General features: G+C 40.6%; 1 protein-coding gene across 1 annotated transcript; it reads right to left on the minus strand.

Annotated features, from left to right (window-relative positions):
- Window positions 1-16,000: 16,000 nt before the first annotated feature.
- Window positions 16,001-58,266, minus strand: BACH1 (BTB domain and CNC homolog 1). The gene is given in 6 exon segments (XM_047721228.1): window positions 16,001-19,798; window positions 29,928-30,134; window positions 32,209-33,260; window positions 33,263-33,554; window positions 35,057-35,350; window positions 58,003-58,266. Coding segments are annotated over 5 exon segments (2,244 nt in total). The 5' UTR covers window positions 35,291-35,350; window positions 58,003-58,266; the 3' UTR covers window positions 16,001-19,339.
- Window positions 58,267-72,089: the final 13,823 nt, after the last annotated feature.

Here is a 72,089-nt window from a genome sequence, read left to right on the forward strand (position 1 = left end):
TGTGTGTGTGTGTGTGTATACATGCATACATATTCTCATGAAATCTATTTTAAATCCTACCCCTGTGTGAGAGTGCTAATTTTACTACCCCTCGTTGTTCCTATTTTTTTCTAATTTAATAGAAAATTTGGACCCATTGTTTTTCTACTTAGCATTTTTTACATTTCAAATGAGATAATCATCATCATCATCATCTATATCATTTAAATAGTGTATGTCCTAGGAATAGTCTAAGAGCTTTACATTTATAAAATCCACTTGGTACCTGAAACAATCATGTTAGGTAGTTGTTATTATTAACATTTTATTATTTGTACCATCATCATCCCCATTTTACAGATGAGGAAATTGAGAAATAGAAAGATTAACTAACTTGCCCAAAGATACACAGGTAACAAGGGGAGGCGGCAGAATGTTAACCCATGCTGTCTGGCCCCAAAGTCCTTGAATGGATGTTTGCTGGGTATCCCTGTTTTCTTTGGTACCTTGCTTGTTCATGTTTATTACCTGTCCATCCTTCAAACTTTGGTGTTCTTTTTACTGAGTCTTACCATATGTTCAAATAGGAAGGATATTAGCCCTTTGGGAGACTGCTTTAAACTTGCTACTAAAATAGTTTTCATTTTTACGCTTAATTGCCATCACCTAGCAGCTCCCTTTAGGCCCTATCCATGAAGAAAAGCGCAGAAAAAGTGACATGACCGTAGTGGTTAGAGTCCACCTTCTTCCCTGGGTCCTGGATAGAGCATCTGCTCATCTCCCAGGACCAGGACTTTCCAGCAGGACTTTCCAGCAGGAAAGCATAAGAAAAGAACAGAGGTGAGGGGGCAGAGTTCAAAGGGCTCGAGGAGACAGTTGCAGTGAGATGATGGGACAGGAAAGACTTGTAGCAACTCCAACAGATGTCATAGGAGAAAACAGACCTGGCCTTTGTGAGGTGGGCTCATATCCCACCCAGGTCCCGATCTTCCTAGCCTGACACTCCACAGTGTAGGTAAGACACAGTGGTCCTCAAAACAGTTTGGCATGAGAAATAATATATGTGATCATGCTGTTTAAAGAGCAGATTACGCACAATACATATACACACACACTCTCACGCAGCCACCATTGTACATATATGCACACACACACATACACACACATACCCTTGAATCCATATATATTTTACATAATCAGGAAGAGAGTCAGTAACCACATGGCATCCAGCCAATGCAAAGGGAGTGCCCTCACTATAAATTAAAATGTTTCCTCACATGCTGCCATGACATCTTTCATTCAGGCAACAAACGTTTTTTATTATTTTTTATTTCTCCTTTTTTAAACATACAGAAGTTTTTACTTTTATCTACTAAAATGTATCTTCCATATACTTTTACTGCCATTTCTTCTGAGTTTACAAAGTACTGGCATTGTCAAAGGTTGGATAAAGATTCACTTGCATTTAATCTTTCTATGATTTGATTTATTATTTAAGTATTATATATCTGGAATTTGTTTTTGAGTACGATGTGAAGTAAGGAATTTTTCCTCAGTTGCCATATTTTCTAGCATCATTTATCACACACACACACACACACACACACACAAATATAAACTTCTTTCCTGAAGATTCATGTGTATATTTTATACTATATAAACACTGAAATATATATTTCATGTGTATAATATATGTGTTTATATATAAGTTTATAAATATATAATACATACTTTATATATTATATTGTATTACATATAAATATTACATACAACATATAATTAATACACATTATATATAATATAAAATAATAATATAATAATATATAATGTATAAATATATTTATACATCTTTAAAATTGGATATTCAGGGATAGCTATTCTGTTCTACTGAAATGCTAACCTTAGCCCATTTCCACATTTTTAATTTATGAAACTTTATAATATTTTCAGTACATAGTGTGAATAATGTTCCCAACCTCGACCTACCCTCATTTATCTTCTTTATTCATTTGTGTTGAAGTATTTATCTTTTCAGTTAGAGGGAAGAGTAATTTTATTTGAAGTTCTACAACCCTGCCAACACACAAAAATCTTTTTAGTATTTTAATTGGAAATTCATGGATTTGGCCAGAGCCAACATCTGCACATTTTCCTTCTGCTTGGACTGAACTGTGTCCCCTCAAAATTCATATGTTGAAACCTTAAACCCAGTGGTACTGTGTTTGGACATAGGGCCTTTAGGGAGGTAATTAAGGTTAAATGAATTCCTAAGAGTGGGGTTCTAACCCTATAGGGCCGCTGTTGCCGTCATATAAGCAGAAAAGACATGAGAAATCTCTCTCTGTGAGCATACAGAGAGAAATCCATGTGAAGGCACAGCTAGAAGATGGTGTTTACAAGCCAAGGGGAGAGGCTTCTCCAGAAACCAATCTTGTTGGCACCTTGACCCAGCCCCTAGAACTTCGAGAAAATAAATTTCTGTTGTTTAAGCTACGCAGTCTGTGGTGTTTTGTTATGGAAGCCCAAGCTGACTAATACACCCTTCTCCCCATTCAGAAATGCAGTATCACTCTCCATTTATTTAAATTTTCCATGACATCTCTCAAAAATAGCTTTTCAACTTATTTTAAGTAAGTTTCAGCAATTTCTCACCAGAATTACTTCTATAAATGGCTATTTTGTTTTTATCATTATATAAGGTAAACCTTCTATCTAGATATTTTCTGGCTGATTATTGCTGATAAATAGAAAAGCTGTTAATTTCATATACCTTATATCTATCTACTTTATTGGACTATTATATAAGATAAATTCACATATAAGCTACAGATGAATTAGAAATAAATAATTTAACAGAAATCGTGTTAAAAAACACATTGCTTCTATAAAGTTCTATATAGTCAGAAGTGGGTTTCAAATTTTCTCTGTCTTCCAAACAAAAAAAGCAGCACAGGAAGAGACACAATTGGTTCTAAGTTACTATAACTAGATATTATTCACTTTTCCTACTTCTAAAGTCTTCCCTATTACTGAAAAGCATTTTTATTATAAAGCCTCATAAAAAAGCACACAGCTGGGGCGCCTGGGTGGCTCAGTGGGTTAAGCCACTGCCTTCGGCTCAGGTCGTGATCCCAGGTCCTGGGTTCAAGCCCCACATCGGGCTTTCTGCTCAGCAGGGAGCCTGCTTCCTCCTCTCTCTCTGCCTGCCTCTCTGCCTACTTGTGATTTCTCTCTGTCAAATAAATAAATAAAATCTTTAAAAAAAAAAAAAAGCACACAGCTTCCTCATAAAAGAAACTACTGTGTTTTTTAACAGTTTATGCTTTAAACAGGTTAACCTCTCAAAAGAAAGGACTGCAGTATTTTTCAAATTTCTACTTATCTTGGACTTCCAGGCAAAAATCTAGATTCAGAATTGTATTTCAAAAGGAAGTCACGGTATTTGCACACACAACCCAGTTTTTCTGCAATAACTTGTTTTTCTGTGACTTGGGCTCACAAATATTCAACTTACTCAGCTCCTACATGGAGAAGCTTCTAGAAATTTCAGCTAATTACTAAACCAGACCAATAGTTCATTTTTCAGTTCTTTCTCCAGAGATGATGCAATTGGTAGACATTCCATCAACTGCCTAAAACCACACCCAAGCTCCCTCAATCCCCTAAAATGGAAAGTCCAATCCTATGTATATCATGGTCATTGCTTGGAACCATTCAGCTGTATTCTTCCTTCCAGTGTCATGATCTCATGATAAGGAGTTGTTTCCATGGAGATGGAGAAGCCCATCAGTGCAGCAGTCTTCCTACAGAAACTTCTCTAGGTTTTCCTCAGTGGTAGTGCCTAAAAGTAGACATTAATCTCTCTCTTGAAATTATGCAGGAGTTAATAGATGAGAATACATAGTCATATAAAAGTCAATGGAGAAACATGCATAACTTTTTCTCCTTATTTTAACTCAGTAACTCACCTTATATAGTCATTAAATTTAATATGTATTATATTATAAAATATATATTTATAGTATACATATTTAATATATATTCATTTAATTGCATTCATCTGTATCTCACATTCCCCTTCTTAAAACCAAATTAATTTTTATTTTACGTATAATTCCATATTAAAGACAACAAATGTGTTTCCTTGTTCTCTTTACTCATAATGGTTAATACAATACTCCATAATTTTTAAAGTAATTAATACTAGAACTACCATTACTTTAAAACATCATTGAGAATATAGTCATTGATATTGTAACAGCCACATAATAGGACATATGGTAGCTATACTGTGGTGAATACAGCATAATGTATAAACTTGTCAAATTGCTAAGCTGTACACCTAAAACTAAGGTAACACTGTGTGTCAGCTATACTCAAAACAAACAAAAAATATTGAAACAGATGAATGGATAAACAAAATGTAGTATATAGATACAGTAGAATATTATTCGGCCTTGAAGAGGAAGTTCTGAGACATGCTACAATGTGGATGTACTGTAAAAACATTATGCTAAGTGAAATAAACTACACACAAACGGATAAATATTATATGATACCACTTATATGAGTGGTTAAATCATAAAGACAAAAAGTAAAATAGTAGTTATGGTGGCTGGGAAGAGGGGAGAATTATTGTTATTATTTAGTGGGTAGAAAGTTTCAGTTTGGATAATGAAAATTTCTGGAAATAGACACTGGTGATGGTTGCATAACATTTGAAATGCACTTAATGCCACCCAATTGTACACCTGAAAATGGTTAAAATTATAAATTTTATGTTGTATTTATTTTACTATAATAAAAAATAATAAATTGAGAAAAACAAACCCATTATAATATACAGGGAGTCCCTTACTCTAAGCCTTTGTCACCCTACCATTCTGTTCTAGCCACATTTCTCCAACTAAACCATAATATCTGGAACAATCTTGTGAATAAATCTTTAGGTGTTGTCAAATGACCATTAGTTAGTTTGCACAAATTTACCTCTCAAACGATAGTACTCATTCTTCACATACTTGTTGACATTGTTTGGATCATCTTTTAAATCTTTGACTGTAAAACCTTAGTTTTATTTCAGCTTCTTGTTATTGTACTTGAAGATCTTTTCATGCATTTGTTGGTTACAGCAAAACAAGTATTTCCCATAGATGCTGTTTTTGCTTTTCTGCCTCCCACTTATCAAGTTCCCCAGTCCCTCTAGACTTGGTCATGGTCAAGCTCAGTCTGAACATTTCATCATCGGTGGAAATGTCCTAGTCCTTCTTTTTTTTTTTTTTTTTTGAGATTTTATTTATTTATTTGACAGACAGAGATCACAAGTAGGCAGAGAAGCAGGCAGAGAGAGAGAGAAAAGGAGAAGCAGGCTCCCTGCTGAGAGAGAGCCCGATGTGGGGCTCAATCCCAGGACCCTGAGACCATGACCTGAGCCAAAGGCAGAGGCTTAACCCACTGAGCCACCCAGGTGCCCCTGTCCTGTCCTTCTTAATACCACTTTTCTTCCTAACACACTTCTTCCATGTTATTCCTGTCTTCTGATATTCCCTTCCCTTTGGTGTTCCTCTGTGGGTTCTTTCCTTTTCTAGGGCAGATTCCCAAAGGAATCTGCCCTAGACCATCTTCTCTGTTCACAATACACACTCCACACACATGGTTTCAAACATGGACCATAAGTTAATGGCATAAGTGTGAAGCTTTGACACAGCTCTGCCTCCTGAGCTCAACTCCTATATGTCAGCTCGCACACTTTGTCCTTCACCTGTTGTGCATTCATCACTGAATATGCACCTGTCCCTCAAAGCCTTGCTTTGCTCTTGTACTCACCACCTCATAGAATACCAACATCTTCTACTCCATTATTCAAGAAAGAAATCTGGGATTCGTTGTCCATGATTCTTTTTCTTTTCCAGTCCATCTTCCCACCTCAAATCCACCACCTCTTTCTTAAATGTTTTGTGAATCTGGCCACTCTTTTGCATTCCTGCTGACATGGCAACAAAGTCCATTCTCCTGTCTGTCACCACAGTCTCTCACTGACCTCCCCAATTCCACTCTTCCATGCCATAAGTCATTCTCCTCACTAGAGCCAAAGCCGACTTTGAAAGCCAAACACAAAGCCAAACACAAGACTGGTCAGATTGCAACTTTCAAAGTTTCCCACTGTCGTTAAGATGCATTCCAAACCTCACAACATACTTAAGAAAATCTGGACCCTTCTGTCACTTCTCCCAGCTCATCTCATGCCACTCCTCCATCTGGAGCCATCATCACCCTGCCCCTCTCACACCTACCATTCAACCATCCTAAACATCTTCCAGTTATACAAGTAAACCAGCCCCACTTTTGTCCCTCAGCTTTTGCACGTGCAATTGCCTCTTCACATGAGAAGGCACAGAAAGCTCTTCCCCAAGCCTCTTTCCCCACTTCCTGCTCATCGTTTCAATCGCCACATGTTGGTTGGTTGGTTGGTTGGTTGGTTGGTTCCTTGCAGTTCCTCTTCAGCTGCTGTACCTGAGAGTCAATCTCAGCTTCTTTTCAAAGCTGTCTTGCTGCCCGGCTGAAGCCTCTTACAGAGGATCCCTTTGCAAATAAGCCCAGGCAAATTGCCTTGTTTGGGTTCCATACTCCTACAGCTCTGACCCACATCCGTCTCAATTCCAATTCCTCTCAAATGTAGCTCTCTATCCTGCTGCCAAAGCTGTTCCATCCACCTCTCATCTTGTTTTTTATTTTCATGAGTTGGTACCAGTCCTTTGTGTCCCCCAGACTCTAGGTGGTTTACGTCCAAGGCTTCTCTAAAACCTTCTCATAGCACCTCTTCCTATGCTTCAGCTTAGAGTTTCAGTCCCATGAGCGCTGCTTCCTAATGCGATTCTCTATCTCTTCTCAAGAGTTCCTCTCAGCCTTGTCAACCGCCTTAGCAGGCTGGAGGTGAGTGGTCACCAAAGGGTTCCAAACCAAGTTCTTGGCCAACTCCTTTTCAAGTGCTCCATAAAGGACAAAGAAAAACTTTGGCACGTCGAAGGAATGGGGAGGACCTCTGACTGAAAGAGAATAACAAAAGAGGGGAGTGATATGAAATGTAATGGGTAGGGTAGAAAAGATAGAAAGCCATCGAAAAGAGTTTCTATTTTTTTTTTTCAAAAAGGGAAACCACTGAAACGTTTTAGGCAAAGAGAGATGTGACCTGCTCCCATGTCATAAAAGTCACTCTCTTTCCTTTGTGTAGAATGGAAAGCAAAAGGACGAGAGGAAAATCAAAAGAAGAGTTAGAAGGCATCTCAGGCACACAGTGGAGAGATGATATCTTGGCATCAGGCAAGGAGACCCCCTCAGTGGGATTAGAGCTGTGTTTTGTGGTCAAACCACCAGGCATTGCTGGCAGATTGGATGTAAAAAATAAAGCTAAGGGAGAAATAAGGGATGAGTCCAAGGATTTTGCCATGAGCAACGGTATAATTTACTGAGACAGAAATAACCAGAAGGAGAGCAGGGTTCGGATCAGAAAAGAGTATTTGAAGGTCTCTTTGGGCTATATTAAGTTTGCAGTGATGATTAGACATGCAAATGGAGAGAAGGCAGTCTATGGTCCAGATGTTCTAGGGTCCTGGCTATCGAATGCTATGTAACAAATCATCCTCAAAATTCAGTGCCATAACTGTAATTTTTCTTTTCTTTTTTTTTTTTAAAGATTTTATTTATTTATTTGACAGAGAGGGCACAAGTGGGCAGAGCGGCAGGCAGAGGGAGAAGGAGAAGCAGGCTCTTCATTGAGCAGGGAGCCCGATGCAGGGCTCGACCCCAGGACCTGAGATCGTGACCTGAGCTGAATGCAGCCACTTAACTGCCTGAGACTCCCAGGTACCCCTATAATTTTTCTTTACACTCACGGATTCTGTGAATCCAGGACAAGGATGGTTTATCTCTGTTCCACGAGATCAGAGACCTCAGATGGAGAGACTCAAACAGCTGGGCACGGCTTGCATAACGAGGGGCTGAAATCATGTGGAGGTTTCTTGACTCACATATCTGGCACCGAGCCTGACATGACTTGAGGCTGGGGCTTAGCTGGTACTGCTGATGGGAGAGCCCACACATGGCCTTCCCATGTGCCTTGGGCTTTCTCACTGCCTGATGGCCTTGGAGTAGTTGGGCTCTTTCATGGTGGCTGAGGGGTCCAAGAACAGTTGTTCTGGACATTTTTTTTCTTTTTTTTTTTAACATCTTAATTTTATTTTTTTCGGTGTGCTAAGATTCATTGTTTATGCACCACACCCAGCGCTCCATGCAATATGTGCCCCCCTTAATACCCACCACCAGGCTCACCCATTCCCCCAACCTCCTCCCCTCCAAAACCCTCAGTTTGTTTCTTAGAGTCCACAGTCTCTCATGGTTCATCTCCCCACCCGCCACCCCCGACTTATCCCAATTTATTTTTTAAGTGGAAACTGCATGGCCTTTTGTGATCTATTGGTCAAAGCACTCACAGCTAGATTCAAAGAGAGGAGACAGAGATCCCCCCCTTCAACAGGAGGAGTGCCAGAAGAATCTGCAGCCATACCTCGGAGATGCCCAGGTGCCCTGCTCGAGGGTAAGGACCTAGAGGAAGAGCATGGGAGGGTGCTTGACTGCAAAGTGAATTTTAGAAACCAGTTTCATGAAAGACAGGGAGAGAAAAGCCAGACCACAACACCGTAAAAAGGAAATAAAGAAGAAAATGTGCACGTTTCACTAGCAGATGCCTCAGAGCCATAACTTTCTCTTATCTGGACCCTGAAGGGAAACGAAACCTGGCAGTTAGAGCTGTCACCGCCACATGAAATGGGCCCAACTGGGAAGACACATGATCCAGTAACAGTTTGAATTTTTTCCTCCACCACTTCTGATACCCTGTCCATGTCTCTTCCCTACCCCCTGGTGGTGGCTGGCGCACATCTCAGAATGTTACCATCGTTGTGGAGTCTAAGAACAGTTTTATTTTCAGGTATCCCAAAACCCGGGACAGAATCTGTTTGAAACATATATTGTTTGTGAAAATCCAGTCGTTTCACACAAAAAGCCAGCAGTGTGCTTCTTGTGTTCCCACAGATCTGGAAACCCTCAGCCTGCAGGGCTGCAAATGTCAGGAGCCCATGAGCAATACCGCAGTGGCAAAGGTGCGCACCCTGGGTCCAGCAGTCCGGCCCCTCAGGCTCTGGCTGATCTTCAGCTCTGGGCCCCGCCCTGGGGGAAGGCACGTAGCCTCTTCCTTCAGGGCCAGCCTCTTCATTCCCCTCCTCAGCTGCTCCTGTTGACGCTTCCTGCTTGGCTGTTGACCCTTTTGTCAAGGCAGATAACCAATCGGGGGACCCAGCCGGGGCCTCCTCAGAGATCCTCCCCAGGTACGTGGGTGAGGCCGCATCAGACTGACAGCTGACAGCCACCGTTCCACCCAGACACTTGCCCCTCACTGCATATGGACTTCGTCCCTTGTCATAAAGGCTGTCCCTTATACGGTTGTAGCCTCCCAACCCCCTATGACACACACCTGGCCCCACTGCGGGCTCCGGTGTGGTGGCCACAGGTGACAGTGCAGGCTATGCCCCAGCTTCTGTCTCTCCTCAGCCTGATCCTACAGGCAGCTCTACCAGCCTTCCCACCAGCAGACTTTCCCCTCTCAGATTCCTAAGAACTCACCTCAGATTCACCCAAGAACCCTCTCTTAACTTGCCTCTGAAAGCGGCAGAGGGGGAACATACAAGGTTCTGCAGGCTAGATGCACCCATCCAAGAGTGAGAAGTCAGCATCCCCTTCCGGCAGACAATCCCATCTCTAGGTGAGGCGTTCTTGGTGCCCCTCCTCTTGACTTTAGGAATAGAAGCTTCCCGTCTGCTCCCCCAGCACTCTCTACTCCCATGAATTCACTTGAAAGAATCTTATCTCTCAATGAATCATAAACTTTCTCTTATCTAAGCTGGCAAATGGGGCGACCTTTAGTAAGTCCTGCGTGATGTGTCCATGCTGACGTCTCTCTAGTCTGTGGTCCTATTTGTCTCCTATTGTCCTGAGTCTAGAGGCTTGAGCTGAAAGTCTAAGACAACAAAGTCCCATTACTGTCCTGTTATATTTTCTTTGATTTATCAATGTTAGACCTTCTATTTAACACTATACAACAGAACTTTCTATAAGGATGGAAATGTTCTATGTCTGTGCAAAATGGCAGCCACTAGCCACATGTAGTTATCGAGAACTCGAAATGTGGCTAGTAAAATGAAGAATTTTTAATATTATTTTAAATAATTTAAGTTAAAATAGCCTCCTGTGGCTAGAAGACACTGTGTTGAATGGTACCATTCTATATAATAAGAAAACTAAAACTTACTACATGCTAGCTGTGTACTAACTGGTCTTCCAATAGCAACTTTTCCATACATGGTCTCATTTGATCCTACAACCATACAAGATTGGTACTTTCTCCATTTCTGCTTACAACTTAAGCCAGGAATAATTCATAACTTGCTCACTTCCTTTAGTTTTAACTCAAATGTCCTTTTCCTCAGATGGCTTTCCACTGTCACCCTAGTTAACACTTCCATCCCTTATCCTCCCATGCTTGTTTTTCTTGTGCCTTCTCTCATCATCAAATATACTAAATGCTTTATAATTTTGTTATTGCCCATTTACCTAACTAAACATAAACTCATTGAGGGCAGAGATTTTGGTCCCTCTCCTTCTCTAATGGATCCCGGGAACCAGAACAGTGTCTAGTGGTTCCTCCTGGAGCTTAGTTTTGTTGAATGAATGGATGAGCAGCCTTCTGGACAAGCCAGGTCCTTCTTCATGAATGCCCTCTGTTCTGCTGAGCCCTTGCATGGGTTTGTAAGTGAAGATAGTAGAAAGCCGTCCTCAGAGACCAAGGCTGGGGTCAACTGAACTGCTCCCCAAGTTCAAGAGAGAAGAATGTGTGTCTCTCAGACAACCAAGGAGCAGAAGGGAAGAGAGGAGCCAGTGGGATGGCATGAGGCTGAGACACAACATGAGTTTAGGCAGCGTATGAAAATTTCCCAGTGGAGGGGAAGGTGTTAAGACAAGGCATAGTGTTTTCTTTACAGCCATTTGCATTACTGTTATATAAATACAATATTTCCCAAATTTTAATTAAAGCCAACTCTATTCATAAAAGTCTAGAGCTGTAGGTATATTAATTAATTGACTTTGGTGGAACTAAAGGAAGTCATTGAGTTTAATGGCTCCATCAACAAGGTATCAAACCCAGCACACAACTGATAGTTTGAACTAATTTGATGGAAGTAGGCATCTAAGACTGTGTTACTATGAAACTGACTCTAAGCCAGTCTTACCACTAATCCCCACACTCACACTCCAGAAATCCAGCTCCCTCTCCAATTTAAGGACAGCATTTAATAAATGTGTGTTGGAGAGTTGATTTGGATTTTCACAAAGGGTTAATGGAAGTTTGGGTCAATCTTACTTTGATCACAAGGGCCAGAAGACCCAATATGGAAGATATACAGATAAGAAACTATGTCTAGAAGAAATCAATTTCCCATGGTTCTATGGTGATTAAGTGTCAAAGCCAGGCTTCAAAACTAGGTCTCTCTTAACTCCAGGTCTGTGCTCTTTCTATCCATCCCCACAGCACTTTGTGAAAGGGCCTGGATTTGTGCCCTGAGTCATTGCCTACATTTGTGCAATTCCTTTAGTCCTTAAGTACATGCTTCATCTTTACCCTATTCAAAGTATGTTTGCAGCTGTCTGCTCTCCCAGACCCTAGTGAACAGAAGGTCAATCTATTAAGTGCTGATATGAGCCAAATTCTCCTATCTTATCTTAGCAACTTGGTCTCCTTAATTTATATGTGCTCCACTCCTCATTCTTACAAATTCCACACCCATCCTTGATTCCACCGTAAGTTCCCCTCCCAGGTGTTATCTTATTTATCTGTCCAGCTGAAACAGAACTGTTTGAGCAGATACCCAAAGTTCTAGGATTAGTATGGAAGACTTTCGGGAAGATTAGATTTTCTACCACAGACCGCTCAAATGTCAGATGCAAAGAGCTATAAGTGAGGTCTTCTAAAAATGAGATATGAAACTCAAATGAGGTCTGAACAGGGCATTTAAAAGTATTTTCTTCAGAAAAAAATTTATTTTAAAGGTACTGGTAGTGGTCCTATTCATTAAGGTTATCATTTAAATTAAAGCAAGCAAACAGGGACGCCTGGGTGGCTCAGTTGGTTAAGCAGCTGCCTTCGGCTCAGGTCATGATCCCAGCGTCCTGGGATCGAGTCCCGCATAGGGCTCCTTGCTCGGCGGGGAGCCTGCTTCTCCCTCTGCCTCTGCCTGCCATTCTGTCTGCCTGTGCTCGCTCTCTCTCCCTCTCTCTCTGACAAATAAATAAAATCTTTAAAAAAAAAAAAAAGGGGGGGCACCTGGGTGGCTCAGTGGGTTAAAGCCTCTGCCTTCGGCTCAGGTCATGATCCCAGGGTCCTGGGATCAAGCCCCGCATCAGGCTCTCTGCTCAGCTTGGAGCCTGCTTCCCTCTCTCTCTCTCTGCCTGCCTCTCTGCCTACTTGTGATCTCTCTCTGTCAAATAAATAAATGAAGTCTTTAAAAAAAAAAAAAAACAGTAATTAAAAGCAAGCAAACATAAGTATAGTTATTTTACAAAGGACAATTCTTGGTGATTAACGGTCCAAAGCAAAAAGACAGTAAATTTCCAAAGTGGACCGAAGAGGTGTTACTTTATAAAGATTACGTTACAGTGGATATTTCCATATTTACTAGTGCTCTGGGTATTAACAGGATCTCCTTGCAAGAGATTAATATCACGTCAGAAACCTGCGTATCAAGATGGTATCTAGAAAATCATTTAGGTGTCGCCTCCTGAAAGAAGGAAATTGGCTCTTTGGGAAACAGCTGGCCTTCAGGACAGTGATTAAGTGTGAACCCAGAAGGGAGGAGGAGGACCATGTCTGCTGAAAAGACAGCTATGTTTAAAGGAAAAAGGAATGTGCTGTGCTCAATTTTTTTAAATCTTTTCCATTGTCTTTTCATTTATACTTCAAGAGCAGGATAGAAAACAGAGGTGAGGAGGGAGGAAAAAGAGGTGTTTGGGGTTACGCACCAGGTCACATTTTGTTTGTAAACCTGAACCTAGGTCCCCACAGAGGCCGAACGGGAGGGCAGGAGGACAGATGGAGGGTCCCGGACGTCCGGTGGGTCTGGCTTCTCTGTCCGGGTATCTTGCTGCTTCTCTGCTTGTAAATTTTTCAAAATCCCCAGCCTCGCTGCTTCCACATGATCCCCCCCACCCCAACCATGGTTCCCTTAACCTCCGATTTCTGGGAGGACATTGACCCTTAACCTCTTTAGGCATCCTAGGCATTCTAAAATCTAGGTGGTGACCTAGCTCGTTGATAATTTTGGGAAGAATATGGGGCGCCTGGGTGGCTCAGTGGGTTAAAGCCTCTGCCTTCGGCTCAGGTCATGATCCCAGGGTCCTGGGATCGAGCCCCGCATCGGGCTCAGCGGGGAGCTTGCTTCCTCCTCTCTCTCTGCCTGACTCTCTGCCTACTTGTGATCTCTGTCAAATAAAAAATAAAAAAAAAAAAACCATTATAAAATAAAAAAGAATAACTGTTTGCTCTTGGCTCGGCATGGTCATTCTTCTCAAAACTACAGTGGTTGCCATCCCCCCCTCCCCAACACACACACACACATCCATGCTGATGAGTGAGGAAGTCTGTGGGTGGTGCGCTTGCTAACAACAGGAGACGAACTGACCTGGCAAACTGGCCCCTCCTGGACTTCCTCTAGGCCCTCTAAGCTTTTCCTTCAGCTACTCTTGATCAGTACCCTGAGGTTTTATTTTGGGTTTCCATCCACTATCCCTTCATTTTATTTCTCTTTCATAATTCAGGAGGAGAATAAGGAATGATCCTCTGGAGGCCTGTGGGCAGCAGCAGTATTAGAGACGTGGAGCCATCCACATCAGAATAGGATATGTGATCCGGAATCATGTGGACGGGTGCTGTAGCGTGGAGGCCAGGGAATTTTGAATTTGGTGACAGGTGGAGTCTCACATTGGCCGGTGGGTGTTCACAGTAGACCAGGTGGCCTGGGTGAGAGGTTTTAGACCATTCTGTGAGCATTTTGGATCTGGAGGGTCATAGGCCTGGTGCTTTACTCACCAAATGGGACTTTCTGTGGAGTCTGAACAGCCCTCCTTGGGCCTTTGAAAAGGCTGAGTAAGCCTTTAAGCAAAAAGCATGAAGACCTCAGTAAAGGAGTGGGTCGCCCGTCATACAAAGTGTCATTCCTTCAGGGACTCAGAAGTTTACGGGCCCAATGTCCAGAGTCTAAAGTGACTCAGAGTTAATAATGAGACACACAAGATCACCACAGCATTTGTACCACCTGTTTTGGTTTTTTTTTTAAGATTTTATTTATTTGACAGACAGAGATCACAAGTGGACAGAGAGGCAGGCAGAGAGAGAGAGGAGTTGAAACAGACTCCCTGCGGAGCAGAGAGCCCAATGTGGGACTCGATCCCAGGACCCTGAAATCATGACCTGAGCTGAAAGCAGAGGCTTAACCCACTGAGCCACCCGGGTGCCCCTGTACCACCTGTTTTGAAAGTCGGCCAATCTCCAGCCACTAGAGCAGTTATCCCAGGCAAAGTTCTACTCCCAGAACACAGTGCGTAGCATGCCCAAAAGCTATGGTCCACACTCAGAGATTTCTGAGATATGGAAAGCAGATGGAGAAATTCCTTGTATCAGTTCCCCCCCAATGCTGGTCTGTCAATGCCCACTTTCTAAAATCTACTACCTGCGAACTCAAATTCAATTGGAAGGAATATTCCCAATAAGGCGCCCTTTGGTGGACTGCAGGAGCCTTAGAAAGTGAGTGCAATGTGGCATCGGTTAAATCAAGCTGGAAGCAGCAGGCCTGTGGATGTCCGAATACCAACAGCAGGCCCTCAGCCCAGCACGCAACCTCCAGGCACCACTGCTGCAGTTTCCAGGCCGGAAAGCACTCTACGCCAGGCTTTTAGGCAAACCTGGGAAGAACATGTGCTTCTTCCAGCTGTTTCATGGCAGCTAGATTCCAATGCAGCAGAGAGTGCTAGCAAGGTTCTAGCTCCTGACCAGCAGTGCCAGGCCAGTGTCACCAGCACTACATCCACTGCCCCAAGTGACATTTTGTGTTCAGGCCCAAGGAAGGAATGGTGGAGGGACTAGTGTTGGGTGCACGTGGCTTGTCTACAGTTGGCCCTGCAGAGCTTAAGTCCACATAAAGGAGAAACTATCCCTGGGAGGCAGCTTTCTCAGGCCTAATTCCAGAGTTTGCTTTCAGCGAATTCACTGGGCAAAGCGGCTATAAAGCTGTCTTACAACCCGGCCTCCATCAGCAATGTGGACTTCACCTACCATCTTTTTATTTTTCAAATGGTCCAGACCATGCTCTAGACTGCTAATACTCTGAGCAGCTGCTCAAAGCTTGATTACAAGGTCTGATTAGAAGTTGAATGGAACCTAGTAGAGGTGACTCAGCAGATAAATCTTTAAAAATTAAGAGGATCGGGCTCCTAGGTGCCTTGGTTGATTAAGCAAATGACTTTTGCTCTCAGCTCAGGTCTTGAGCTCAGGGTCATGAGTTCAAGCCCCACACTGGGATCCATGCTGGGCGTGAAGCCTACTTAATAGGTGATAGATAGATAGATAGATAGATAAAATTAAGGACTAATATAGTACCCCCTTAAAAGCCCTAACAACCCTTAAAAAAACCCTACAACTCTATCTGAAGATGGAGATTAAGTAAATCAGTAATCAGGCTAAAATCTGTGTTTCCTTAACTATCTGAGTGCTGGGAATATTTTTTTTCAAGCATAATAAAAAATGAGAGATTATCTCATACAAATTCTGTAAGTCATACTGATTTGGACCAAAAGCGTAAAATTAGTAAATTCACACGAAAGGTGAGAAAATGGAAATGGAATGTACAACTGTATTCAATTAGAGGCAATTTTAGATAATTTTATTATCTGTCAATTTATCAACCAATATCTAACATTTATGGTTTTGCTACATTTGGGTAAGCACATTGAAGAAGAATGTAAATTAAATACTGTAAAAGTTGCCTTTTAATGAATCATGACCTTAACAGGATATGGATATATAAATTTAATGGTTTTATTGCATTATTAGAAAATTATATTGTGAAAGATACAAAAAAATCAATAGATGTTATTATTTCCATTTATTTCACCATCAGAATGCCAACTTTTACCATTATGGCTTTAAATTTTCAAACTGCCCAATAGATCTCAAAGAATAGTTTATTACATGCCTAATAAAACACTTAAAATATTTACAGATTCAAAATAGATGTTTCAAAACTGAAAAAAGTTCACCTGAGAATTCATTATAGCATTGCCATTTGTTTGATTTTTTTCCCCAAGTTGTTAATGTGGCTAAGTGTCCACATGCAACCTGTATCGTCTACTGCATCAAATATATTTAACTCCTTATTTAAAACTGGTTAAGCATTAAGCTACAGTAAATTATGTTATTAAATTTACAGATGGAGAACCAAGATTTAATTTATAACCATATTTGATCTGGATGTAACAATTTAACAGATTATTTGCTATAGCTGTAGAATTCAAACAATGAAAGCAATTTTAAGGTAATGTTACTCTACTGAGCCAGACATAACTGTCTTGAAAATCATCAAGCACTGAGAAGGCCAATTAATAAAATAAGGAACAATGATCACGTAAATATGCCATATACAAACTGAAAACAATCTTTCCGAAATTCTGCATGAAGGAAAAGATATACACTGTATACACATAATCCTGTCATTTGTCCTCTTCGGCAGCCTTTAAAAAAAAAAAAAAATCAAAACAAACTTTCTTAGAAAAAACTTCTTTAGAAGTTAATGTTAAAATAGGCATAAATGTGTAATGCTATGCAATATATAGAAAACTTCCCCACCTTATGGCCGAAAAACAAAGATAAAATCTTTTTCTCTCTCTGTCCCTCTGTATTACAATCTGAAAATCATGTAGGTATGAGGTAGTGTAGTTACTTGTATTACATGCTGGCTATTAAAAGTAATGCTATGTTTTACAAAATATTACAGTTGGCCAATAATCAGAATATCATGAAAATAAACCCCTAATGCTGAACTGTTTATATGCAGAGAGAAATTTAAACCAAGTGTCTTAAAAATCATATTTAAATTCTGGAGACAACTGGGTTGTATCATAAAATATTAAGTAACCTTTCAAAGCAGTTATTTACAGTAGCAGTTAAAGCAAAAGGTTATGTGACATTTGCACATACACAAACTGATATGACAAACAGCTGAGTGTACACTGAGGTAGGAAATCAAGGATTCCACTGGTTTGTATAAGATTTTACATTTTGTAAACCAGAAAAGTTTTTATATTATTTTATATATTGAAGTAAAATTTAAAATTACAAGTATCAAAGAAATAGCTACATGGGGATGTAATATAGATAGGGTATACACACATACGTCTTTGTAGCATGGGATGCATTATCATAGAATTACTCTCCCTGACAAGTTCTTAAGGGTACTTATAAAAGCCTCTAGAAAATAAGCAAGCCCAACTAGTTTTCTCTTACAACTAAGTCAGTAACAGAGATAACAGACAACCACTGAAAATATACTAGCAGTATCTCCCCCAACCACCCACCTCCCCATTGAAAAGGATAAACATTTGACAAAATTACTCGGAAGTAGTAAGTCTGGTCCCCATAAGCTGTCAGGACAAAGGTCTACTTGCTTCAGACTTCCTCCTGCAGGATGGATGCTCGTCTCCTGGGTCAGCTACCCAGGTCCTTCACTAGACTCAGAATGCAAGCGGTTAAAGCCTCTCGGGTATCTGATCCCGGGGAAATTCAGTACTTTCCAGCCCAACACGGTCAGTTATTTCTGTGTACCCTTTAAAACTCCGCTCTGCAAATGCTTCTGCCTATGTGAATATATGCAATTTTTAGAAAAAGTTGTTGAGAAGGTTCATAATCTATAGGTCTCTCTGCCTCTCAAGCCTGTAACATCAGAACGGCCAAGAACCACTGGAAAATGTTACGGGGTACGTGCTGAGAGTATACAAACTTTATTTTCAAACAGGACAAAATGAACGCAAGGACCAATTACAAAATGCCCAAGTCAAAACGATCGGTGTGCCCTTACATACCAGATTTGGGGAAGATTACATCTGGTTCCCAAATTCAAACCCACAATGGAACAAGATTGAGTTTCATCCTATTTCACAAACCTTTATGTTTGCAGATACATTTGTATCTACAATAGTGCTTTATACAAGCAAATCACAGGACTTCAGAAACCAGAGGAAGAACAAACTGCTGCTCTGACCAATGTCAGCAGTCGTCCCTCCCCGCGGTGGAAAGACGCATGGGCGACCTCTGCTGGGAAGACCAACAGCCTTGGATTCTGGAAAGCTCTCCGGGAGTCTAGGGAGGCTACAACAATGCTGCCAACGCATCCTTCACGCCACTGTATCCCAAGTCCTATTTCTTCGAAAAGGAGAACGTCAGGATGTCAGTCATGGACCTACATGTGGTAGAGACTGCAGAGAAGAAGAAAGGAGGGAGCACAACACCTCTCCTGTTGACACGGCCAGAATTTCTGAAGCTGACACTGAGGGAGAGCAGGAGCCTCTGCCTCAGGCCACCCGCATGCTGCTGTCTCCTACCTACTCCCAGGGGGTCAGCAGTCGCGGTGTAGGCCGACCAATCCCTGGCTTCAGTGGGAGAAGAGCAGAGCTCCAGGATTCAGGAAAGACAGTGTCGTTCTCACACTGCGATTCTACACGAGTTTTTCTCAGTTAGTTGACTTCGAGGCAGAACTGAGCTCCACCAGCATGACTCGGGGAGGCATCTTCTGTTAAACCCAGTGTAGTGCAGAAAGGTCAGATTACAACACGTTTGCGGGCTCCTTCTTCAGTAGGAACCCTGCAGACGTTTCAGGCTGTAAGACTGTTGACTGATAGGCTGCTTTCATTCTCAAATTTATTTTGCGTGCTGGGAAGTTACTACTCACAGTTATTATTCTTAATAACATGAGCTTTTAAAGCCTTACTGCTTTTTCACAAGTGGTTTTTCAGGATCCAGGGGGCATGTAATTTCTGCATCTCATGGAAATCAGAGAAAAATCAGGATTGACTGCAGAGGAATTCTCTTAACAGCAAACTACCAGGGGCAAAAAACAATATCATTAAGAGACAGAAGCTGTATTATGCATTTAAGACAACGAAACTGCAGTAGAAAATGAGCGGTGTGAAGGACGTGAATGCAAGTTTACTCATCAGTAGTACATTTATCCGTCATCTGCTGGCAGAAATCAGAGATGCCTCCCCCCGGCTGGCACGGTTCTCCGAGCCCGGCCTGCTCAGGCGCAGTGCTGGCGGCGGCCCGGGGCTCCTGGCTGGGCGCACAGCCCGCCGACCCGCCGCTCTGTGCACTGGGATGGCAAGCGCTTGGTTCGCAGGCGGGTGGCCCTGCCGGGGGCCCCTCAGGTAAACTCAAAAGGGACGGTAACACACGGTCACCATCGGGAGTACTTTTTTCCTTCCCAGAAATTAAAAGTGAGAGCGGGCAATCTGAAGCTGAGTACTTCGCAAGTATCTGGATCTGTTCTTGACTTAGCGCTGCTTCCTTACAGACCTGCTGGCACAGTCCAGTGAGGTTCTGCTTCGTCTCGCCCAGCGTGGACAAAATGTGATCTCTCTCTTTCAACAAGCTCTCCTTTTCATTTTGCTGGGAGGGGGAAGAAGACAATGACTCGTGTTTAGTAGCTCAATCAACATTTCTAAGGTAACCAAACATTTCGTATCTACTGCTATCTTCTCATTAAATAAGATCACATAGAATTTTTACTTTCAACTCAATCCAAAAATCTACTAAGTACCTCAGAGGCCCATGATCCCTCATCCAAAATTCTGAGGCCCAGATGTATCACAGGATTCAGAAAATTTCAGATTTTAGGAAGACAACGTGGATGCACACATAATCCCTCTAGCAGGGTCTGGGGCAGTACCCCCACTGTCAAACATCTTCACATTTCTAAATAAAACACATTAAAATATAAAATTATGCACAACGTGGGAGAAAGAAGGACACAGCCCGATGTCGGCCTACATCAGTTTTCTGATCAAATACTTTATGACAAACTTGCCAGGTCTTCAGAGCTTTCTGGATTTGCAGATTGTAAACAAATGTGGGCCTGACATTTGAGACGGAATATAACCAAAAGTACAAGTACAGTCATCATAACTACTGCAACTCAAATCATGGAGCATTTAGTTCATGCCAGATATTGTGCTCAATGCTTTCAGATATGCAATCTCAACTGTCATTCATGCAATGACTCTGTTGATTTAAGTACTAATAAACCCATTTCATGGACGGGACACTGAGTTTAATGTGCTCAGAGTCAGAAAGCTAGTGAGTGAATTACTCAAATGTGAGGAGTTTGGGGAGGAATTTTATGCTTTTTAATTACTATTTTTGGTTCTGTTATTATTACTACTTAATTTTTTTTTTTTTTATCCCTACAGGAACGATCCAACCACAGAATGTAGGGCTCAATCCCAGGACCCTGGGATCACAACCTGAGCTGAAGGCAGATGTTTAACTGACTGAGCCACCCAGGATGAAGTGTTAACTGCTGATTGGTCTTTTAAATTAAACATGGCTAAGCAAAATCATGAGTTCTAAGCTTTCTCCCAGAAATCAGAACAGCTACTTTAAACCTACAGATACTAGAAAGATGACAAATACTTTATAACTCCTATTATCTTTAGATAAACACTGATATGACCTTAAATATTCTCCCTACTCCTACCCCGCTAAATAATGGGTGACATGATGACAATCTTTGTGTGTCCCATACAGAATGACTTGCTTACAACTAAAACCAACAGGTACAACCCTGGAACTCTACCATGATTAAATGCTCCCAGATTTTCCCCTGTACTTAAACTCCCACACAGGTAAGTTTCCAGGCAGTTAGCTGATTTTTCCATTTCATTCTAATTCTAAAACACAAATTTACTTTGGTAATATTCATTAAATAAAAATAATTCAACTTAATTGCATCATGGTATCTTATTAAAGCTACCTCCCAAACATTCTCTTCCAGCATCTATATTTTTTACCTACTCTACCTATTTCTACAATATATTTTAATTCTCCTATATACACCTATATTTCTATTTGTACAATACACCTATTTCTACAATATATTTTACCTATTTATACCATATATTTTAATTTTTCTACCTACTTCCACTATATATGTTTATTTTTCTACCTATTTATATATTTTAATTTTCCTGTAATACAATCATATAAAGCACAGGTCTGAGGTACTGTGGCTTTAAACGCAGATCTATAAGAAAAATAAAACTGGCATCCTGGTGCCATTCTTCATTTTATCACAACAAATTTACATTCAAATCCACATTTTCAATAGCTAGTATGCAATATTCACTCAAACACAGGAAGTTTAAAAATATATTTTAAATATAACTCATCCAATAAAGATAAGGGATAAAAGACTGTGGCACCAAAAGGACTAGCTGACAGTGACAATTTTTTAGGTTAAAGAGTACTCACTACTAGGCAATGGTGATTGATGGTTCCTTATGATGTAAAGCCTCTACATAAACAGGAGAAATATACAAGTGGCCCTTAAAAGTATAAATACAAATGCTCAATTTCACTTATAAGAGAACAAAAATAAAAGCCACCATGCGATACCAATTCTCATGATCAGAATGAAAAGAACCCAAAGCTGAGGAAAAACTCCTTGCTGAGGCTGTGGGCAGACAGATACACAGATGCAGCTAGCTGGTGGGAAGGCAAAATACTACAACCGCTACTGAGCAGAATTTATTCATATCTAACAAAATTACATATGTATTTACCCTTGATCCAACAATCCTACTTCTAGGAATCTATCCCTAAGGACACATCTTAAACATACACACACACACACACAAATGTACAAAGTTATTCATTGCAGTGTCCCAAATGTCCACCAATAAGAAACTGGTATGGACACTATGCTACAGTCACAGCTGAATATATGGAGCTGTAAAAGGAATGACAACCTTGGGGCACCTGGGGACTCAGTCAGTTGGGTGTGTGACCCTTGACTTCAGGTCAGGTCATGATCTCAGGGTCATGGGATCAAGCCCCACAGCTGGCTCTAAGCTCAGTACAGAGTCTGCTTGAGATTCTCTCTCTCTCTCTCCCTCTGCCCCCCACCCATCACACTCTAAATAAACAGATAAACAAGTTAAAAAATAAAATCTTAAAAAAAGAAAAGAATGACAACCTTTTTGAACTAAAAAAAGTATTTCCTGTAAACCACTTAAGTGAAAACAGTAAAATACAGAAAAGTACATATAGAATGTTTAGTAGCAGAAAGGGTACTAAGATAAACACAAAATACTAACCTGTTTTTAGAAAAAAAAAACAAGGAAAAAATTCAGAGACCAATAAAAAGTTACCCATAGGAAATAGCTATGAATAGGGTATAGGGAGAGCATGGGATCAAGACTTTTTGGAGTACAGCTTTTTTTAAACATAGTTTTAACTTCTGAAACATATCAATGCTTTATATATTTGAAAATTACACAAAAACTGTGAAGAGCAAATTATGTAATAAATACAAACAAACAAATTAATATTATCGTATATCAAATTGCTAGCACAGACAAAAAATTACTTCAATTTCAATAGTATGGAATATATTTAAGGACAAAAAAGGGCAAACAAGCCTTAAATTTTACTCCATCTGCTTATTGTTAATAGTAATACTGATGCTGTAATTTTGTGACTATTACATATAATATATAATTATATGTTTTAACATATAATTATAACTAATATAGTTATGATACATTTACTATTTGCTTTATACTAACACATATAATTATATTTACTATTACTTTAACAAAATCTTTCCTGTTTGCTTTATACTTATATATATGTAGTCATATATTATAAATATATTTGCATAAAGCAAAGAGAAAACATATTAATATAACCGGGAGCCAAGATTTTCCCTGTAATGGAAAGAGACAAAAGACAAACATAGAAACAAAGAGAAAAGCTCTATACTACGAAATTTTTACTGAAAATATCTACATGAACTTGTGATTTCTATTATATTTTTTACTTTTATTTATCAAAGCCTGATAAACATACTGAATGTACACGATTTTACACACAAACATACATACACACACATTTCCCAGATCAACACACTCCAGCAAAAAGCATGCTTTCTTAAGTTTATTTATTTTTTTTTTTTTTTAAGATTTTATTTATTTGACAGAGAGAGATCACAAGTAGACAGAGAGGCAGGCAGAGAGAGAGGAGGAAGCAGGCTCCCTGCTGAGCAGAAAGCCCGATGTGGGGCTCGAACCCAGGACCTGGGATCATGACCTGAGCCGAAGGCAGCGGCTTAACCCACTGAGCCACCCAGGTGCCCCTCTTTCTTAAGTTTAATACCTGCTAAAAGGAATCAGGGAATTTTGAAGAAATGATTCCAAATCTTGGGATACAAGAGATCTAAGGTGAGCCTGTGACATATTACTCCAGGGGGCACAGAACCACTAATGGGGTCATGTCAAAAGGACATAGCAGCTGGCTTGGGGGGGGGGGGCTCTCTTTGGCCAAGTTTGAGAAAATATCAACATCAAAAAGGCTAATGACCACTATGGATTGTAAGAAATTAAATTAGGAAAAAATTAATCCCTGAGTCCATAGTGATACTAAAAGAGTGTGGTAGGAGGGAGGGAAAACAGGAGGAAAGAAAAGTTATTTTTAAAAGAGGAATACCAGAACGCCTGGGTGGCTCAGTCAGTTAAGCATCTACCTTTGGCTCAGGTCATGATCCCAGAGTCCTGGGATCGAGCCCCACATCAGACTCTGCTCAGCGGGGAGCCTGCTTCTCCCTCTCCCTCTCCCTCCGTGCTCTAACTCTCTAAAATAAATGAGTAAAAATCTTTTCAAAAAATTAAAAATAAAAATAAATAAGAGGAATACCAAAAAATAAATAAATAAGTAAAAAGAAAAGAGGAGTATCAATTAAGCATGAGTGTAAGGGGAACAAAGGACAGAACTGGAAAAGTCACTATTTTGCAACATCCATGGTAAAGGTCACCAACATATACTAGAAAACAAAAAATGTAGGAGTAGTGGGGAACAGGATGCTCCTAAACGGCCTAAGTAATACTTCACAGATTACTGAACAATTACAGAGGAAAAAACATAACCTGGAAAATCCCCACCTATGCAAGTGGGCCACCCTGCCAGCATGTGCCCCACCACACAACACAACAGAAAGGACACAACACAAATTCATATTTCACTTCACTTCAACATCGTAAACTTTCACAGTTTATGTGAAAATGGAAGAACGAGCTAAAACTAATTGTTAAAAACAATCAATTTTTTTTTTTAAGATTTTATTTATTTGACAGAGAGAGATCACAAGTAGGCAGAGATGCAGGCAGAGAGAGAGAGGGGAAGCAGGCTCCCTGCTGAACAGAGAGCCCGATGCAGGGCTTGATCCCCAGGACCCTGAGATCATGACCTGAGCTGAAGGCAGAGGCTTAAACCACTGAGCCACCCAGGCACCCCAAAACAATCAATTATTAAAAGTGGGACATTTTAGAGAAATTTGGCTAGGACTCCTCAAAAAGTTACTTTTAAAAGTGATTTTAAAAGGGGATGGGGAGCGCTCTAGATTTAGAGACTAAAAGGCATAACCAGATGTGTTCTGTGATGACTGGACCCTAGTTTGGGGAAAAAAGTGTATATATGAAATATATCTGGGGAACAATGAGCGTAATCTGAATAGGGAGTAAATATAATATTGAGGATTTATTTTTTCTCAGGTGGGATAAAAATACTGGTAAAGATATGTAAGAATGTCTATTTTTTAGGAGATACATGTGTTAGCATTTAGGGGTGAAATGTCATAATGTCATAAATGATTCAGAAAATAAAAGAAGAGCAACAGAGACCAAGAGAGAAAAGACAGTGAGACCAAGATCAACTGTGCTTAGAAAGAGACCAAAACGGACTGACAGGGAGAGACACAGACAGACAGACAGACCAGCCTAACCAGAGCAGGGACATACATCTGCCCAGAAAGACCAACAGAGAAGCAAATGTGACAAAATGTCAGTAACTGTTGAATTGACATGAGGATGTTTATTACACTATTCATTTCACTTTCCTGAAAGCTTGAAATTTTCAGAAGGCAAGGGAGGAAGACGAAATCTAAAGAAAACATGAGAACACATAAACCTGGCTCCCTCTGAGAGGGAGTACACGCATTTTATTGGCAAGGACTACCTCTCGTTTATCCTTGATTTCCTGGTACCCAGCACAACATTTAATATGCTTGGCAGATGCTCAGAGAAAGAAAAGAGAACTACTTTTATTTAAAAATACTACAAGATTTGTTGAGCCCTGGACATGTGCTGAGTAATACAAAAATCTTCCCATCCCTAATGGCAAGTGATCTTTGCACTGATCCTGTGGGAGATGCTATCCTTATCTCCATATCACCGATGAGGGAATGTTGGTATTAGAGGTAAAATAATTTCCCCAGGCCACAAAGCTACCAAAGTAGTCAGACAAAATTTCCAGCCATTTGACTCCATAGCCTCCATCTGAACTCTGTGTCCCAGTGCAACAGGCTCTCAAATTTAAATGGGCATAAAGATTTTCCCTGGAAACACTTATAAAATGCATACTTCTGGGCCCCTCTCACAGCTCTGGGGTGGGATTAAGGAACATGCATTTTATTTTCCTATTCATCTTTTTTTTAGGAAAGTGCATTTTTGAAAGGACATCCCCAGATAACTCTGATGCCAATGGTCCACAAACCACATTTCAAGGTGTGCTGCTCAAAGGTATCACAGAATGGCAATGGGCAAATCCAGAAGGGCCCAGTAGGTGAGTCTGGAGAGGGCAGTGTGCATGTGGGTAGAGCAGCCAGTAGCATGTAGTTTATTATTAATCTGTGCTAAAACAGGTTTATTTTTAAGAAAATAATGTGATCTTCCCCATAAGATGCAAACATTAAGGACAGATGAGGTCTCTGTACTCCTATACCATCACAATGGACAACGGCAATGAAACAAAATGATGTCTTAATTCAAGTGCTTTTCTGAAGATACTGATTCTGATATCAATCAATATTTGATGCCATCTAAGAGAAACACACTTTGATAACTTTTTTCTTTAAAAGCTAAATTCCTTGGGGTGCCTAAGTGGCTCAGTGGTTTAGCCTCTGCCTTCAGCTCAGGTCAAGATCTCAGGGTCCTGGGATGGAGTCCCCCATCGGGCTCTTTGCTCGGTGGGGAGCCTGCTTCCCCCTCTCTCTCTACCTGCCTCTTTGCCTACTTGTGATTTCTCTCTCTCTCTCAAATAACTAACTAACTAACTAAATTAATTAATTAATTAAATGCTGAGTTCCTTTGGGCGCCTGGGTGGCTCAGTGGGTTAAAGCCTCTGCCTTCAGCTCAGGTCATGATCCCAGGGTCCTGGATCAAGCCCCACATCGGGCTCTCTGCTCAGCAGGGAGCCTGCTTCCCCCTTTCTCTCTCTGCCTGCCTCTCTGCCTACTTGTGATCTCTGTCAAATAAATAAATAAAATCTTTAAAAAAAAAAAAAAAAAGCTGAGTTCCTTTGATTTCAGGGTTACCTTTCCTTGAGGCCAAAATGGTATAGAAACATATTATTTGCTAACTTTGGAATTAGTGTTCCAGAAAAAAAAGAAACATGGACCTTGTAAAGAATCCTATAAAGATAAGAGCTTTGTAAGCGAAATATATAAACAGAAGTTGAATGATTCTTGAACTTTGTATATTGGTTTAAAAAAAAAAAAGCCATGTTATTGGTTGGTTTGTAGATTATACATATTCAAAATCCTTATTGTGAATGCAATGCCAAATCAACACCTAACCTCTAATACACTATCAAATTTTAAATAAATGTTAGAGTTACATAAATACACATCTTTCTTTTTCTTCAAGGGTTCCAGTTAGATTCTGACAGGACTTCTTGTTGAGAAATACAGCTCATTAATTTACTGAATTCGAACTAACATCACCCTTTCGCTTCCCCAGCACACTCAGACTATTAAAGTGTTTTTTATACATGATCATTATTCTGTGGACCCATCTTGAGGACTTTTTAGAATCACTGTTCTTACTGTAACTGAAACACTTCTAAAATGTGTTGATCCATCCAGTCTATTAAGCTATGACTCTTAGGACAAACCACAGAAAATTTATAGCCAACAGCCGAAGACTGAAGCTTACTGAAATATGGGACCCTTCACATGAATATTACCAGACCAGTTACTGGGCATTTATTTATATGTTAACCTAATCAGTTAGTGGCTATAATAACATGGCTGTTTAGTTACAAAACAAGTATTTTCCCTTAAATAGGTTTGCTAAAATACCACCCAGACTATAAATACTGGGAAACACTGCTTGTCTACTGGCCATGTTTCCGAAGAGTATCATTTAAAAACAAACGAACAGATCTGTCACGGTCCCCCACATTCTCAGCTCTCCATACTAGTAAACAAACTTGCGGTAGAAGTGTGGCTGTTAACTACTATAGGCCCTGCTCTCTTTACCAAAAACCAAGACCCATAACATCACCCAATAACCAGGGTCTAAATTCTAAGTAAACTTCTTAATGTAATAAAATATCTTAAGGCTCAAATTATTTTACTTCTAGGAAAAGGGCCAGCTTTCTTAGTCCTATAAGCTAATAAGTAACACACTTTCTGCTTATTTTCACCAGAGAGAGAGATCTGTGGCAAGACTGAACTTTACAAGTGCCCCTTTGCAACTGGAGTGTGCCTGGATAAATTACTAGAACCGTGAGCAGCATGAAGGACTGGGCAGAGTTTAAGGAAGCTAAAGCACAAGGCAAGTCACTCTGCTCAAAAAAAAAAAAAAAAAAGCTATCATGTCTTCTCTGGTGATACTGGGGAGAAGAACGAAACTGGGCTGAGCTCGGACCGGTGCACACCTGGGTGAGCAGATCCCTGGCAGACTATCTACTCTGCCTGCCCAAGGGGGGCTCTCAGCAGCCACGTCGCAGCTATCTGTTCCTGCTCTCTCATCACAGAAGAGGACACCTGAGCTGAAATAAGCCAATTAGATGCTCACCTCCTTGGGAATTTAGAACTAAAACTGTCATCTCCATCTGCACTAGACCCTGGAGGAGAGTGAACTATACGGAAGTCACACTGCAACCATTCATCCCATGCGCACTTGGTGGCACAGAGAGCCACCCATGGAGTGCCACGTGAGCAGGTGCAGAGAGATGAGCTGAGAGAAGACTGTCTGGGTTCCTGGCACTTTTCCACTTGCTCGTTCTATGCTACTTACAAGGCCTGCTCCATTCTTTGGTCTCTATATGAGACACGCCTCTATCCTTACAACAAATGCATTCATTAAGTCATTCATTCATGCTTCAGATGGTTTGTTTCTTACAGCCAGTATCCAAATTACTGTAACAGGTAAACAGGGTACTGACACAATGTATGAGTAAGTTTTTATTTTTCTTCTCTTCTGAAGGTATATAAAGGCACAGACTGGTTTTTTATTTTGTTTTGTTTTCTGTGATGAGGGCAAAGATGGATTCAATGGAGGAAATCACAGCATTATCATAATAATCAGATACAGCATAAAATAAGGATGCATCTCCTGGACAGATTGTTTCTTTTTACTAAAATGTTGCTGCACTATTGTTATTCATAGCTAGAATGTTTGTGCTTGAAGACTTGCTACAATCACAATTTTAAACGTTCACCAATAATTAACAAAGACTCAAAACCAAATATTCAAAGAATGTTTTTACTACTTCTAGGGGCTGGTTTCCCTGCTTTCTCCACCACAGTTATTTTCTTTCATCCAATGCTTCCTTCCATCAACCATTAGGAGAACAGAGAAAGTTGGGTGCAAATGAATCCATTTTTCAATTAATTTATTTTGATGGTGGAGTAAATAACAAGATTCAGTAAAGTAAGCATTCTTCTACTTAGAGTCTCATTAGATCTTAAAATTTCTATCGATACCAGCATATGAGTTTTTTCCCTTAGATGAAAGATCCAAGTTGTTTTATTTGTTCTGATAGCAACCAAAACAAGTTATTCATGTTTACAGTTCATTTAAATGAACAACAACTAGAACTTTAGCTTTTATAGACACCAAACACCGCACAAAGAGATTAAAGTGTTTCATCATTTCTTTAATCTTTACCCAGACACTAAAAATTAGGTAGACTGTGGGGCACCTAGGTGGCTCAGCTGGTTAATCATCTGCTTTCTGCTCAGGTCATGATCCCAGGGTTCTGGGATCAAGCCCCACATCACTGAGCTTCCTGCTTGGTGGGGCGCCTTCTTTTCCCTCTGCCTCTGTGGGCAGCCCCCCTCATGTTATCTTGTGCTCATGCATGCACTCTCTCTCTCTCAAATAAATAAATAAAATCTTTTAAAAAATAATTAAGCAGTCAGTAAAATTACCCTTAATTTGTATATCATTAAAAAACCACCAGAATAGTCTCAATTTACATATTATAGCATAACACCCTAAAAAGGTAGAATACTCACATAAGTAAAACAGTCTATGAAAACTCTCATTTTCTCATTTCTTAAACTTTCTGAAAATGTCATATAATTTATTTTCTTAAAATGGTAATTGGTAAATTTTAAAATTAACGTATAACTGAGCATTATAGCTGACTTGGGAATTGAAACAGCGATTTCCTCTATAAAAAAGAAAGAATGAATGAATTTGGTAGAATTTAAGCAGCAAGAAACTTGTATCCTTACCAGCTTCTCAATTTCTGATTCAAGATTCTGTATGCAGTCAAGTTTCCTCTTGCGACAGCGCTGTGCAGCAATTCTGTTTTTACTTCTTCTTCGAATATCATGGATACATTCCAGTTGTTCTGGAGTCAGCTTGTGCATTTTCAACAAGGATTGAAAATCATTTCTGGAGAGTGAAATTATTCGTTGTGCATTAAATGGCAGTTTTACCTAGAATGTAAAATAAACATGAGTAATTGCTGCCATACTATGGAGTTACACTTAAATCTAGGAAGAGGAAGATACACATCTATATTTTCCAGGGAATTTTATTTACACTTAAAAAAAAATAGATCTCTATTCCCAATTTCTATATAATCCCTTATTAAAAATGACTGATAATTTGATATTTCTAGATTATTTAAGAGCATTCAGAAAACAAGAAAATTGAGAAGCATAGTTTTTTAGCAAATAAAAATATTAACACAAATATTCATGTATTTAAAATAAAGAGAATGTAAGTTCTTTTACTAGGGTATTTTAATAACACAAAATATCTTTAAACTTCTTTTTAAAGCGTTTTTAATGTGTTTAACCAAACAAAAAAAAAAAATCCATTTTATACTTTTTTTTTTTTTAAAGATTTTATTTATGTATTTGACAGAGAGAAATCACAAGTAGGCAGAGAGTCAGGCAGAGAGAGAGGAGGAAGCAGGCTCCCCGCTGGGCAGAGAGCCCGATGCAGGGCTCGATCCCAGAACCCTGGGATCATGACCTGAGCCGAAGGCAGAGGCTTTAACCCACTGAGCCACCCAGGTGCCCCATCTATTTTATACTTTGACTTACATTACTGGGTAGCACTGATTGAACACTGGTATAATTACACTAGTAATTTCTAAGGCATTTCAGAAAATTAAGTTTTCTGTCAAGAGAATAGTAGTTTCATATAATTCAACTTAAAAATCTACACATTTCACTTTCCAGTATAGAAATGGTTAGAAAAACCTTATGAATATTTTAAAGTCATTTTCAACATACTTAAATTTGGAAAAAGGAGAAATTTTTTAAATAAACTGCGTGACAATTTAATGATATTATCAAAAATGCTTACAAAACACTGATCAAGTTTCTCTGGAAACCTACTTAATTTGTCTTTCAAACTTAGAGAAATTAGTTATACAAAATGTTTTAGATTTCTTAAATGTTTTATTTTTTAATATTATTTTCATAGTTCCAAACACTGGGTTTATAAATGCCATAAATAGATCTACAGAAATATCTCATGCGTACATATTATTTCTTAAATTAAATCACCTATAACCTCCCTTCAAAGCCAAGCCAGCGGTGGGTGGAGGGGGAGAACATCTGTCCCTCTTTTAAACCCATGTCATCCAACAGCTAGAAACTAAAGAAAATGATAAAGAACCAACAAGCATTTATTATCACTAGAATTATGGTAATGTTTTACAAAAAAGCAGCTATCAAATACAAACATTTGTACACAAACCACACAGATCATGCTTGGTAAGGTTAATACCATACCAGCTACATGTAACTCATGCCAAATTATTAAGACATTAAATTAATGGCTGAAATGGCTAAGGAAAATAAGGAAAAAATTAATGGCTCTGAAAAACTAAGGCAAAGAAAACTCAGCATTAGAAGCCACATTCCTACACCTAGTCACTACTTAGTCACTGCTAAGTGACTAGTCCAGGGATCCTGTGGCAATGAATAAGATAGGAATATATGTTGCAGGGCGCCTGGGTGGCTCAGTGGGTTAAGCCGCTGTCTTCGGCTCAGGTCATGATCCCAGGTCCTGGGTTCGAGCCCCGCATCGGGCTTTCTGCTCAGCAGGGAGCCTGCTTCCTCCTCTCTCTCTGCCTGCCTCTCTGCTTACTTGTGATTTCTCTCTGTCAAATAAATAAATAAAATCTTTAAAAAAAAAAAAAAAAGGAATATATGTTGCATTTTTCCAGAAGTTACCAAGTAACAGTCACAGACTCTTTTTTTCCCCCTCTTGGGACACAGTATTTGATTTAAACAATTAAACAGCCAATGTGTGAATCCACTCCAAGGCAAACATAAATATACCTGCTTGAAATATATGAACAGAGAAGTCCTGTTCTTCACCACAAAAGAGTGGTCACACTCTTTTGGTACTGATCACATGGTCTACGGGTTTCCAAGCCCCTCCCTGAGCCTTCTCATATTTCTCTAGTGGCACAACAGAAGCTGACACAGAGTGAATCCTGATTAACACCGGTAAAACAAGGACTTAACAACACACACATTTTCCCCTCACCTCACATTCTTGTTCTCTGGCTGAACAGGGTTCGCTGTCACCTTCAGTATCGGTCTCAGAGTCATCTCCCAAGCTAATCACACAAGCATAGGGGTAAGGTTCCTGCTGGGGTTCTGAAACATACTCAACATTTCCAATTTCCAAATTGCTTGAACAGCCTTCGGTACTCAGAGTACTTATAAAAGGGCAGTTGACAGAACTCAACGTTGTAAAAGTCCTCTGACCCGGCTCTGGGCTCTCACTAATCCTGATACCTAACCAGGGACACTCAGACCGTTTCTGCGAGTAGATCTGTTCTGGGCCATCTTTGGCCACAGCAGGTGATAACTGCATTTGGCAAGAAGAGTCTGTGCTGCAAATGTCACTCCAGAAGCCTTTTGCTAGGTGTTCTGCCACTTCTCGTTCCACACTACTCCGACCGCTAGAGGCAAGGCTACTGTCTTCTCTGGGGCCAGAGTCAGATTTCAAATGTAAATCCTGACTTTCACCAAATGTTTTCTCCTCTTTAACCTCTGTACCTGACAAAGGCTTTTCTGTCAACACTGCTGTGTTTTGCATTCCAGCAAAATTCAAGTCACCATATTGGTCGTATGTGTGTAAAAGAGACAGAGAATAGAGCCCATGAGGGTCTGCAGAAGAATTGTGGGGGAAAGGAGTCACTTCCGATTTTTCTGATGGGCAATGAGAAGCAGGATCTTCCTTCTTGGTTTCTTCATGTTCTGTTGCTAATTTGCTTTCTTCACATTTTAAAATCACCTGCAGATCTGCACAGTCCTGGATTCTTCCCAGACACTCATTTTCAGGTGTCTCATTCGGCTGAACAGAAGAAGCATGAACGTCTTTGACACTGGATTCCACAGTACGGACTCGGTCAGTGCCGAAAGCTTTTTGGAATTTTCTGTATTTGGGGCATAAAGATGGCAAAGCCAGAGCAGCATCCTTTTCTAAGCACATGGATTCACAGGTTTGACTGGCACTGTCTTGCAGAGGAGATGATACTTTTGCATTTGCTTGATACCTATGCAGTTTAAACTGAGAAGTCTGGACATTTTATTTTCCAAAAATTCCTCCACTTCGTCTATTTCTAAATCCCTCTGGTCCAGAAGTGAAAATTTAAGGTCTGCTTTTTGACAGTGTGATGGGATGCATTTTTTTCTTAGGCATTCTTGCTGGTCAGCAGTGGAGTCCAAAAATTTAAATTTGAGAAACTGAAAGCAGGACTCCTCAATGTCACGTACACCTAAAAATTCCACACACTTGCACACTTCATCCACATTGTCCTTATTTAAAATCAGTTTGGCAGTGTAGGCAAACTGAATCAAAGGTTCAAATCCTTTAACTGTCACCTGTTAATATACAAAATAAAAACAAATGCATCACTTGAAAGCAGTCTAGTAGATAAAGAAAAGTAGAAGGGGAAGAGAGATGAATAACTTACTTGGATCATTATAAAACAGGTCTTTTAATTTGTAAGTAAAAATATTCTTCTAGAAAATATAAAGCTAATTAGGAGTCTGGAAAAGCATGCTTAACATACCCCATCACTTGAAACCATACCCTCCACTTTATAGCTTACACTCTTAAAGACACATGAATTACAATTTTACTCATATGAGGTAAAGACAGTAAACACAGCCATTATGATATGTGTTGCTCCTTTCTAAAAACAAAGGCCAACCTATAGTTGGCCTTTATCATTTTCTTGGTTATTGCCTTATTCACTGATCTCTGCCACAGAAGTGACAATCTGTTGATTCCTCAAACTGTAACAACAATTTCATGGAAGCACGGGTGACAAGCGTAAGCTAAACTGTATGTAGGCTTAGTATCCATCAGAGAGTTGCCCACACAGACCTGTCATAAACAAAAAAGTTCTATATACTTTCTCCAAACTCCTCCTAACAGCTGCTATTTTGTGTCCCAATGTCACAAGGCTCAACATTCTTCTAGCTGCATTCACTCACTAAATAAAAGCTATTCTACTCGAGTAAGAGTAAGTGTAACCAGCACTTCGCAGACCTGTGAGAGGTCTCTTGGGGGCAGGACATAACAAGGACAGAAACATTTACATGCTTGAGCTCCACAACAGGTTGCTGGGAAAGACATGTGTAAAACCAAGCTCTACAATTATGACACAAAATCACCTTTTGTTTACCAATGCAGAGAAACAATCTCAAGAAAGAAGAAGGGGGGGCAGTAGAACACTTATGGAGTACCTACTTTCCATGAGGCCATGTCAAAAATGATTTCTAGAACCCTAAACCCACTCAGTTTCCCATTACAGGAAAAGGTCAAAGGGAGAGAATGTGAGACAGTGTGTCCATGACTCTAAGCATGATCTCTCCCAATGTCTACAATCCACTGGCTGTGCCCTGCTCTGGTCACTGTATCAGAAAATAACATAGGGCCACCTGGGTGGCTCAGTCAGTTAAGCGACCAACTCTTGATTTTGGCTCAGCTCATGATTTTAGGATTGTGAGATCAATCCCTGCCTCAGGCTCCACACTGCGCATGGAGCCTGCTTTAGATTCTCTTTCTCCCTCTCCTTTGCTCCACACTTACACATATGCTCTTTCTCCAAAAAAAAAAGGAATATAACAGTAGGTCAAGTTATTCAACTGCTCAATAAATGTTAACTAACATCCAAAACTAACAATTCTACATGTAAAAATGTTGTAATTTCCATGAAAAAAGTTAAAGAAATGAGTTGCTACAGAACCTGGGAACTGCTCCTCAGCCTCATGACAAGAAGGACTCTGTTTTTAAATTTATAAACCATAAAGAGATTTAATTAGGTTCAGTTAAATTAAAATCAGGTAGCTTCCAGAACCAAGGACCTCTCTCCCACCTCTTCTGGTAGAGTAATGTTAAGCTCTGCATCGGCCTGTCCTACGATTCTCGAGTGGAGGTAGCTGCTGCACGCCGCCAACACAGATCGGTGGGCACGGAACCGCTGGCCCTCCACAAGGACAGTGACATCACACAGCACGTCCTTCTTCCGCTGGTCATTGAGGCTGAGCAAGACATTGGTGCTGTGCACCGAAGATTCATAGGCAAAAACCGCGATCTCACTCAGAGACATTCTGCCTATCAAATGGTGTCGGGAAGTTCAGTGAAAGCATGCTTCTCGTCGTCATCAAACCTGCAAAAACACATGCAAGATTTCACTTGAATAAAGTCTTGTTAGAAGTATTTTTAAAAATGACAGTGTCAAATATAAATTAAATTACTCATCACAAAAACAAAATGAAAACAAAATCCCCTAGAGAACCTAGATATATTTATTACTTTATTTCATTTAAAATAGGTTCTTCACCACCATTTCTAGTTAGTTTTTCTAATTTTAGGGAAAAGGATCTCAGGATGAAGGAGGGACGAACTTTTTGTTCTCTAAAAGTAAGTCATTTCACCCTGAGAAAACACCTCCAATGAGCAAACAGACTCACTGGTCCGGGAAGTTTCTGGGTGGTATCCCAAACCTGTTGCTTTATGACATGAATGGGCGTGTGTGCCTAGTTCCCCAGAGGTCACCCTTGGGATGGGACTGGCAGTAGAGCAGGCGTATGGCATTCCACCGTTCTCCATGCACCCTTCTCCAATATTTGACAGCTGGTAGGAGGCTTTGGTGCTTTATAACAAGAGACACACTCTACATAAGGTAAAGTTCCTCCAACATAAGGAAGAAATGACTTGAGAAAAAGACTCAAATCTGTCAAGCCAGATCTTAACGAGTCTTTTTATAGAACAAGTCATACTTTACACTACAAAATAGAGGAAACGAGTACAACTATTTCATCATTAAGAACATGATTTACCATACACAGAAATTCTTAGTTTTCTGAAAATGTTCAAAGATAAGTTATCAAAAATGTGTATGTATTTTAAAATATACCATATTTTAAATATTATGACATATCATAACCACCATTTTTATCATATACAAACTACTAGCAAAAAAGATAGCTACAATATATGTATGTCTACACAGTTCAATCATGTACTATTCTCATACATTATCTATTATATAACAGAGACTGAAAGTAAGAAATTAAAAGAGAGGTTCTAGTATCTTCCTCCAGAGCCCAACGGCCAGTGGTGAGCACACCCAAGGAGTGTATGCATACCTCTTTATGGCATGATTAGACTGAGAAACTCCTCACAGGTATCACCTGTCATTCACTTTTGTTTTTCTGAACTACTGCCCTGCCTAAAACAAGAAGGTCTTCAAAAGTTCAGTGACTGAATAAACGTTATTATTTCCAGATTCGTTATGCTCCAAGCAAAAATGAGAGGAGACAAGAGGACTACTAAAGTTCAGGCACACCAGGCCCAGATCACAGGTGACTTCTGCCTCACAGACAGGCTGTTTTAGTCACAAACACATGAAATGCATCTATAAATTCTACCCTACTTACATGTTTATCTTTGAAGTACTCAATATAGCTAAAACGTTAAGTTCTTCAGAAGTAGTCAATGAAAACAAAATGTCTCGTTATGTGGCTAAACTCTACCCTAGGTTAAGGCTTACAACTGATCACTCACTGATTCAGCACACCACATAAAATCATGGCAACTGCAAAACAGGCACTAGAACTAACTTAACTTTTGGATTGTGCCCATTCAAAAGAGTAGTAAATTCCCTTTTGCAACTGGTGTTAGTATTTCACTTACCAAAACAAGGAATTAGAGTTAGGAATCGTAAGGAAGAACTATCAAAGAGATCACGTGCCCCATGTGTGTGGTACCACACAGACCACCGCCCTCCACTTTCTCTAAGAATATGTACACCTCCCCCAGCCAAGCCAGACTGAACAGCTTGCCTTTCTCTGTCCCTGCACCCAAGTCCCCAGCCTCTTTATTCGTTTCTGGCATCTGCCTTGCCAACCCTTGTAACTAGACTAATCTTACTTTTACATCTTGTCATTCTGCCGACCGCTGCACAGCCAGGCAAAATCATAAAAACACACAGGCTGGAGTCACTATAAATTCATGGTCTCAGCACTGTTTATCAATTCTTTCGTGTGCCCTGATATTCCGTTCTCCACAACAGCTTTCCAAGTAGACACTTTTGTCTTCAGTAAGTGTCTTTCCCAGTAGACAACCATAACGAGGATCCAACCTCAGAAATTATTATCCCCCACCACCACCTCCACAGGCCCCCTCTCCTACTGAAAACAGTCCCCAGTGTCCGCTCTCAACCTAAAGCACCCTTGCTTTTTCAATCCAGTACCTTCCCCTAACACCCTCTTCTCACATTTGTCCAAACTCTCTCTCTATGCCAGCTTTTTCCCACTAGACGTCGCTCATAAGTATGCTTAAGTCTCTCATGAAACTATCCTAAAAACACTAACAGCAAATATTCATCGAGCTATCATTCTGTACCAGGCACAGGCCTGAGGTGCTGACACAGCTTACCTTACCTACTCTTCAACATAGCCCTATGACACTGATGCTCTTACATCATCCCAACCTTATAGATAAGGAAACTGAGGCTCAGTAAGAAGTATCTTGGCTGTGGTCAAAAAAAGACGAAGAATGAGGATTCATACCAAGTACCTGACTACTCCATATTTGTCTCCCATTAGTAGCTGCTGAACACACAGTATAGAAAGTCACTGCAGTCCTGGCTCCCCACAGTATTACTAAAAGGTTGTGCATGAAAACAGGGAAATGGGCCTCCCAGAGCACCAGGAGCAAATGAACTGGACCTGAACTTCAACAAAGAGGACTCTGGACTCTTCAACACTGCAACCTAAAGGTACGCTGGTGCTCAAGGAAACCACAGCAAAAACAGTTCCCACACCTTCACTTTAAAGCTGCTGTCAGCACACATCTGTGCCCTCACTACTCACCTCAAATCCCAGAAAGAATTTATTCTTGGCTCAGCCCTCCTGTTTAGGCAGTTTGGGGTGACAGATCACGTCAGAAGTTTTCAGCCAACTTAGAGATTTGCTGTGAGATACAGATTTGGGAGACAAGCCAAGGAGAGAGGAGCCAGAGACCCCGGTAGTACCACAAACAGCCTCTCCAAAGAACCCAAAGTGTCTCACGTAAGCGGATGAAGCATACGCATGCCATGACTGATCCTGCTCCCCCCGCAGAACCTGGGCGCATCCTGACACCTCCTTCGGCCCTTGTAGGCAATCTCTGATTGAGACCTGCCACCTCTGCTTCTAAACACTGAAACCCACTTCGCTCCATCTGCATTGCCACAATTCTAGTCCAAGCCATCACTGGTTCTAGTCTAGACAGGTGCTGCCTACCTTTTGTAATGGCTTCTAAGCTCACACATGTTCTAAGACACACATGAAACTAAGTTTCACCTATTAATATTTTATCCTTACTAGTGCAAAGTATCCTAATATCTACTCTGCTCTATTAAATAAGTAAATAAATTCCAGTTGTGATCCACTCGATTTCAAGAACCACCAAGGGACCACCATCTCATGCATGGAAAACACAGTCCAGTGGCTAACTTCACACACTAGGTTCAAATTCCAGCTCTGCCACTACCTAGCTGTATGAGCTTCGGGCAAGCTGCTTTAACCTTGCCAGGTCTTGGTTTCCTCATCTGTAAAATAAGGATAACAAGAGCACCTCACTGGATTGTCATGAGGTTTATATGGACAATAAGGGTAAATGGTTTAGCATAGTACCTGGCCTATAGCAGATAAATACGAAATATCAGCTGTTCTTAATGATATTAATAATAACAAAAGCTTCATCCCCCTCAATCCCCTCTAGATCCCCTCCAATGTGCTCTCCCACATCAAAGTGATTTCTCCCTTACCAAAACCCAACGTTGTCTTCCAAATTTCTTATGATCAGTTCTAAATCCTTTAGCCTATCCTCCAGACCTGTAATAATCCAGCCTTATCTCAAGTTTTGTCTCTCTTGCTATTCTCTTGCCTCACCATCCCTTCTTCTTGCCCCAGGGAATCAAGCTCCTCTCCACCTCAGGGCCTTTGAACACACTGTGCCTGCAACCTGCACTTCTCCTACTCCTCAAATGGCTAACTCCCCACCTTTTAGGTCTCAGCTTAAACGTCAAATTCTTGTCTGACTTGTTTTCTGCCATAACTCAAGCACATAACATAACTGTACCTGATTCCATGCAGGAACTTGCTTCTGAATGAATGATTTCATATATTTACTACAAATCCAAAACTCAGAGCATCTACATTTTCTTCCAAACACACTGCAATCAGCTATTCTGGTATATATAGGAACAATGCCACTAAGCCCAGCACTCAGAGAAAAGTCCTTGGATACCAGCTTTCTCACAGTCAGGAGCAGCAAAAGAGAGCCCACCTCTGGGAGCCAGAAACATATCTGCAAGACAACTGGCCAAAGAAGAACAAGACTTGGCAACTATAAACAAAGCCAGTACAGCTGACTTGCATGAACAAAGACATCACGACCCTGGCCTCATCAATGTGGGGTACTACAGAAAGTTAATCTGAAAATCAATTTTCCTAATTCTGAAAACCACCTAAGAGGTCAGTAATCTATTTTTTCACCCAATAACATGATGACTAAAGACTGGCACACATCCTTCTAGCATCTGTCAGTGTGACCTTGTAACAATTCTCAAACCTAAAAGGTAAAATACACCACCACCCAAGGAACCTTCCAGATTTATAACTGTTAATTTATTAACACCAAACTTAGATTCTTACATTACACATGAATTTTTCTCTATTCCTGGAAATATACACTACTGTTATAATTCAAAATAAAGGTTTGTTGACCTTTGCAGCTTGCTGATTCATTCAGTAATGCTGATAAAGGATGAACAAGCATTTTAAAGCTTCCTGTACTTCGATTTAGAAATAACTTCTGCTCTCTGCTCAACATACACAATTCAAGTTTTAAAAGTCACCAGTTGATGTTTTTGCTTTCAAAATGATAAATAAACAAGATGCTATGGTTTCATCCCATTTTCATAATTTAAAAGATAACCTACTTTTAAAAAAACTTTTAAAAGCCTAAAGTGGTTATCTGATCATGGACCAAGTACGATGCTTCACAACAAAAATGCAGAAAGTAACTGTATGAGGATGAAGTTCCGTACATACAAGAGCTGGAATTTTGTTTCCCTCAAGTACCATAGAACTTTGGTTTCTTGTTTTTAATTATCAGTGTGGAAGGGCACACAAAATAACCAAGGAATCACTTACAAGGAAAAACAAAAACAAAAACTATCATCCAAACATCCTTTATCTTCACTGAACAATGACGAATGTCCTTTCTACAAGTGTATACCCGAGCTACCCAACAGATTTAGTGCCATGAAAACACAAGTAAAAGACAGTCTCTACATTCAAGAACATAACCTACAACATGTTCAAAATGAAAATGATGCCTTGGGACAAAAGCAATGACAATGATCGTTATAATCAATTTACACAGGAATGTGAACATTCCTAAAGGTATTTATTTGCAATAACTCTTCAAACAAAAACTACTTCCTAGTCAATTCTCATTTAACCATAATATTCAATGAATGAGAACGATGATTTCCAAAACAGTTGTTACCTGAGGGTGTGTGTGTGGGGGGGGGGGGGGTGATGTGGTTGGGCATCAGTTGGACATATGGACATATGGACATCCCATATGGCAAAATGGGCAACTGAGTTGGCCTTTATAGAAAAAACAATACTCTTCATCTGCATACATCTTCATCTAAGGAAGAATTCCTTAGAACCGCCCTCCACTTCTCTCCAGTGGCCATTTGTAATTTCTACCTCTTTCTCCTTATTGCTTCTGCCCACCACCAACTCCATCACACTGTATCAATGACCTTTACCTCACTCAGTTTCAGGTCAGGGTCTCCAAAGGCTCAGAAGACAGGAAACTTCCTCTTAGCACACCATCCTTCTCAGCTCCCTCCTAAGCTTCAAGCTCCCCCAAGCCAGTTTCTGTTACAATCTACCCAAGATACCTAGCATTTGAGTGTTCTTCTGCAGTTAGGTGCACCTTGTCTTCTACTGTTCAAGTAGATGGCAATGACCAAACAATATTGTGTGTGTACACCTTCAGTTCTTTGTCTTTCCTTTTGAAGCCTTTATATATTTATATATTAATGCATAAACAAATACATAAATAAGTTTGCTTTTAATGTAAGGTAGAGATGCCCACAGAAAAGTGTCTTTTTAAAAAGAAGGGCTTTTCTTATTACCATTTCCAATCTTGAAAGAAGCTTAATATCAAAAAGTCTGTGGGAAGACCTGTAACCCTGGGGCAAAGAATACATCATACATTAATTAAAAAAAAAAAAAAAGTCTGTGGGAATTTAAATCAGAGACAATAATTTAAGTCTACATTCTTTCCTATATTCTCAGAGCTGAGTCATCTGCCAGGAAGAGCCAGGAAGAGTAACTCAGTTTCCAAGAATTGCTATTTTCTTTATGTTTTTGCAGATCTTAAACATCATACTTGCTTAAACATATCTGATAACCTCATTTTCTAAATCTATTCCTCTTATGAAAAAATCCTAAGTATGAATAGATGAGATATATAAATGTGTAGATCAAAAAAAAACTGAGTGAAAATAGAAAACAAAACAAAAATTTGAGTAAGTAGCAGAAGACCTTATAAAAGCTCCAAAACATGGATGTTGTTTTTAGAGGACTTTTACAATAACAAATGGGAAAATGACCTGGAAATCGATGTTAACTATGTGACTAAAGATGCCACAGCTTTTTTAAGCCACTGAGCCACCCAGGCACCCCTGCCACAGCTTTTTTAAAATGAGATGTGGAGAATGGAGAAGGTGAGCAAATCACTAAAATTTTTGCAGCTCGTGGTTCAATCCCTGCTTCCACAAAGGGAAAGTTGGACTTTTCTCCACTTATTCTTCCTCATATTAAAAATTATGCATTTAATCATGGATCTTTTATTGTATTTACTTGGTCTAATTCCATATCTGAAGTGATAGAGCTAAAGTTAAACATAGAGGGGAGACATCTGAACAGTTAGAGAAGTGTGAAGACCCCCACAGACTCACCAACTAAGAGGTCAGAAACAAAAGGTTTTTTACTTCCCAAGTCAACAAATTCAACTTTGATAATTCTGGATAGTACATTTAAAATAGCTTGGAAAGGAATAAAGGAAGAAAAAAAGGATTAACATAGGAAACCTGAGCTCGAGAACCAAAACAAGAATAACAGACTCCACAATTATACCTTTTTAACTGAAAAGAATTTAAGAAAACAAAGCAGTCTTTTATTTGCTTATTTGGGGGCTACTTGATCCTTAATAAGACTGTTATATCTCAAGTGAAATAGATCATCTTATGAAAATATGAACTAGCAATTAGAATTGGCCCACACCAATAAAGCTAATTTACTGAAAACATTCTTTATCATGTACTTGTCAGTCACTACTTTCTGTACCAACATTGAGGTATGATTTACATAGAACTGCAATATTTAAAGTGTACGGTTCAGTGAGTTTTGACACGTGCATATGGGCATGAAACTACCACCAATAAAGATAAGAAATTTTTTAAAAAAAGATTAATTTCATCATCATCAAATTCCATATGCCCCATTCTGCTCTCTCCTTCCCAGTCCTCTTAGCTCCAGGTAACAAAAGATTTGATTGCACTGCAGATTAGCATGCATTTTCTATGATTTTTATATAAATAGAATCACACATTATGTCCTCTGCTTCAGGTTTCTTTCATTCAGCTTAGTGACATTCATACTGCATACATCAGATGTTTCTAACTGTATCACTCTTTGTTTATCTAGTTAACTACTGATGGACTAGTCTAACAAAAATGGATGTAACTGCATTGCTTCCAGTTTGGGACTACTGTAATAAAGCTTCTGTGAACGTCCAGATGGACATATACTTCATTTCTCTTGGGTAAATAAATACCTTAGGAGTAGAAGAGCTGAGTGATATGGTAGGTTTATGTTTAACTTTTCAGAAATTGCTGAGCAGTTTTCCAAAGCAAGTATATCATTTTGAACTGCTCCCAGCAGTGCACAAGTCCAGTTGCTCCACATTCTCAGCAATCCTTGGTATTCAGTTTTTTTAATCTTAGCTACCCTAATAAATGTACCGTGGTATCTCAGTGTGGTTTTAATTTGCCTTTCCTGATGGCCACTGATGTTGAGCATCTTTTTATGTGCTTATTGGCCATTTGTCTATCTCCTTTTGTGAAAATCTGTTCAATTTATCTGCTCATGTTTAGTGGGCTGTTTTCTTACTGAACTGTTAAAGCCAGCAGAATTTTTATTAGGATTGCAGTGACTCTATATACCAATATGGGGAGAACCAAAATCTAAATGGAGTCTTCTCATGTACAAACATGGCAAATCTCCCCATTTACTTAGACCTTCTTTCAGCATTATTCCAGTGTTTTCAGTAAATAGGTCTTGCATATCTTTTGTTATAGTTACTCCTAACTAGTTTATGGGGCTTCTTTGTAGTTACTATAAATGAATCTGTTTATTAAACTTCATTTTCTGGTTTTCTGCTGCTACACTATAAACATAAAATCAGTTTTTTAAATATTGACCTTGAATTCTGCAATCCTACTTAATTCACGTATCAGGTCTTAACAGTTGCTTTGAAGATTCCTTACGAGTCTCTATGTACCATAATCATGTCATCTGCAAACAGAGACAGTTTTACTTCTTTCTCATCTTTATAGTTATTCTTCTTCCCTTACTGCAATGACTGAAGAGTGACAGCGCTGAGAGCTGGCATTCTTGCCTTATTCCCTTATAAGGTAAGTTTTTGATAATTCACCATTAAATATTATGTTAACTGTAAGTTTTCTAAGATGAGCAACTGATTGGCAGAAAAGGAGGTGTGGTAGTTACTATCCCAGTTAACTTCAGGCTCATATAAGAAACTCAAAGCGGGGGGGGGGGGGGGGGATGCAAAGAGTGAAAATTCCCCAAAATTCCCCAGAAGAGTGAAATTCCCAAACTCACTCAGCCTCCTCTAAGGGCACCCTTCATTCCTACACCACTTTCTAAGTATTCACCCAAGACATCCAAGGATCCCAAAATCAGGGGCTGTAGATAAGAAGGGCACCGAGTGGTTATCAGAGGGCACACCCAAGACTGAAAGACTCTGTCAGAACCATACAAACATAGCGCCTTTCTGCTCTAGAGATCACTAGGGTGGACAGAATAGAAGAGCATTCTGTAGTTCGATGACAAACCCTGGCAGCTGGGCAAGGTACTTTACATCTCCTGTCCTGTACATTTACAGCATTCCCTTTATTTTTAGGTAAAGTAGGGACAAGATTACTACTTTCTATTGGGAGGATCAAATAAAATAATACACATAATGTTTTTAGAACAGTGCCTGGCACATAATGACTGCCCAATAATTACTAATTAATTATATGTTAGCTATTATTTGATTAAATGTTAGTTATTATTTGAATCTGATGCTAGAAAGGTTTTTTGAGTGGCATAAGGAGACACTGGAACTCTAGTTAAAGAAGTGTAACAGCATACTAACTTAGCTTTCCAGGGCCCCTGCATGAGAATATGGACACTTAACCGGTTTTCAACGTTCAGAATGACAAATAGCGGAACACTTAATTATGGTTATAAAATGGGATATAGACATTGTTAATCTTGACAAAATGAAAGTAATATGAACAGGCTGGGAGATGGAATCAGAAAGAACTGAAAGGAAAACTAGTATTTATATACGAATTACAATGTTGAGTCAAAAGATACGTCAAAAAAAAAAAAAAAGGTACTTCCTTAGATGAGTGAGACCAAATTAAAAAATAAAACAAATTCTGGGGTTGTAGAGGTGACCAAGAACAGAAATGAAATAATAGATTATAAATATAGGTGGGGTGATGGTGGAAGCAACAAAATTAATATCCAGAGTAAAAGAAGTCAACAGATAATATATTAGGTTCATAAACTGAGGTCTAAAGGTCTTAGAGATACACAGGTAACTACCAAAAAAAATGCACAGCGGAAATTGGTAAAGATGAATATTATCCACAAAGCAGAATTAGGGGTGGGATGGGGTACAACAGATAGGGTTGCTTCATGATAAATCTTTCCATATTTTTTAAACCAAAAACATGTAATACTTTGACTAAGAACATAAACTTAAAAGATATTTAAATAGTAAACAAAAATATTAAAACATAGTTAAGTCTAAATTGTTGATAACTTGGTTGTGAGACTTAAATTTTTTGAAGATTTTCCAAATAGAAAAGAAATCTGACAAAGAGGAAAATCAACCTTTAATTAACATTTTACATTATTCTGACTAAACTAGGAGGTGGGAGGGTAAGGAAATATAGCAAGATTTCTTACTTGGGAACAATGTTATACATATGGTTTAATATTTTATACTGATAGCAATACCAACTGAAACAGATTCTTTAAAAATCTTCTAAAGAAATGAACTGTTGAACTGCCAAACCACTAGAGCCTTACAAAATCTGATGAAACTTATTTCCACCAAGAAAACTACTCACATAATAAAATTTTGCATTTACTTTTAGTTGAACTGATAAATGAAATCAAGAGCAGTTGCTTTGAGAAGATGAGTAAAACTGACAAGTTTCTACAGTCTCACCAAGGAAAAAAGATGAATACAGAGAATTCCCATTATCACACAGAGCATACTATAATGGCTCTTCTCCCAATGCCCTTCCATCTACAATAAAATTCTCTACTCCCCTTCACAGAAGTCCTCAAAAGAGCCATTTACATCTTCCCTATTTTCACTTCCCTCTCTTCCCAATTTCACTTGAGCCCACTAAAACCAGGCCTTTCCCCCTCCGTTCCATGGAAACCACTGCTAAATGGCAAATTTTCAGTCTTCTTATACAGCATCTCAGCAACATTCAACAGGTTGATCATTCTCTCCCTGAATTCCTTTCTTCGCTTGGCTTCCAGTATACACAATCCTGATTTCCTACCTTGCTGGCAGCCACCTATCAATTTTCACTGATGGATTGTCCTCCTCTTCCAAATCTCTAAACCTGGGGAGCCCAGGGCTTAGTCCTCAGGTATCTCCTCTTCTTTGCACACATTTCCTAGGTGAACTCATTCAGACCCAAAGTAACAATAGGATCACTCATGGACTTAATGGTATACTCTCATAATTATATTTGGTCTAATCTCAACAGCTCTCTTGAACTTCATACTCATGTACCTAACTGCATACTCAAATTACTACTTGTATATCTAACAGGCATTGTACATTTAACAGCTCCAGAAATCTTGATTCCCCCACCTCTAGTTAGAATGTATGTCAAGATATTTACAATGTTTACATTTAGGCAATTTTTGTTTCTGCATTCAAATTCTTAACTATAAATACATGATACTTTATTACCAGAAAAATGAATGGATAAAGAAGATGTGGTTCATATTTACAATGGAATATTACTCAGTCTTCAGAAAAGATGAGTATCTACCATTTACACTGACAAGGATGGAACTGGAGGGTATTATGCTAAGTGAAATAAGTCAATCAGAGAAAGAGAGTTATCATATGGTTTCACTCATATGTGGAACACAAGGAATAGTGCAAAGGACAACAGGGGAAGGGAGGGAACACTGAAGGAGAAGAAATGAGACAGAGACAAACCATATGAGACTCTTTACTCGGGAAACAAACTGAGGGCTATGGAGGTAGGTGGGGAGGATGCGGTAACCTGGTGATGGGCAACAAGAAGGGCACATGATGTGATAAGCACTGGGTATTACACGCAACTTATGAATCACTGAATATCATATCAAAAACTAATGATGTACTGTATGTTGGTTATTGAATTTAAATTAAAAAAAATATTAAAATAGACAACTATAAACAAAGCAATGTAGTTCATTTAAAAATGCAGTTGACATTTATTTCATTTGTCTTGAAGGCTCCCAAAGAGGCAATTCCAAAGAATGCCAAATATTTTTTCCTCCTTTATAATGGATATTTCCTCCAGTCATCAGTGGTACTGGTTTGTTACTATGTGTGAAATTCATGGGCAACTCTACAATACAGGAGCCTCCACTGGTATCGTCACAGTAATTACGAAAGAATAAAGGAAACTATATAGGTCTCTAAAATAAAGGATGATTTAATGTGGAAAAAGAGAACTTTGTACAGAAAATAAGGAGGAAGGATGCATCAAGTCAGGTGTAGCTATTTAAACAAGGGCAAATGTGCATCCATTAGACTTCAGTAGGTAGCTCCTAACCTATTTTGTCTCACAAAGGCCTTTAAAAGGGATAAAGAAATAAACAAACACACAGAATTATGAAACGCTGAAGAAAAGTCAGTTTAGATTATTTTAACACTGCCAGCAGAATAACACTGGAAAAGAACAGCAGTACTAAAATACAATTAGAGCTTTGCTGGTATTACCCACCAGGTGTGTGCTCTTCTGTGAGCTACCTGACTTCATGCTTCAGGTTTCCCATAAGAAAAACACTTACTCTAAGGATCGAAGGGTTTGGTGCATTTAATAGCACAGTGTTTGGCACAGGATCACTATTATTTTATCATTATTACTGCCATCATTATGCAAGTGACCAACAGAAAACTGTATTTTAAAAGGTTCTGCAAACCCAAGAATTAAGTTACAAAAGGCGGAGACCCCTGTATCTTGGAAGAATAAAAATTTAGTAAACTTAAGATCTCAAGAAGGTAAAAAGAAATCTTTAAAACTGGAAAGTCTGCTCAAGATAATTGCCAGTTGCACAGAACTAAAGCATTTCTAATTAAAAGAACACATTCATCCAGTATGACCTGCTTCCCCACTTCTGTTACAGATGCAGAAACTGAAACCCTGAGGGGGTCAGTAACTTAAAGGCTGTAGAGGTCTTCTACCCTCACATCCAAATAGTACATTCCAATTCACATGCATGACCTAAGTGACACACGTGTGCAGGTTTTCTTGGGGTGGTGGGGGACAGGGTGGGTGAAAGTGAAAAGGGATGGAAGAATAAGGAAGAGAGGGAAATGCCTCAAGTATCCTGTGTGTGATGAGAACAGTGTTAGACTAAAAGGGCATTCAAGAAATAGCAAATTTCCCTTTATTATTCAATACTGATTAATTAATTTCTGATTAACACTTCTTAGGGGGCACCAAGGTGGCTCAGTGGGTTAAGCATCTGCCTTTGCCTCAGGTCATAACCCCGGGGTCCTGGATCTAGCCTCAAGTTAGGCTCCCTGCTCAGTGGGGAGTCTGCTTCTCCCTCTCCTTCTCCTTCTGTGCTCTCCCTAATAATTAAATAAAATCTTAAAAAAAAAAAAAAACCACTTCTTGGATTACATAAACAATCTCATATATCATTAAAAGGAATCTGACATTAAACTATGCTGAACTAAAGTCAAAAGTCTATAGTTATACTCAACTATATATGGAAAATTCAAGGACAGAATGCTATGAGGTATTTCACTAAAAGTTACTTTTCATACAGAGTATTAAGTGTTTATGTCCTACAGTCAAATGAAATACTATAAATTCTTCATATGTCATTTTGTTTTCAAACTATAAAAAGCATAACCATGATCCAAATTATTCACTTCTGATTGCATAGAGGAAGTCAAAGTCCCAAAGCTAGATCAAGGTCAGAATGACTCTGTAGATCTAACAGTTAACACATATAGTACGTAAAGTAACTTGGCGGTGGGGGGGGGGGGGGGACAACAACAAAAAAAAGTGCCTGCAAATTCCCAACCCTTCCTTAAACATCATCTTATTCCAACTCATAATAAATGTGAGTTAAAGAAAAAAAAAGGGTTTTAAAAAGTTATCAATTTTAATTAAATAAGGCAGCAATTATAGGGGAACAATTAGAATATTACATGAATCACAGATCTGAAATTTTTTTTAATTAAGTAAGGGTATGAAATTGAAATGCTTTATTTAAAAATAACCTGATCCACTAATCCCTGACAGTCACCATAGTGCTACAGTATCTCAATACATTAACTTGGAAGTCAAAATTACCATTTCTAAACAGGGATATCCACGCTGTAGACTTTCCACCTAAACCCTCATAGCCACTTCCCCGAATACAATAATTATAAGATTTTGTCAAATAAGTAAATATGAGGCCTATAAAAAAAAAGCTGAAATATTTCTCAGTGCAAATATTATTTAAGGAACACTAAGTAGATAAATATTATTGCTTTTTACCTAAGATAATTATTTTGGCAGTATATATAGTCTTTCTAAATTCTCTCTAAAAAATTAATACCATTTCGGGGCGCCTGGGTGGCTCAGTGGGTTAAGCCGCTGCCTTCGGCTCAGGTCATGATCCCAGGTCCTGGGTTCGAGCCCCACATCGGGCTTTCTGCTCGGCAGGGAGCCTGCTTCCTCCTCTCTCTCTGCCTGCCTCTCTGCCTACTTGTGACTTCTCTCTGTCAAATAAATAAATAAAATCTTTAAAAAAAAAAAATTAATACCATTTCAAAACACTAACCATCTGTATCACAGCCTCTTAGTTATTATTAAATAGGAAAAACTATTAGCAATTAGCTTCTACTTTGTGAATTTACAATGCTATTTGTGTACTTATTTATTTGCCTTTCACATACCATGAAGAACACTATATAAACCTAAAGTGGCCTTATTCATGAAGTCCCAAAAGAATAACTAATGAACTGACCACAGGCTCACCTTACCCCCTACTAGGGGAATGTGTGTGTAGAGGGAACAAGATGCTCCTGTTTGTAATTCAAGAGTTTGGGTTCCAAAGAATCCTGCCCATCCAAGTGGGCATTCTTTTGAATCAACCATTCTATTCAAGCCACTCTAGCCTCACCACTCAGGAGAGCCACAGATATCACAGGAGAACATGCCCTGCAGATTAAGAGAGACAGAGATTCTCTTGGTATAGATACAATCAGAAACTACAAAATTTAATTGTATATTCTCCTTTCCCCCTTAAGAAATGACAGAGAACTTTAGAACTGTTGGGAGTATTGAAAGAAATAATTTAGATTACTTCCATAGGGGTTTTTTTCTCTTTTTTCTTTTTTTTTCTTGTAAAATGGGCATTTTGTTTTCAATTTTTAAATAAAATTTATTTAATCTGATTGCAAAGGTTAAGACTTGACCATGGTAGGAAATATAAGATGATAAAGGGAGGGGGGAGTGACCTAAAATTCCAAATCCAGAGACAACCACATTTTCTTTTACTATTCAGAAGTATGTGTCTGCAACCATAAGAGACTCTTAATCTCACAAAACAAACTGAGGGTTTGGGGGTGGGTAGGGAGAAGGTTGGTGGCGTTATGGACATTGGGGAAGGTATGTGCTATGGTGAGTGCTGTGAAGTGTGTAAACCTGGAGATTCACAAACCTTTACCCCTGGGGCTAATAATACATTATATGTTTATTAAAAATTTTAAAAAAGAAATATATAATATCCAAAATATATAAGTAATTTCTACAACTCAATAGCAAAAATAAAATAATAAATTTAAAAAAAAAAGAAGTATGTGTCTGTTTGTAGTGATGGGTTAAGTAGCAGGCAAGGATGGTACCACTGATCACCCAATACCATTCATCACCTCATTTTCTTTTTTTTTTTTTTAAGATTTTATTTATTGATTTGACAGAGATCACAAGTAGACAGAGAGGCAGGCAGAGAGAGAGAGAGAGAGAGGGAAGCAGGCTCCCTGCTGAGCAGAGAGCCCGATGCGGGACCCGATCCCAGGACCCTGAGATCATGACCTGAGCCGAAGGCAGCGGCTTAACCCACTGAGCCACCCAGGCGCTCCCAATCACCTCATTTTCTAACCAAACTCTGATTATGTTCACAAATCTACTTTCTCCCTGAGGCTATGTGTTCTGGGGAAGCAGGTCCCAGTACCAACTAAGACGAATGATGACCCATTTAAGCTAATCGTGATGGTCTCATTTCCCTTGATATTGACTCATTTAGGTATGGGCTTATGTAAAACGCTGGCCCATGAACAGAGAGAAGGTCAGGATGGCATCTATTATAAGGCTTTTCGGACAGGTTTTACTTAAGAGACATCCTGTGGGGGGGGAAAAAATAGTCCTCTCCCAAGGAACTTAGTCACTGACTTACGAAACTTGAACTTATAGCAGCCAGCCTGCAACCATAATAGGAACTAACCAAGAACAAAACAAAGATACACACTGCATCTTCAACCTTTTCCTACTGACATTTTTTTTAAATTCATACATACACAAACACACACCCTTCCTGACCCAACTTCCCCCCACTAAAATCCCTCTTCTCTACTCTTCTTCAATGCTAAACTTCTCAAAAGAGATGTCAAAACAGTTTCCTCTGTTCAACTATGCATCCATCATTGACATTCCTAAGGCTTTCCTGATTTCTTAAAACTTAGGTTCCTACATTCTATGGCTCCCAGGCACATTCTACATGTTGCTACTACGGAAAGTAATACATGCTATAGTAATGGTTTGTCTACTAGACAATAATTTGTTAAGAAGTTCTATACTACCAATATCTATAGAAGTTCCTGGCATAAAAAGGCATAAATATTTGTTTCCTTAGTCAAACATAAACCCAATACCTAATACAAAGGCATACCGCAAATGCTGAAATGAATTTACCAACCCTACTACTTATACACAACAAAAGCTGATTATGTGTTTGTGTTTAAGTTTGGGGAGAGGAGTACCATGCACAGAAAGATAAGAGACCAAAGTGCCTTGAAACTTACAATCACAATTATTCTTTACTCTCCAGAGATAAGAAAGCTGCTCAAAGTTAGCAGAGTACAGGAACAGGGCAAGGGCCTGAGAAGCAAATGCAGGAAAGCAAATCTCTGAGTTCCCCTGCGGCCAACCTGCTCCAGAGAGGAAAAGGTGTCCCAGCCCTCCTGGGGTCTGGAACAGACAACAAACCAGGCCAATGACAACAGACATGCCAGGAGGGGCAAAACACATTTTTTAAAAACCCAAAGAACTATATCGAGAGTTTGAACAGAACTTGTGACAACCCTTTACCACAAAGAGACCATTAAATAGGCCAAGTTAGAGTAGCTACAGACTCATCCCTATCATTTCCTTTGATTTCTCTAGATAAAGGCTGGGAATGAAAGTATGTAACCCTATCAGGCTAAGCAAAATGCTTTTCTACTTCAAAAGTCTTCCACTAATGTGGAAAAAATGATTTAAAAAGTCAGTGAATATTTTCATTCACCTTCTAATTAAGTGATAAATCTATCTGTAGGAGAACCCTGAACCATGCTGGGAATACGCCTCAGAAAAATTGAATAAATAAGGAAATGTTAGGTTCTTTGAAAATGAAAAGTGTCTTGGGCCAAGATATGATAACCACTTTACATTTCTGAAAAATAATATTTAAGTGAAAAATACACACTAATGAAATCACTGATCTTACTGAAAACCACTTACTCTAAAATGACAACCTAATAATTATAACCTCATAAATTTATTCAAAGACTAATAAATCTTTTATAGACATATTTTATAACAAACTCTCTGATGGATAATTTCCTTCACTGATACAGCTGACTTCCAAAAGATGGTGGCACACCTTAAAGGAGGAATAAGGCATTAGGCATAGGAAGACACCAGTAAATAGGAAGCTGAGTGGGTGCATATCACCATTTCTTCAACAGGACCCTAACAGTTCACCTCTGAGGCCAAAACCCACTTCCCCCTTGGAATCCTGGAGGCAGGCAAGTCAGTAAAAAGATCAATGCGAAAAAAAGGCAGGAGAGAGGGGCAAAACATTTCCCTCACCACACTATTTAGTCTGTTACCATGCAGGTGGGATACTGTCAATGTCAACTGTCAACTCCATTATATGAAACACTTTTAAGTATAATTCCATGTTAATGGGAAATGGGGAAATGGATTATAACTGTCTACTGAAACTCTGATCCAATCTAAGTAACAAAAAAAGTGAAAATAACTTCATCAGATAGAAGCTGGGAATAACTTAATTACAAAAATATTCTTTTGAATACTTCCTAAGTTTCCATAGCATTAAGAAAATTATTTAGTTTTTAAAAGAACATGATTTACACATAGGTTCAACTGCATTAACGTAACATTTTCTAAACTGTGCCAGTGCTGAGAAAGGAACCAGCAGCCTGCCAACTTCACAGCATGCCCACTGTGCTCCTACAACAGTCATTAACAACCAAGATCCTGTCAACTCCTATTTCTTCCTTATGTTTGCTTTGGGGCAATTTTTATTACCCCATTAATATTCTCTAAACTGTCCCTGATCCTAAATACAACAAAGAATCTGTTCTAAAGGAGTGAGGATATGATGGAAAAGTATTAGATACATAAGAGGTCTAACATCTGGACAATCCAAATTACATTTTGCTCAATTCAATTCTAAGTCAATTACAAGATAAAAAAGAAGTCACAAGATGAATTTTCTTTCTGTCCCAGGAGATGAACCAAAAGAATGACTTAAATTCAGCAGCTTCCCTCTATACTCCTATAAATAATGAAAACAGAAAGCAAAATTTTAAATGATCAAAAGTTTCAACTTACACATTTAACATAACTTAAGAGGTACAGCACATGTTCTCACCTTCACTCTTTCAAAAATTCCCAAGTTTGGGGGCGCCTGGGTGGCTCAGTGGTTTGAAGCCTCTGCCTTCAGCTCAGGTCATGATCCCAGGGTACTGGGATGGAGCCCCGCGTCGGGCTCTCTGAGGGAGCCTGCTTCCCTTCCCCTCTCTCTGCCTGCCTCTCTGCCTACTTGTGATCTTTGTCTGTTAAATAAATAAATTTAAAAAAAAAAAAATTCCCAAGTTTGAAAACCACAGGACTAAAAGGAATCCATACCATACCACCACTGCAGCAACCAACCAAAAGTCTGCAACACACACAGCCAAGGCACATTCAATGTTCCATGGGAGATAAAACAGAAGATAGGTATCTTCAACATCAAGAAACTCACATTCTGGGGCACCTGGCTGGCTCTGGTGGAAGAACGCATGACTCTTGATTTCATGTTGAGTTCAAGCCCCACGTTGGATGTCGAGATTATATACATACATAAATACGTAAATAAATTAAAAGAAACTCACACTCTAGCCTAAAGGATGGTTAGAATGCTTGACACAACCTTTCTGAATGACCTACAGGTGCAAGAAGCCATATGATAAACATATCCACTGTTTCTTATGGCTAATTTTTCTATCTTGGCATAGCATGTCATTTCAGGAAAATAGAATACTTAGAAGTAACTGGCAGGTATATTTACATTCCAAATGTTCCCCAAAAACTGGTCGGGAGTAAGAATTAAGAAATGAGTCTGCCCTGATATTAATAAGCAAGGAGGGAGTGAACAGGTTACTAAACCTGCCAGACCAGAGTCCTCAACTATTACATACAGAATTGACTAGATGCAGAATGGAAAGTGTTTTTATTTCTTCAAAAGCCAACTCCAACTAACTGGTGATGACCACCTGCAGGCCTTTGCTGAGATGGTTAGATCCTTTTAGAAAAAAGCCACATCCTGTGTTTCCTGCCATCAGAAGTTGGGTGTTTGAGTTCCTGCTACTGACTTAACATCAGAATGTTCACTGAGGCTGTTTTTCCAGTAGTAGCAATGTGTTGCACATCCACATGCTCTCTTCAGTCTTCCTGATGATCAATGGTTGCAATTCAGTTCAAAGAGACTACAAACTGTGGCTGTGTAACAGAGCGCTTCCCTGATTGTGAACAGATAGTAACACCTCACATGTATTAAGATGGAGCCAACACTTAACACATATTAATGCATTTATTGTCCAAAGAGTCTCTAGGATATACGTTCTATCACCATCATCATCCCCATTTTGAAGATGAGAAAGGGAGGCACAACGAGGTGAAGCAGCTTGCCCAAGGCTTCAAAGCAGGTAACTACGAGAGCCAGAACGTGATCCGGGGCAGTCTGGCTCCAGATCTCCCACTTTGACCAACTTTGCTTACTGCTTCTCTGTCAGCTGCATGCTGACTGAACCTACAACTTCAGTTTTGTTAATGCTATCCATGAGTAAGCCAGAAGTCTGGGTTTCACGGTGGCATAAGTCTATTTCATCTGCACTTCTGAAATGTTTAATCTCTTCAAGGGGCCTGGATTCTGGAAGAGTGCTCAGCTTACCCATACCTTCGGTTTGGGTAGATTATTGGGCATATTTTTTTTTAAATCGAAAGTTTCATAAGTCATCTATTCCACCACATAAAACAAACCCTCCGGGACGCCTGGGTAGCTCAGTCAGTTAAGTGTCTGCCTTCAGTTCAGGTCACGATCCCAGGGTCCTGAAATCAAGTCCCATATGCGGCTCCTTGCTCAGCCAGGAGCTTGCTTCACACCTCTGCCTGTTCTGCCTGCACCTCTCCGTCCTTCTGCTCTCTGACAAATACATAAATAAGATATTTAAAATAAATAAGTAAATAGATACATAAATAAACAAATACAACCCTCCATTTAACAGAACCCTCAAGAAATGCAAGTTTTCCGATTAAAGCAATGCTCCCATTAACAGAACATTAGAAAATTGTTAGTAGCTGATTCGTAACACCTAAGTCTTAGAGAGATCTATACAGTGAAGAGAACTTCTGACAACTGGTCATTTTAAATAACTTCGCAATCATTATTCTAAACATTTTTTCTCACAATACAGGAGTGTAGAAGGCACATGACCTACAAGATTTAACTGTATCTTAGCATACTCAGAAATTGATTTTCTAAATACACACATTCTCCTAATGGGGGGAAATTCCACTTCCCAAGTGATTTACTGAATATGTGGTCTTTTTTTTTTTTTTTAAGATTTTGTTTAATTATTTGACAGAGAGAGAGAACACAAGCAGGGGGAATGGGAGAAGGAGAGGCAGGCTTCCTGCTGAGCAGGGAGCCTGATGTGGGGCTTAAGCCCCAGGACCCTGGATCAAGACCTGAGCCTAAGACAGATGCTTAAAAACTGAGCCCTCCAGACACCCCTGAATATGTAGTCTTATTAATCGTTACTAAAACAGATGTAAACTTGGCCCCCCAAAAATGACTTCAAGGAGTAACAGAACAAAATAACTTTTAAAAGAATTTGTTATATCCAAGTCATAATCCAATGTATAAATTATCTTTAGGTGCTCCCACTGCACCCTTTCCATATTACTACACTTCAGATCGCATATATTTAACAAACCAACCAGCTGGCTTGTTTCCAAATGCAAAATACATGGTATCATACGTAAAGAGCAACTCTGAATTTTTTTATTTCCATTCCGGATATCAACAATGTAATAAATTTACATTCAAGCTTCAAATCTTTAAAGTACAGCATAAAAAAGAATAAAACTACAAATGCAATAAATATTAAATGAATATTAAGAGTATTCGGAAAGAATGGTAGCTCTTAAGAGGAAATCAGAAGTTTGAAAAAATACTCCAGTTGCAGAAAGAATGATATTGGCTGTGGTTAACAAATTCTTTATGTTCCCCAACAGTAAAAGAGGAGCCCGTACCCACATTTTATAACATGTATGTACTCCTATTTATCTGTATCTTGAAGCTTTCTTGTTTTACATAAAATTGAAATTTTAAAATCAAAGTTTATTATTTTCTTCCAAATGAATCATCTGGCACTTCACCCTGAAGATCCTAATACTTATTTTTAAAAATTCATGTTTTCTAATCTCCTATAGTCTCAAACTTAGAGCAACAAAATTAACCACTTTTCCATTTACAAATGTTTTAAAGTGAACTACCATCAGTAAGAATTAGTCATTCTTTTGACCACAGGTAAGGGCCAGTCCCTGCCCCCGTCCCCAACTTCCACATTTTCCATTCCTAAACTTTGTTAATAAGGGGGCTGTCTGGTGAGCTTGGGTCATTTTTAAAGCAAGAAGTAATGAACTAAGATGTAAATACACTCTAGCACCATAACCAAGAGAATGAAAATCTGTATATATATGGTTTACTTTTCATTAGACAGCTCCTTCTAGACTTGACCCAATGTGACCTGCCAATTCTATTCATACTCTCCCTTACCCTTGTCTCTCCACCAGAAATTACTACTGTATGCATGAAGAGCCAAGGGCCATGAAAACCAAGAGGAAGTGTCCTGTGTTCTCATAAAGAAGTTTTTATGAAGAACAAATTTAGTTCACTTTTGAAATGTATAAACCACATAACAACAAAACCACAAGAGGGAAACAAAAAACTAAGTACAGTAATGGTAGTAAATATTTTTATGACAATCCTATTATTAGGTTACCCCTAGCTGTAAATTTCTCGCTCAGTTTTAGCTCTCTCCAGCACAAATTCATTCTCAGGCAGTAGGTCATGAGGCCGCTCTGTGTTTAAACACAACCTCAGCACCACTTGGCTACTTCCTAAGACTGCTGTTGCTCTTCACCCAGTCATTACCTGTATCAAAACAGACAACCCTGGCTGGGTCCACTTCAGCCCTCTGAAGCAACCCCTCTTGAGCACTCCTTGGCCTTTTATGGTGGAGGCATGTGATGAGCATATCTGCACCAGCTGTTCTTAATTACCTCTCAGGCTGGGGTGAATGACTCAGCAACCCAACTTTTTTAAGGAGTCATCATCCTACCTTGTTATCCAACCAACATACTGAACAATGGTAAACCACCAGGCCCAGCCATATTAAACAACAATAACACACCATGCAATGCAGTCACTAAACCAAAGCCATCCCACTCCAAGCTGACTCACCAAGAGTCCTTTTCTCCCCAGGCTTCTTTAGCCAAAGACAGAAGTGGCAAGTGCCTTCAAGCCCAACCCAGCCCAGCCCTTGCACCACTACCCAAGACCAGGAAGAAGCCAGCTTGCCCACCTCTTTCCATTTCTCTGCTTGACCATGTGAAGCGCTCAAGTGCTCTGTCACCAACACGTCCGGTGTGTCCCCCCCTTATCTTTCTGGACGGCTCTAAACGCAAAGCCTCCAGATATAAGGAGCATTAAAGTATATGAACAAAGACCCAGTAGTGGCATCCACCCTGGGTAACAGTCCCAACACTGATACGGTTCTCCAAATAGATAAGCATCCCTACAAAACAGCCTTTGTTCCTTCAAGCATCGCACAGGAGCTTGTTCTCCCCCACACGCCTTTCACAATTACTACTACACTATACCTTAATCAGCCCAAGTTTCACGCAGAAGGCTCGCTGCACAAAGGCATTCCGCACAATACTACTCAGTGACATAAACCCGCCGCGCAAGAATGAGAAAGCAGTGGCACTCGTGTTCCCTTAGACAAGCACAAAGCTGGTGCCTCGGCGGCAATCAGCACCCACCCTCACCACACTGTGGGAATCTTAATTACAACGTGTGGGCAAAACTCCAACAAAGGGAGCTCTGCGATGTCCGGTCCTCCAATCCCATCTTGGCTCAACCCAGCCCCGCAAGGTGGCATTTCTGCTCCAGCCACGACCTCGGCCATTCTTAACGTGACTCCACGCGCCGCAGACACCCAGGCCGGGCAGACCGGACGCAGGCAGCTCGCGGGACGCGTCTGCTGCTGAGCGCGGTGGGAGGGGGCGGGAGGACAACACGGAGCCGGGGCCGGCCGCGCGGGCGGTGCTGATGTGTCACACGGTCCCGGAGGGCCGGGCTCGGACCCCGGCGACGGAGAGGGGGCGGGGGGACCGGGCGCCCCGCGGCCCCGGGCGCTTCCCCGCCCCACCGCGCCCACCGCGCTCGCCCGAGGGGAAAGTGCAGCGCGGGCCGGTAAACAACAGCGCTGGCCGCGCGCTCGCAGCACCGGGCGCAGCAGGTCGCCCCTTCCGGCCGCCGAGGCCACTTCCAGGAAGAGGGGCCGCCGCCGCCCCCCGCCCAGAAGGCCGCCGCCTGCCTCGCCGGCCCGGCCCGCGGGCGGCCCCTCACAGGCGGCAGCCCGGACCGCGCGCCGCGGCGCGGACCCTCCCGGGAAGGACGCGAGGAACGCCGAGCCACTCACCAGAGCCGAGGCGCCGCGCGGCCCGACTGACGGCGGCGAGCGAGCCCAGCGGGCGGCGCGGGCAGCGGTCAGGTGACTCACTCCCTCCCCGCGGCCGGCCGCCCCCTTCCCTTCCCCTCCCGTCCCCTCCCCTCCACTCCCTCTCCCTCCCTTCCCCTCCCTCTTTTCCCCTCCCCTCCGCCGCCGCTGCGGCCGCCGCCACCTCCCGGTGCCTAAACCCCGCCTGCCGGAGGCCCCGCCCCGTGGGTCCGCCTCGCGAAGCCCCGCCCCTCCACCCCCGCGGCGCTAAGCCCCGCCCCCGCCGGAGACCCCGCCCTCACTCGAGGGCTCAATCAGCGGGCTGCGGCCCGCGGGATTCCAGCGGCTGCGGCGGCTGCGGCGGCTGCACTCTCCCGAGGCCGACGGGAGAGGTCGTGGGCAGGAACTGCGCGGGCCCGGAGCAAGCCTCTCGGGGACGGCGGCGGCAGCGGAGGGGCGGGCGCTCGGCTCCCCTTTGCTTGCACAGCCGGCCGCCTGCACGGAAAAGCCACCGAGGACCACCTCCTCCTCCTTCCCAGGGGTGCACAGAAAGGAGAAGGCTGACGGCCTTCTGGACCCAAGCATTGCCGACGCTCGGAATTGAACGAAGCTGCCAAGAGCCCAGACAGAGTCCCACGGACGACAGGAGGTCCCTCCTCGGCCATCCCTACTGGTGGCTGGGCGCCCAGGTTCACAAGGTGGTATTTGAGCTTGCTGGTAGGACGTTATCGAATGCGTTCAGGATTTTGTAGAAAGCATCTGGCAGCCCTACTTCTGCTGTCTGACAAAGAAAATAAGGGCATCCGCCTAACAGGTGTTCCCCTTTAGGCCGTGGCTGCCAGGAAACTGGGGCCAGGTCCAGCGCCCAGTGGTGTCAGCCAGGTCAGCTCGAGCCCTGGTCAGGCTTTCCTCCTCCGATGCTTATTCTGGTGTTTATCCAATTGTCAGTTTTAAAACTATGTCCCAAGCCATTTAGCACCTCTGGAGTGCAAAGCACTGTCTCTGCGAAAAGATACACACGAGGCAAAGCCCAAGCTTATCAATCTGGAGAGAGAACTGAGACTGTGCCAGCCAACCTGATTGGAGTTGGAATTGTCTGTGCAAAGGGATTTTGCTGTTGGCTTTGAGTTCAAGCGGACAGAGAGAGGAGATGGAGACAAATTGGGGGCTGAACAGCCGCAGCACAAGGGTGTGGGGACTCATTCTTGAACACAGGAGGACAGCCCTGGAGCTCCCAGGACAAAAAAAGTTACCAAGATGATAAAGTCAGGTATTATAACTAACGTGACTGAATGTGTGCTCACAGGTTAGGGACAGCGGAGTTTCATCCAGAATACATGAGAAAGTGACAAGTGCAAGGAGTCAAGTGATTGGCTGTGACTTCAAATCAGGGCAGGGGACGGCATTGCATTGGATCTTAACTGGGAAGAATGAGGCTCTGCAGCGTGCAACATGCTCTCAGTCCAGAGGTAGGAGGCAGATGGCATTCCAGACTGCCAGAGTTCACAGTGGGGTACAAAGAAATGCTGAGAAATGAGGAAAGAACACAGACCATAAAAGGATTTGGGTTCTTCCACATGTGAGAGTTTTTAAGTCTTCACTCTCCTTCCACCTAAGCCAATGAAATTATGTTGTTCTTTCCTCCCACACTTGTACAGTTTTTTTTTTCTAGATGAAGAACAGATCCTCCACTTTGGGAGGAACTCTTCCTATTTTGAATGACGGTGGTGATATTTTCTAGCACAACCTCTGATTTGCTTCATTATTTGAAAAGTTTTACAAATGTGGTGAGGAGACCAAGACAGCTAGGAATGACTCTCCAATTTTAGTGTGAGAATCTCTGGGTGCTTGTAAAATACAAATGCCTGGGTCCTGCCCCAAAGATTCTGATTTCATGGGTCTAAATATTACCCAAGGATCTGCATTTTTAATAGTGACACAGGTGGTCTTTAAACCACTCTTGAGAAGTACTGAGCTAAAGCTTATAGTGTGTAGTAGGGACAGGCTAAAAATTAAATTAAAGAATGAAATAAAACCAGGTCAGAATGGCCATCATACACTGTTCTTAGAGTTTGGCCTTTGTTCCATGGGCTGACGGGAGTGCGTAGAGGTCTCTCAGTCATACGATTCTTTCTAAAACTTTTTTTTTTTATTTGACAGACAGAAGTCACAAGTAGGCAGAGAGGCAGGCAGAGAGAGAAGGGGAAGCAGGCTCCCCGCCTAGCAGAGAGCCCGATTCGGGGCTAGATCCCAGGAGCCTGGGATCGTGACCTGAGCCAAAGGCAGAGGCTTTAACCCACTGATCCACCCAGGTGCCCCAACTCATATGATTCTTTTTAGAAGCTAATTCCAGAGAACTTCATTCACTCCATCTCTGTTGCTTTAGCTCCTTTTGTCTTTAAAAACTCATGTGCTATCCAGGCAACAACGTTTAGGGGAGGGGATCAAAAAATAGGCTTTAAACTGCAGATGATTACCAAGATAAATAAATATTGGTGTCACCAACTTGAAAAACAGCCAGTTGACATTTCTTCCCTCCAAAGGGATTGTGATTGAAACTATACCTCCCCTGTCCCTGATGGCGAGATTTTCATGGAAAATGAACATATTTTATTAGAAAACAAGGAGGACATCCTGGAGCAGCATAGACGAGCATGCCCTCATGTTGACCTGACATCTGAAACAAAGAGGAAAGGGATGTAACCTCTGGCTGGAGATGTGCACAAAGTCTAAGATCAAAACAACCAAAAAAGGCAGATGAAGGAGAAAAAAGAAGACCGTATTGGAGAAGAGCTCTGTGGGGCAAGACCCAAACTGGTGAAAGTGGTGCTGCCCAGACACCAGATTTAATGATAACCAAAGTGGTTCAATGAAGAATCCCAGCACGGAAAAATTCTTGTGCCTCCAAAAGCCAATAGGAGGTCAGAGTGGACTAACAGTGGCTGTGAAATTTGTGTCACCCTCCTCGTCAAGAAAGGGAGTTTCTTTTTCATCCCCTAATTTGTAAGAAGAATCACAACCAATGATCAGGGCTTAGAGGGAAGTTCAGCTCAATAAGGGAAAATATATAGAAAAGACTTTCATCTTAAGCCTGTTTCAAGCTCCCCGACCTGACACTTAAAATTTCCCACCATTACAGACTGATGGTGCCCCAAATTTCCCTCACTCTGTGGCATATATATATATAATGAAGTAGAGAAAATGTTATTCTCTCGGAAGGTCATGCTGGACAGCGTACTTATTATATAATGAATGAATGAATGAATGAGATTACTGAAGTTACTAAATGTTTGATGCAAATGCTTTCCTGTGGAGCCAGTGGCGTTTGTGCATGTTGCTAAGTCAGAAACAGCACATAGAGAACCTTCAGCCAAGGTCACATGCCTGCAAAGAACAGAGAAAAATCCAGCCGGATAGCTTTGTTATATGTATTTGTTGATGTTCACATCAAGGACTATATAACCTTGGCTCTTGATCTTTTATCTTTAAAATTCATGCAAGTATTAAATTCTACTCCATAATAATAAAAATTTCCTCAAAATTAAGGATATATATGTGTGTGTGTATATATATATATATATAAATGTGTGTGTATATATGTATGCGCATATATATATACATATATATATATATATATATATATATTTAGTAAAAGTGACACAGTTGGTAGAGGGGCTGTATTTTAACTCACCTCTGGCCTATATCATTTTATTCACCTAGAGCAGTGTTCTCAACAGAGGCCAGTTTTACCCCCCTAGGAAATATTGGTGTTGATAAGGAAGGGAAGAGATGCTACTGATATCTAGGAGATAGAGGCCAGAGATGCTGTTAAACACCCTACAATGTACAAGACAGTCCCCATGGATAAAAAAAACTTAGTGAATAAGCGCACTTCATTCCCCATTCACAACAAAGAATCCTCTGTCCCGAAGTGTCAGTAATGCCAAGGTTGAGAAGCCCTGAGCTAGTTGTACTCATGCTCCAATGGGAGAAATGTGTATATATCCTTGATAAAGACAAGCCACTGAATTTTCTGTAGCTTCCTAGCAACCAGATTAAAAAGGAAACCTGATCAATCAGGACTGCGCTAAATGGGGGTTGGACTGAAGTGACCACAGTGAGAGAAAAAAGTACTGAAAGCCTAGGGAAGAGAAAATGAGCACAGCCGTGAGGATCCACCCACCCCACCACCCCCATCACACCAACTTGTTCCCCAGGCTGGGCTGCTTTAGGTAGGAAGCACTTTGGAAATGGAATAGAATGATGGCTGACCTCTAAGATCTGAGAGCCATAAAAGGAGACCTATTGGATCGGAGGACAGATAAGTATAGTGCCACAAAATCACTGGGTTTTCACTATTGGCCACTCCAGATTCCCTCTCTAGCCTTCTCCATCCTGCTCTGTGTTGCAGGACAAAGGTCTCTAGGCACAGAATCCATGGGTTCCCCTGCTGCCTCGCTTCTGGTTGTATTTGGATAGTGGGAGGCATCAGTAGGAACATAGCTGTTTCTCTGCCAGGCAATGGGTTGGCTGTAGCCACAGTCCTCTACCAAGACCTCAGCTCTTGACAGGCAAACTTCTCCTAGAGCTATAGGAAAAGCAGCATCATTCTAGGAGTGAGAGCTATACCTCCCACCCTGGAGAGCCCCAGGGTGCACCATTATCCCACTATCCCTTAGTGGGTTACACGTCTTCCCCTTTATAAGTGGTCCCATATGTTTCTTGCCAGTTCCCTGACTGATTCGGGCCAAGACTTGCAGGTAGCCAGAATGAATATATGATGAACACGTATCAGGAGCGGGGGAGTTCCTTAAAATCTGAAGCCAAGAAAAGGGAGAACTAGAGGCATAAAGAGAGGCACATCTCTCATGCTGCCCAGAGGGGAGGGTGCACTGGCCAAGGATACATTGTTTTCTTCCCGAGTACTATTTATTCCTGAGTACATCGTGCGGAGAGAAGCCACAGGCTACTGTGGTTTGGTTCCACAAGACTACCATTAAGGTCACCCCACTCACATCCCTCTTTGGTTTCTTTCTAATGACTTGGCTTCACATACATTCACATACACTGAGATTGGTTGGTGAACATTTGGTACGCTTGCTGGCAATATTCTCACGGCGAACTAATAAATGATCTTGGCAGTTTTCTTCCTGTCTCTGCAACTTAGGGCGAGCGTGCATCCAAAGGATGGATTGACATTGATGCATCAGCAGCTCAGCTTCCTGCATCTGCCAGTTCAGAATGTGGGACGTTTCACAAGGCAAAGCCCAGCATGGCTTGGTCCAGGTGCTAGCTACTTCACAGAAACACTCTGTATATTAATTATTGGAGATTTCGGACTGACCTTTAGACCAGGGACAGTTTATTCCCACTCACTTCCCTTTCCTAAATCCCTTTTTGGCAGACATTGCTAGTTGTCTACCCAATCCCCCTTCTTCCTTCTTCCTTTCTAACAGAATTCTAATTGTGCTCAATAACACTTAAAAACACCACCCCAGACTCCATTAACCATGTGACCTAGCTCTGTTCAACCAGATATAAGTAAACATGCACTTTATTGAACGTCCAGGAAAGCTTTTACTTGCGTGATAGCAGAAGAGCAGATCAGCTGGTATGCACTTTTACCCTCTGCTCTCCCCATCAAAAGACTGGAGGTGCAGGGGCGCCTGGGTGGCTCAGTGGGTTAAAGCCTCTGCCTTCAGCTCAGGTCATGATCCCAGGGTCCTGGGATAGAGCCCCACATCAGGCTCTCTGCTCAGCAGGGAGCCTGCTTCCCCCCTTCTCTCTCTTCCTGCCTCTCTGCCTACTTGTGATCTCTGTCAAATAAATAAATAAAATATTAAAAAAAAAAAAAAAAGACTGGAGGTGCAGCTCTTTTCTTTCAACCTTGAGGATGAAAACCACAGGCTAAGGATAGAAGAACAGGAAGCTAAAAGGAAGCTCAGGTCCTTGATGCCTACCCTGAGCAGCTGACCAGCCCTGGTTGTGAGGTTTACTTTCTAATCGTCCCAGAGGAAGTAAACCCTATTGGTTAAGCTTCAGGAGTTCGGTTTCTATTACATGAAGCCAAATGCAGTCTCAACCGATACCCCTTCTGCATCTCAAGGCTTTGACTGGTCCCCCCATATCATTGTGTTTAAACGCATGCGCTAAGGACCCCTACAGGCATGCATCCTAGGTTATGTGGGAATAAACGGACTGTTATGAACATACACAACCTGGACACGTGACCCTGGAAGCTGGCAAATGAATGGCAGTCCGTAGCAGCATAACAGTGTTGAGACTAGAAGGGCAAAAAAATAGATCTTATTTATGAAATTTGAAGAATAGTATTACTGACTTCAGGATTGCCATCTCCTCTTGGATATAACTAGGTCACAAATAAGAAAACAGAGATGCAGAGAAACTAGTAAAAATACTCGGATAAAATTCCAAGAAATGGCTCTCTGAAACATGGGGCAGCTGTCAAATGGGGGGGCGGGGGAGGAAGTTAAAATCTTTCAAAACAATTTCATGGATTTAAGCTCTGCAAAAACACTAGGAGGGCATAAGAAATTGCATGGAATTATTCTGATCATTTAAATTCTTCCTCTGTTATTGCATTTTATAACTAAATAATCAGAAATCTGCATCATAATGAATAGATTACATGAACTAAAAGAGGCAGACCCACTTAAAGCAGCCAAAATAAAGAAATACATGTTAAATCCGTATCTATCTCAACCAACCCACGTTGGGCTTAGGGGGAAGCAATAGGAATGAGAGATGTTGAAATTCCAGTTAGTAAAAAAAAAAAAAAAAATATTCTTTGTACTAATAATTGAAAATTTTACCTAAAAAAAAGGTGGCTTTGAATTAATATTAGCTTAGAGTTCTGAAAGCATCAATTTAAATTGATTAGAACACTAGAAAATTGCCTCCTGGCTATATAAGATTTCCAGAAGAAATACCATTGGGAATGTTTTTTTTATATATCCCTCAGGATAAACAAGAAAAGGAAACCGAGGGCATATCTCTAATTAGCTACATGTGCCCCTTGGGTTTCTAAAAACAAGCTCTAACATAATTTGATTCTTTGACCTCAGCAATGAGAAGTCAAGCATAAAGCCATTTGCAAGCACCACATGATGTGCCGTATAAAGGAACAAAAATAATCATAGACATTTCCATCAGTCTATTTAATAGACAAAAGTCCATGTTTCTGTTATCGTATCCAGATAAATCAGGCTTCGCCTTTCTTACTTCTTTACTTGGTGCCTGAAATCCCTTGGAGATTAATTTTTGGGGATGAAAGTTTTGTATATTCAGAAGTTCTCTGTAGAATTAAAGTTCTGTCAAAGGGCGAATACAGTAAGCCACACTCAAGGACAATCACAATCACTCTAGAGAGAATAAGTTTATAAAAATACAGCAGATAAGGTTCAAATATGTCTTCGTGGGGAAATGGGAGGGGGTATCTAGAATAGGAACCATGAAGTCTTAAGAATTTAAAGGGTCTTAAGATGGGGCCGAGAAGGGCAATAGAAAGGCAGAACGCTACGCAGTAAGACACCAACTGAGACTAATTCGGAATTATTGTGAAGAGCTAGTGCAGCTTTTGGAAAGTGTTATCTATTCATTAAGATTTTTACTATAAACCCATCTCTAAGTATGAGATTGAAAATAAGATCCTCGCTGGAATGCCTGGGTGGCTCAGTCCCTTAAGCCTCTGACTGCAGCTCAGGTCATGATCTCAGGTCCTGGACCCAGCCCCCCACGGCCCCCCTGCAGTGGAGCTCCACACACAGTGGGATTCTACGCCCGCCCCTCCCAATCCTACTCACAGATGTGCACTCTCTCTCTTTCTCTCAAATAAATAAATCTTAACCCCCCCCCAAAAAAAGCAAAAGACGATCCTCAGAAATTATAAATTAATCAGTATTAGTAGAAAAATTAAGGACAGCAAATATAAAAGCACAAGCAGCAGGAAAGGTTCAGATACAACTATCTTAATCATCATTAATATGCTAAAGCTATGTGTGCATTTCATACTTGATCATTTACAGGCCATTTTCATAGATTTTGTTTCATTTGATACACTACCTTCTAAGGCAGATAAAACAGAGTATCCGATTTCTAAAATGAGGAAGCTGAATTTGGGGGCCTAAAGCTGATAAAGATTGCCACACAGTGCTTCGGGCTCCTTAACCAAAAACCCTTTCCTCTACCTGAAACAGTTTCCCTGAGGATCCCACAAATAAATACAGATAAATAAACTTGAATCCATGGAGCTCAATATTGTCCCATTGCATTGAATTATATGCATGTTCAAACCTTCATATCGCACAATGTGCAGTGATACCCTTTATTTTTCATGAAGTATGATTTGTGATACTTAATCACAAATTTCTAGAAAATTTGTCTGTCAACTCTCTCTTGCAGTATGATTTGTAGGGAATTTTTTTTTAAAGCACTTTACCTGTAATGATCAAACATGGCAAGATCTTGGCCTCTCTGGAGGCCTCCTGGGAGGGACTATGGGACAAGCCAGGGATGGCCTAGATTAGAAGCTGCTATCGGAATCACCAGGTCCAGAGACTAAGTGTTTTTATTGGAATTGAGTACTTATTAGTCCAAATCAAGTTGACAGGGAATCATTGATAAGACAGTAGATGGAACACAAATTAACATAGACTGGTTTGGGAAGGAATTTTGTCCTCTTGGAGAGGCACTTCAGCATAGTGCGGACAAGCATGGGCTCTAGAGCCAGACTGTCTGAATCCCAGTTCTACTACTTTCCCATTTTGGCTTGTTTCTTCAACCATAAATGGGGGTTATGCTAAACATTACATGAGCTAATATGCAGACAGCCTTTAGAACAACACATAGTGTAAGTTATGTAAATTTTAGCTTTATTATTATGGAAGCCAAAAATATTCAAGAAAGCTAACCACATTAAAAGCAATGGAAAAGCAGAGATCAGGTCTTGCCCAGCCCCAACTTGCTGATTCTGAGAAGGGCCTAGAGAGCATGAAGAAAAAGATTTTATGGTTTTGTTCTTAATGTAATGCAAATACAAATCATTTATCAGTGTGAAACTACACAAGAGCTCTTTGCCTAAGTTAAATTTAAATTTAAATCTTAGTTACTAACTAGCATAATGGTAGGTTTCAGAAGAGAGGAGGTATGTGGGCTTTGAGATGAGCATCTTCTAAAGTGAAACGAAAACCATGGGAACAGCTTGACGGGGAGTAAGTTGGGGGAATAGTGGACAATGTCCATGATCCAGTCTGGCCCTTCAGACCCCTTTGACATTTTTGTGCCCCTCTCTACCTTTCATGTGCTTTTGCTCCCCATGACTAGCACCTGCAGTCCTTCTCTAGACGACTTCATTTGGTATACTGATCCAGAAATGGCTGTGAATCCATCTGCCCAGGTGGTGTTTAGTTGATGGGCACAGAGGTATAAAAGCCAACTCCCTTGCTTCAAGTTCCCCTGTGGGATCAGGTGGAGCCTACTTTCTGTAGGGCCTCGTTTTTCCTCCCCTTCTCTATCCTTCTTCCTCCATTTCCTTCCTGGCTTCCCTAAGGAAGAAATAATAAATAATAAGTAAATCAGGTGCACATGAATCCTTGTTTCAAAGTCTGCTTCTGCAGAGACTGACCTAAGACAGAACTAAAGATAATTTTTGTCTTATTTATAATTAATGATCTGTAATTAGGGCAGGCTCTGGGGACAGAAGATCTGAGTTCAAATCTTGTCTTGGCACTTAGCTGTGCCAACTTCTCTGTGCCTCCTTCTCGTCTGTGAATGTTTTTTATTTAATTCTTCTTGACACAACCAAGAGCTACCTTAGATTCTGTGTCACCTAGGTAGAGGAACAAATCCACATTTGATGAATGCTGAGCACAGGGCTAGATATCATCAATACTATCTCATGTAATCTTCACAACAACCAAAAGAGGCATGTATGCCCACCTCTATTTCATGATGAAGAATTTGTGAGTCACAGAAGTTATTTGCCCAATATTATACGAAATTAGTCTTTAAATTCACAGAAGCTAATGTAGAATGTATAATTATAAGAAGGATTCCCCCCAAAAAGGTAAAATTCTGTTATGCATAATGCCCTTAGTTGTATAAAGATGCCTTCCATTCCGGACTATAAAAGGTATCTACAAGCACATCCTCCATAGTGGGACTACAATAAATATTGAGACAGTGCAAAGATATGTGAAACAGACCCTACTGAATGATATTGTTGAGAGATGGCAACTCAAGTTTTCCAGGAGAAGAGAGAGAAAAAGGGGCAGATAAAGACTGGTCTACTAAACATCACTGGCAGGAAGGAAATCAGAGAAGGGGCAGGGGGCTCTCAGTATTAAAATATCATGGGAAATCAGATGAAGTGAAAAAGGAACCACTGGAGAAATGGAGACATAAACTTCTCAGAACAGTGGTAATCATCATTTCTCCAAGATTGGCGCCAGGAAAAACTCTCTGCAAGTTGTGATTAGCATAATTACCAGGGTAAACCAAATAAGAACTCAAGTGTGTTAGTCCAGGTCCTCCAGAAAGCAGACACCGAGATGAGATTAAACATTTGATTAGGAGGAGTGCCTATATGAAAGGAAGTAGGGAGGGAGCCAAAAAAGACTGGCAGAACCATAAGACTCCAATACAAATCAACTTCAGGGGAAGGCAAGAGGGGGAGAAGGTTGCATGGAAGCGTCCTAGGAATGGGGTACAGGCTAATGAAGGGTCAGCAAAACCATCAGGAAGGCCTTGAGTCTACTCTGACACTCGTAGGAGTCCTGTGGCTGTGCGAATGGGACTGCCTCAGTATCCCCCACTGCACTCCTTTACTGACAGGGAGCAACCCATGTAAGGCATGGACTTGAACAAAGATGTCATTGAATTTCAAAGCTTAGCAGCTGTGACCCTCAGTCAATTACAATTGCACCTTGCAGTAGAAGGTCTGGGAGATGCATTCTCATGGCTGCCTTATCAAGTTCCCAAAAGTGTCTGAATGTTACAAAGCTACATCCCTTTTATTCTCGGTGTTTCCTAGAAAAATCATGCAATTAGTCACCTTTTTTGAGTACGTATATGCAGCAATCCCTACACTGGATACCTCACGTTTTTCTTCTTTTGTAGTCCTTAAAGTAGCCCTGTGAGGGAAATACTCTTACTCCCCTCCATAGATGAAAAATTCACGGCTTGGAGAAGTTAAAAACTTACCCATTAATACAAAGATATATAGGGGTAATGCCAAGATTCAACTCAGGCACTCTGACTTCTGGGGCTAATCGTCATACTATAACAATATTATCAATTTCGGTATTAGATAAGGTTCTTCTGAAAATTTGGTGAGCCAGTACATGTAAAGACCCTTAACACAGGGGCGCCTGGGTGGCTCAGTGGGTTAAGCCTCTACCTTTGGCTCAGGTCATGATCCCAGGGTCCTGGGATCGAGCCCTGAATCGGGCTTTCTGCTCAGCGGGGAGCCTGCTTCCCCCCTCTCTCTCTGCCTGCCTATTTGCCTACTTGCGATCTCTGGCTGTTAAATAAATAAAATTATTTTTAAAATTTAAAAAAAAAAAAAAGACCCTTAACACAGTGTCTGGCCAAGTAGGAAGAGCTCGAGGAATGTTGTTATTTGGTAGGTAAGCCAGGACTCACAAGCAACTCTGATCAATGCTAACATCTGTACTCTTGGTCACGGGTGCTGAACAGTCATCCGTGTAAATTCAGTGTTTCAATCAGATAGATTAGGAACAGCTGAGGAACAGTTTTTAAAAAAAGAAAAAGGAGGGCTATAACGAAACTTTCGTTCAAGAAATAATATCAGTCACACAGATAGAATTCAATGATAGGAGATACTAAAAATGTAAGTCATGCTTTCTTTGGTTCCCTAGGGAAGAAAGTCACACAGGTGTGGCCTGTTTACTGCCTATTCATAAAGAGAAATAGGTAAGATTTATGAGACTGCCAATGGGAAAAGGTTGAGACAAGTTACTCTCTACACTTTTTTTTAGAAGAAAGCAGAAAGGGAGAAAAAAAAATGTTTGCAGGAAAAGATATCTGGACTTCTGCTTATGACCAAGATGGAGTAAGAGAGACAAGATTCACCCTCCTGCCAGAAAGAGCCAAAAAAATCAGAAAACAATGTGAAACAATGGCTTTTAGACATTGGATTCTGACAACATAGGTTAGGGCTTGCTGATCAAGGGGAAGCACACAAGCTGAGTCCTATGAGTCCTATGAGAGACCCCAGGTGGAGCTTGGTAGTCAACCTGAGTTGAGATGAAGATAGAGCAGACACTGTTAGTCTAGAGAAACCAAGGTGTCTGGAATTAACAGAGCAGAATGCTGAAGAGAGGGAGCTACATAAAGAGAGGACTCTAGCAATCTGCAGAGGGTCCCCCTTGAGTCTTCAGTTTAATAAGTGCATGTCTGTGAGGAAAATGCTGGAGGACAGGGTAAGATCCACCCAAAAGGAGCAGAGGGAGCCAATACTGGAGCTCATAAAGGCTGGGAATAGTTCAGGTTCTACAAGCCAGAATGGGAAAAAAAATCTCATCACCCATGGGGTATCGAGTGGAATATTCAGAAGGTTCCTCCTTCAGTAATGGGGCAAAATTGGCCCTAAATGAAAGGCTGCTCCGGTCTCAATTAACAAAGCTTAAAAGCAAGCCTTGAAACAATCATACTGTTTTCACAGCTGCATCTCAATGGAACTCAAGAATATTTATGAGAATAAAAAATATCCATCACCCAACAGGTAAAACTCACAGTGAATGACATCCAATCAAATATTACCAGGTATACAAAGAAACAGGAAAATATGACAACCCCTAATGAAAAGAAAAACCAATCAAAAGAAAAATATCCAGAACTGATAGGGATACAAATGTAGAATTAATACACAAGGATATTAAAATCGATACTGTAACTATATTCTGTAT

The sequence above is a fragment of the Lutra lutra genome, chromosome 1, assembly GCF_902655055.1.
Source record: "Lutra lutra chromosome 1, mLutLut1.2, whole genome shotgun sequence".
In the NCBI taxonomy this organism is placed as follows: Eukaryota; Metazoa; Chordata; class Mammalia; order Carnivora; family Mustelidae; genus Lutra; species Lutra lutra.